At 41.1% G+C, this 66,582-nt stretch overlaps 1 protein-coding gene and 1 non-coding gene across 2 annotated transcripts; both read left to right on the top strand.

Moving 5' to 3' along the window:
- The first annotated feature begins 5,968 nt into the window (after window positions 1-5,968).
- Window positions 5,969-43,542, top strand: HSD17B3 (hydroxysteroid 17-beta dehydrogenase 3). The gene is made up of 11 exons (XM_060153550.1): window positions 5,969-6,122; window positions 10,060-10,106; window positions 26,267-26,342; window positions 28,623-28,730; window positions 29,746-29,813; window positions 31,277-31,312; window positions 34,180-34,214; window positions 35,292-35,373; window positions 36,007-36,072; window positions 39,249-39,398; window positions 43,046-43,542. The coding sequence occupies exons 1-11, from the start codon at window positions 5,969-5,971 to the stop codon at window positions 43,154-43,156; spliced, it is 933 nt and encodes a 310-aa protein (XP_060009533.1). The 3' UTR covers window positions 43,157-43,542.
- On the top strand, window positions 24,974-25,075 carry LOC132523939 (U6 spliceosomal RNA). The gene has a single exon (XR_009541712.1). It is a non-coding gene; the product is annotated as a U6 spliceosomal RNA (small nuclear RNA).
- Window positions 43,543-66,582: the final 23,040 nt, after the last annotated feature.

Raw genomic sequence — 66,582 nt, 5'->3', positions numbered from 1 at the left:
GATTTTAGGCAGGGCCAGAAACGCTAGCCCAGGATTTGGTCCCCCAGAGTTCTGACACCTAAAGAAGGGGAAGGAACAGTGGGTGTGTGGAGTCAGGAATGTCTCTTCTGATTCCAGCCTTCAGCTGCCTGAGCCCTCAAGCTGCATCCTGCCCCACAGACAAGAAAATGTAGCCACAGACAACAGTGGAAGAGGGGCTTTGAAACAAAGAAGGAAGAGTGGGCACATGTTTCCTGGGACTCTTGGGATCCTCGAACTCTTTGAAGGTCTGTCTGACAAGTTCAGCTTCGACAGGAAATACTGATTCACCGGACAAAGAGTTCTGGTTCGACATGCTGAATACACAGCACCCAGCTCCACCATCCACAGCCGCCAAGCCCAGGATAAGTTGTTTTGTTTCTACTTTTCTCTCAGGTTTTCTAAACCTTGCCACTTTCAAGAAATCTACTCTCAGGGAGCTAATTTTTACATAATTATTAGCTCTGCTTTTCCTTTGTGAAAGCCACTCTCCATTTTTGGATGACATTTGATGACCTGCATCAGTAGAAAAGTTAGTTTTGTCCTCTTTTACTGAAAACTTGGTGACAAAGTCAAATTCTCTTCAGGTCTCTCTAGTGTGAAACTTCTTGTAATCCTTTCCCCTAACGCATACCACAGCTCACTTACACAGATGCTTTAGGGAGAAGGCCAGGCCCTTATGAACATCTTAGAGAGCCTTCGTCAGGCCTCTTTCTTCCTCTGAATTTCTCCAGTTTGCCACCCCCTTTGCTCCCACTTCTGCATCTTACCATATTGTGTCCAACCATTCTGTCCTCTATTGAGTGCTAGGGCAGATAAACACACAAACATTTGATAAATGGGGCAATTGTGAAGGAACCCCTTCCCATCTTTGCCTTTTTCAGTTTTTTTAAAATTTCCTCTTCATTAACTCCATATGCTATAGGCTTCCAGTTGAGATCTATCCCTGCTCCCTGAGACCCTGCAACTTGCCCCTCACCTGTACCAGTGTCTATCACCTCTTTACCAAAACTTCTTTAACAGGAACTTAACTTCATTGCTTCCACACCAATAAACGTTCGTTTTCCTTTTTCATTAAAGAGTGAATATTTATTGACTAGTTACTTTTGCTCTAACAAAACAAAGTCCCAATCCAAAGGAGTTTACATTGTAGTGGCAGGAGACCCGACCACAAGCAAATAAGATAAGCCAATAAATAATACGCTCAGAAGAAAAGTAAAGCAGAGGCATAGGACTGCAGGATGGGCACCGGCCTGGCCTTTTCCAGGCCTTAGTGAAAACGGTAATTGTTGTTTTCATATTTATCAAACACCTCAGCCTCTCACTCCTTCGGGGACAGATGTGGTTGTGCTGAGAAGGCTGATCTACAATATCTGCTTTGCCAACCAACCCTCAATGGGAAGAGTAATAATTAAACAAGACAGGTAATCCTTGTAAAATGCTTAATAAAACGGCATGGTTTAGAGAGGAATGCAGGTGGAACGTGACAGTAGCTGCTATCTCTCAGGGAGCTGGGGCTCCTCTTAGCCCACAGGAACTCGCTCATCACCTGACATACAGACAAACCTGGAATTGAGGGAGGTGATACTCCACAGGGCAACCTTGATCACGGAGCCGGGAGGCAATAGATAAACTACTGTACTTTTTTACTTAAGGCAGAAGAATCTGAGGTGCATTCTACATTTTCTCAGAGGCTTTTCCAGCAGATGGAGCCTCAGTCACTCACAGCAGTGACCAGCTCAATGACATATTCATGTCTTTCTGTCTTTTCCTGTTCAATCTCCTGGTCCCAACCCAACTCCTGCTCATTGGAATTACTTCCCAAAATAACTGTCTTCACAAGGTCCTCATATCAGAAAGAACCCAGGCTAAGACAGTCACACTATCTGTGCTTTGGTCTTTCCTTTTAGATTCTATCTCCCAATATTATATATTCCACATATATATGAAATTATCTATAGTCTCTTCTCTTTTTCATAGCTCTTTCAAGTTAGGAAGTTTCAGTCATCAGGGAACTCCACAGTTTCCCTACCAAAGATCTCTCAGATTGTTCTTTCAGTATATATTTGGTTAAGTTGATCATTACTGTTTCTGTATATGCAAACAAAACCCAGGAATCACATCACTTGTTACAGAAATTCTCTTTGATCCACGGTGTTTACATTGCCTCCTCTATAGCTGGTGGAGACAAGATCTTAAATTTTTCCAAGTTGAAAACTATCATTTGGAGAATTGCAATGAACTTCCGTATTTTAGGGAGCAGGCTGTCCTTTAATTTTGGAGGCAACACTTTGATGACTCTTTTAGTGATGCTAATACACCTACCATTACCCCTCCCCATCATGTATATGAAAATGCTTTAGGCTGAGACATTACCTATTCTGTTTGGGCATATAGATTGAGTATAACTAGCAGAATTATTGACCTGCAATATTAGATTTTTCCCCCTAAATCTAGATTAAGTTGTCTTATAACTAAATGTTTTTATTTTCCCTTAGAAAGAAGAAGAAGGATAGCAGCCTGGAAAAGGAGAAAGACGGCAAGGAGTGACCAGCAGAGTGAAGCACTGTCCCAGAGCCAGAGACCAGATTTGCTTGGTGAGAATGGGAGGATTGGGGCAACAGGTTCCTTAACGGTTCCCTAAAATTACATGAGGAGGAAAACCTAATAAAATACTGAACTCTTTGATGGCAGTAGAATAGAGACTTAGACTATTGTCATTTGGGTATTAATAATCTCTGAAGACTGGAGAAGATGGGAACATCTTAACTACCCATGGTTCCCAATACTCCTGTACATATTTCTCCCTAACCCCCTCCCTTTTAAAAAATTCAATCTATTTAAACCCAAAACAAAAAGACAAACACAAAAAGTGCACCATTTCTCCCACCCCCACCCCTTGCCTCTGGCAAACACAAATCTGTGCTCTCTAACTATGAGCTTATTTATATATACATATCATATATATGTATATATATATATATATATATACACACACACATATATACACACACACACACATCGTTAAAGGACTCCACATATAAGAGAGATCATATAGTATTTATCTTTCTTCTCTGACTTACTTCACTTAGCATAATGCCCTTGAGGTTCATCCTATCCATAGAGTTGTCATTTAAGTACTTATGACTGCTTTTGTACTACAATGGCCAGGGTCTGTTTTGCAACAGAGACCGTATGTCCCACTAAACCCAAAGCCTCTCACTCCTTCGGGGACAGATGTGGTTGTGCTGAGAAGGCTGATCTGACCCTTTAAAATGAAAGTTTGCTGACCTCTGCTCTAGATCTAAATAGTTTAGAAGAAATATAGGGAACAAAGGAACATGTTAAGAAACACCATGGAGATGCAATCAGCAAATTCAAAACGTGGAAAATTCTATAAGATTAACAACTTAATTTCTTAAACAAATAAATGATAGTAAACATTTTTTAAAGGGTGGGAGAGAAAACCTATACCACTTATGAGACATATGACTTTAATGCAATGTGTAGTCCTTTAAGAAGAAAATGATTCAGAAGTCAACTTAAAAATAGGTATGTAACAATCAGGGAAATTTAAATACTGACTGTATATTTGATGGAATTACTATTAATTGTTAAATTGTAATAACTGCATTATTTTTATGTTATTCTTTTAAAGAGTCCTTCCCATTATAGGGGTTTGCGAGTAGGGAAAATGGGTATATACAAAGTAAAAATGGACATGAAATGATAGTTAATTTTGTTATTAACTGTCATCATAGTTACCTATACCTATGGGTAAGTGAGGGTTCATTAAGTTAGTCTCTCTACTTTTGCATATTTTTGATATTTTTCTTATTATAAATTTGTATAAGAGCAAGAATTTTTAAGGAAATTATAAACGTTATTGAGAGACATTAAGAAGACCTAAAAGGAGAGATATGCCAGTTTGTAGGTTGAAAGACTCAATATTGTAAAAATAAATGTCAGTTTTTTCCAGTTGAGCCCCAGTAGGGCTCACCCCAGGGAGTTCAACAGCAACCCCTCCCCACCCCCCAGTAGCTTTCCAGCAAGTATTGTCAGCTTCCCAGTGGGGATTTCTGGTCCCAGGCAGCAGTTCCCTGCTAACCAGACTTATCCTCCTGACTGTGAGCAGCTCTGTCTCGGGCAACCCAGAGAACTTCATCACCAACCAGTTGGCTGCAACCACACTCTCTCCAGTGAGGTCTGAATCCCAGCCTTGGCTCCAGGAATTACCTTCCAAGTTCATTTGTTTCCTAAATACTCTTCTTCAGCCTTTGAGTATTCTTTTGAGTTTTCTTTTATGCCCTTTTAGTAGCTAATTCCCAAATAATTTTTTAATATTGAATAGTCCGTGTTCAAATTGCTGTGTGGTTTGTCTCCTGAGTGGGACTGACACACTAGTAAAATTGAAGTTGTACATGTATAACATGTATGACCCTGCAATCACATGTATGTGTGTGTGAGAGAGACATGCACACGTGTGGGAAAGTACAAATACAAGAATATCCATAGCAGTGTTGTTTAGCATAATCTAAAACTGAAAACAAATACAATTGTTGGTCAACAGGAGACAGATGGGCTGCAGGATGTGAGAGAAAGAGAGGAGTCAAGGATATCTCTAAGGTTTTTCACCTGAACAACTGGAACATAAGAGTTGCCATGTTCTGGGATAGGGAAGTCTGCAAGGGGAACAAGTTTTGACATTTGCTGGTAATATCAGAAACCAGTACTAGACTTAAGCATGAGATGACAGGCATTCAAATGGAGGTGTTAAGTAGGCAGTTGGAAATGCAAGTCTGGATGAACAGCCTGGGTTACCACTGAACTTATATATTTGGGGGTCCTCAGTGCACAGCATCCTTAGAGTCAAGAGATTGGGTAACATCACCAAATGAGTAAGTGTGGACAGAAGGAGAAGGGGGCCAAAGGATGAACATGGGGGCACTCTTCTCAGATGACTGTCATAGTCTCGCTCCCCCTGCTTCAGTGTCACGACCACTCTCCATCCCCACCTCCAAAAGGTCATCTTTTCTCAGCATCCAGAGTGACTCGGATTAGATAACACCATTGTCTGAGTCTCTTCAGTGGTTTCCTGTTGTTCATAAAGTCCAAACTCCTCACCAGGAGTATCTGGCTCCTCCCCATGCCTTCACCTTACTTTATTCTTTCCTTCCTTTGTTCTCTACCGACCAGTTCCTCTATGTAGTGCTGTTTTTTCCTCAAATACATGTATCTTTCTCATTTCAGGTCACTTGCACTAGCTGTTCCCTCATCCTGGAGGGGGGAACCTATCTTTGCAGGGCTGTCTCCTTTTCCTTCAAATTTCAGTTCAAAATACCACCTCTTCACAGAATTTCTTCCTGTGCTCACTAGTCACTCTAACAAGTCACTCCGTAGCACTTTTTCACGGCACTGATATCTGACATTATCTTATTTATTCGCACATTGACTGTGAATCTCAGCTCCCCCATGGCAGTGCCTGGCCGTGTTTACTATTATATATTCCCAGCGCCTCAAAGAGTGATGCCACCTGTAGGCAGTCGATAAATATTTGCTGAATAAGTGAATGAATGACTTATAGGATTTTGCATACTTTTAAGTATCTTTTTCAGCTTCCAAATTCAGGGAGGGACTGCTGGGCTGCCATTTTTCTTTGTCCAGCCTTTATCTTTCTTTATGTCCACTTCTTCACCAACTCCCCTGTGTCACAAAAGCCCAACAGTGCTGTAAAGATATTAGAAACAATATTTTATTCCGAAGCCTGTGAATCAGAGGATTGTGTAAAGAAGTTACTCCAATCTGAAAGCCTCGACACAGTGACGCGTTGGAATGTGCCCAGTGACTCCAGAAGGGGACTGACTGACACTCCTCCGGAGGAGTCACGCTCGCGCCTGGAGGCTGTGAGGGCCCCAACCAGGTCCCAAACAGCATCTGCTGCAGTGCCATCATGGGGGAGGTTCTGGCACAGTTCTTCATTTTTGTAGGGCTGCTGGCGTGCCTGGTCCACCTGGTGAAATGCGTGAGATTCTCCAAATGTATTTTCCTGCACTTCTGGAAAGTTTCGCCAAGGTCTTTCTTGAAGTCCATGGGACAGTGGGCAGGTAAAGAAAGTTTTCCATCTCTTGTTTTTTTGGTTGTTCTTGCTTATTATCACTTAGGTCTCAAAAGATATATTGCATCTTTTCCTTTTCAGAGCAAAGATGTAATTCCTTTGGGTTATTTTCATTTGGGAGGCTGGAAAGCACGAATGAAATTAGGATTGTCTGAGAAATGAGATGTGGGGCATCAGGAGGATAATTAGGGAACAATGTGACTCAGTCCTTGCCTGGGTGCTTCTCCTCTCATTCTCACTAGTTGGGTTTTCTTATTTTTGGAGTTTCTGATGATACAAGTAATAGATGTTGCAGAAAATTATGTATCCTCTTCTTCAGATTTTCAAAAGCCCAGGGTGCTTCCATTTTCTTAAAGGGTGTTTCAACATTCTGAAGTCCAATAATTTAAATTCATTTTATTAAAAAAAAATTTCTCTGAGTCCTTTCAAGAAGTGAGGGTAATACAAAATCAAGGCAATAAAGATCTCTGTGGAGACATGTTTTTAAAATGGTTATATATGGAATCTGGGTCTGGTTTGTGTCCCAAGCAGACTGATTAATTGCTGCCTCCCAATGGGATTTAGCTCCTGGAACTGCCATGCAGAATTTCAGCTCCGTACTGAGTTTAAGGTGAAGGACGTGAGGCTATGGTTTCGGCATCTCCTTGAACGAAATGCTAAGTTTGCATCTCAAAGTTGGTGTTATGTGCTGGTGTCAGTCTATCAATAACCAATACTGCGGTCGGGCTGGCCCTTGTGGTTCTTACTGTGATTGCAAGGTGGTTTTCAGCAATAACCATCAGGACACTTTAAAAAAAAAATAAAGGTTTATTACTTTCAGGACCTGGAAATTATGTAGGACACCTGGTGCCACATAGCAAGGTCATGGGCGCAAAGAGAGAGAGAGAGAGAGTGAATGGGCCTGGAGTTCTGCTTTTATTTTATTCTGGGGTTGGGGGCCTAGGGTTTCACACGCTCACTCTTTAATGGTGAATTTAAAACATACAAGCAGGAATTTAAAGCACAGGAAGAGAAAAAACAAGTGGTCCAAATGGTCAGTTATTGAAATCAATCAAGATTTTTAAAACAAAGGAACCTCATTTGGGGGAGATGGCCTGGCTCTTTACATGATCGTGTGGCCAGCATAGCTTTTATTAGAAATCACCATCTTTAAAGTTGATGCCTCTTTGAAGTTGATGCCTCATTGGCAATCAAAGTCAGGCACTTGCATTACAAAAAAGAAAAAAACAAAACCAAAAACCCAACTGTCAGGTTTTACACTACGGTTGGGCACCAAGAAATCCAATGATTTAAAAAAGAATAAGAATTTGTGTGGCTTTAGAAATACAATGCCAGGCTAAATAGGAAAGACTGTAAACAACCTTATAGGGCTGCCAGGTAAAATACAGGATACTCAGTTATATTTGAATTTCAGATAAATAAAGAATCATTTTTCAGTATATGACACCCCCGATATTATGTGCGACATTCTTATACGAAAAAATTATTTGTTGTTTACCTGAAATTCAAGTTTAACTAGGCATCCTGTATCCTTATTTTCCAAAGCTAAAAAAATTACTCTATGAAAATTGTTTGGCATGAATAAAATGCGTTTTTAACTGTTACTTGTTAATCTGGGGGGAGAGAGAGAGAGAGAGAGAGAGAGAGAGGATATGTGTGTGTGAGCACTCCCTCTCAGGGCAGTTTGAACTTGAATGTTCTGGATCCAAATACTCTGCATCACACAGATCCAAATGCCTGTGCTCTGAGGGGCTTAGAACTCTGCCCATCAGTGTACGGCAAAGCCCTTCTGAGGACACACGTTCTAAAAGAAGTGCATGTGCGGTCATATGTGGTTGATTTCCTAATTTTGTCACTGGTATTCTTTTTATTTTTTTGGCTATGCTGGGTCTTCCTTGCTGCGTGCAGGCTTTCTCTAGTTGCTGCGAGTGGGGGCTACTCTTTCATTGCGGTGCGCGGGCTTCTCATTGTGGTGACTTCTCTTATTGCGGAGCACGGGCTCTAGGCATGCGGGCCTCAGCTGTTGCAGCACGTGGGCTCAGTAGTTGTGGCTCGTGGGCTCTAGAGCGCAGGCTCAGTAGTTGTGGTGCACGGGCTCAGTTGCTCCGCGGCATGTGGGATCTTCCCGGACCAGGGCTCGAACCCGTGCCCCGCATTGGCAGGTGGATTCTTAACCACTGCGCCACCAGGGAAGTCCCATCACTGATATTCTTTATAGATTTGTGACCCTAAAGTCAGAGCCTGGGTTCAAATCCTGTAGTCATCACTTTTAGCAGTGTGGCCTTGATTGGGTTAAGAACTTTCTCTCCCTTAGCTTCCTCAAATATAAACTAAGGAAAATGATGTTCCCTGAATTATAGGCTTGTTTTGAATATCAGATGAGATGTGGCTGTGGGGTTGCCCATCCACATGGTCTTTCTGCATTTCTGTAAGCCGGACACGGAAGAGCTTTATTGGACCTACAATGCCTATTCCACTTTCTCCCTGAATTCCAGCAGCCTCATCTGTCACCCTCACCTAGACAAACTGATGCCTTCACATTCCCACCACCCGCCATGAAGAAGCTGCTAGTGGGAGCCCTGGTGCTCTGGGGTGTCAGAGCCAGAACCTCATTTCTGGCTTGGAAGCTGTGTTCCGAGGCCTGACCTGGACACTGGGGCAGAGGCAGCACTGAAGACTTTGCTACGCACCGAGGAGGGGGTGGAGGTGGCCAGGAACCTCAGGAGCCAGCTTCCTCCCCTCTTCTCCCTCCAGTCCATCTCATGCTGTGTAATTTAACTTGTAAATAATAAGGTCCAAGTGACTAAAAACAAAACCCAAAAATATAATGCACGGCAGAAAGTAAACGCTCAGTAGGTACCAGCCACTTATTGACGTTATCTTGACTGTAGTTCAGGCCTTGTACTGGGTGAATTTGAGGATGCCTGTGATGGAGGGGAAGGTGAGGCAGAAGACAACAACCCTGAGCAAAGTACCTCTACAGAGTAAAACAAGTCATAAATGTGGAGTCACTTAAAAGTACCCAAATAAACAAGTAAAATCACTGGTAATTATTACAATGAGGGTGCTTCTGCCTGAAGCACTGCCTGAAGTTTTTTAGCTTGGTCTGCTCTCCCTCTCAAGTAAACTAAATGTATACATAGCTTTTGTACACACTTTTGGAAAGCATATCCTCCGATTGTTGGTGCAAAGGTAAACTGCAGATATGTATATACTGAATTGTACTGTGTTTTGAAATTGTGACATTCACACGAATGAAGTTTACCCTAGAGCTCAGTCATTAAATATGTATGTGCTGTTGGCTATAAAAGGACTAGAAGGCCCATCTCATTGTTATCTATTAATCAATAGATCCAGTGAGCACAAGTTCTTTAGGTTCCTTCATGTCACTGCATCCTCTTTTTGCATTTCTGTATTTTCCTCTTTGTTAAGTTCTCTATCTTCAATGGGCTTTGATTGCTGCTGTCCTGTGAGAGTGAGGATAGGAAGTGGGGAGAACTCAACTTTTAGTAGGAACCTTGAAATGTCCTTACAGTGATAATTGGGTGTGTGGGTAGAGAGATAATAGCATACACTGCTTGTCCTTGATGAATTAAGGCTTAGAAATGTCTAAACCCTTCTGGGGTCTGAATAAAATGTTCGCTGGCTAATGTTCTTTGTTTCATTTTGGAGCATGTTTTTCATAGCCTCACCAACCCTTCCCCCCAGACCCCATCCAAAAAAAGAAAAAAATGCTTCATTTTGAACATTTAGTGAAGGGAGTCAAGGCTGGAAACTTCACAGTTGAGCGGAGTAGGGCTGGAGAGCAGAAGGGCAGTGCTTTGGAATATTGTGTCCTAGAGAGTAGGCCTGCAAGAACATGTAGCCAGCAAGAAAGGGGTTTAAAGATTAATTCTATCCTTTAAAACCATTTCTGCTTTTTGCAGTGATCACTGGAGCAGGAGATGGGATTGGGAAAGCTTATTCATTCGAGGTAAGTTGTGTCCCTGGAGACTTTCTCCTCCCCTTTTATTAAACACATCATAGTCACATGACTCCCACCCCAAACACTAGTTTTCTGATTATAAAAGCAATGGACATTCCCTTATGAAGGAAACTATTTTCTATAAAAAAGGAAATTTAAAAATCATAATCTCACCGCCTGGCTACCTTTAAAAAAAAATACAATGATATTCAAAGGTGGCAGTATCTCCCCTTAGGAGTTGTTTTAGGAATTTATGGGGACACTGTTATTTCCTAGGGTAATTGTACCATAAGCATTTATATACTTAAAGCAATAAAAAAATTATAAACTACTTTCCTTTTATTTACCCTTTACATTATAGCTAGGGCATATGTTGATTTAAAAATCATTTGTGTAGGTAGGAGATATATATATATATATATATATATATATATATATATAAAACTTTCACTTCAAGAAGATTAATGGGCATTAAAAAATATAAAGAGAGAATCTGATAGGGCTGAGAGTCACTGGAGTGTGATTAGTGTCCTTGAGTGTTTCCTTCCAGGGTTTTTGTTTCTCTGTAGATAGATAGATAGATAGATAGATAGATAGATAGATAGATAAGTAGGTAGTTACGCTTTTCTAAAAATGTGTTTACAGCTTATGTAGTTTTGTATGCCATTATTATTAGTATTATTACAAGTTCGACATTTTCACTAATGAAGTATTGTTTCCTGGAATTCCTATATATTTTCTTTCTTCCTTGTGCCTATTATACTAACCTCTAGCACCATGTAAAATACAATAGAAGAAATAGAATCCTAGAAATTATGAGGATGGCTGTTAAAAATCAACACCTTAAAAATATAATGAAAAGCACTTCAATTATGAAAACTACATTCAACAATAGTGTAGTACTCATGTGGTTTCTTGTTCCTAAAGGCCTGTGTCATGAGAGAGGTCAAATCATCTTCTGTGAAATGAACATTGCAAGGTATATTGGAGGTACCTGATAGATACTTCTGGTTTTCTTTTTAGTTAACAGAGCTGAACCATACCACTTAAAAGCTCCGAGTGCTGGTCTTTTGGGTCTACCCCCCATCCTCCATGCCCTGAAGATAATTTCTTTGGTACTGACATTCTACTTCAACTCTGTTTTTTAATTCCAGCTAAAGAGTTCATCTTTGCTCTTATCCTAATTTGTATATAGCAACTTTCTGATGATCAGTAGTGCCCAACACTCAGTAGATGAGTGGTTATATTTGAGTGTTGAGGTTGGAAAGAACATGTGCCAAACCCTTTCCAAAGTCTTGTATCTTCCATACCCCAAATCAGAAGGAAAGTTTTTCTAGCTATTTGTGTTAAAACTATATCACCTCTTATATAACTGTTTTTTCACCTTAGACCAGTTTTCTGGAAAGGGTCTTATCTTTCATCTTTCATTTTATCTCTCAGTTCTCTGGAGAACTCAGGTTATTTCTTTATGATTTTCCAGATTCTTTCCTCAAATTCATGCTGACCTGATATACCTATGGCCCCCTTGATATCTTAAGACTCAGACACTTTTCTTTCTTCTTAGAGGAGACCCATGTGCGGATTCCCCTTGGCAATTCATTTCCTTACTCTTTCCAAAAGCAATGGCCTGGGGGTCAGGAGCTATGAGTTCCAGTCCTCACCCAGAAACTAACTGTCTGCAGATTTTGGACAAGTTACACATCCTTTCTGGGCTTCCAGGTCTTTATGAGCACAAAAGATGTCTCCTAAGAGTCTTCAAATTCTAAACTCTGTTTCTCTTCTAGACTAATTCTTGCTTTGCTCTTCTTGTAGAATCTTATTCTTTGTTTCCTTTTGTTCTTTTCTAAGGCTGTGTTAAACAATTTTCTGGGATCCCTACCTTTCTGTCATGCAGGATTCCCTCTCTCCCAGAGAGCCTGTTCTTGTCTCCCTGTTAATTGCTGCTTCAAGGAAAGCAGTTCAGAGTCTGGAATGCTATGGATTGTAATGGTTAAGAATTCGAGGGTGGGAATGGATCAGATGTCTGTTCAAACTCTGCCTCCAATATGCTCACTGCAGAATTTCCACATCAATAAACTGGAGGTGATGATAATTCCATCTGGGCTTTTGTAAAAGTTAAACGGGATGAGACGGGCAAAATGCTTTGCATAGAGTAAGCTCTCCAAGTTTAGCCACTGTTATTATTGGATATTTAATCTGTGTTTTCTTTCCCATATATTGCTTTTCTCTTTCTCTTTTTGAGAAAGAAAATGTGTTGTACGTACCCATATTTTTACTCTTTCTATTGTTCTTTCTTCTTCCCTGATGTTCCAAGATTTTTTCTTTTGTTATTTCCTGTCTGTTTAGAGAAGTTCCTTTAGTTGTTCTTCTACAGTAGCTCTGCGGGTGACAAATTCTTTGTTTTCCTTCATCAGAGACTGTCTCCATTTCCCCTTCATTCCTGAAGGATAATTTTGCTGAATATAGGATTTATAGTTGACAATCCTTTCCTTTCAGCACTTGAAAAATGTTGTGCCCCTTCCTTCTGTCCTCTATGATTTCTGATGAGTCTGATGTTATTCAAATCATTTTCCCCTATAGGTAAGGTGTTGTTTCTCTTTCATTGCTTTCAAGATTTTTTTCTTTGTGTTCAGTTTTCAGGAGTTTAGTTATGTTTCTTGGTGTGGGTTTCTTTGGGTTTATCTTGTTTGAGATTCACTCAGTCTCTTGAATCTGTAGGTTTATACCTTTTCACAAATTTGGAAATTTTTCATTCATTCTTTCTTCAAATATTCTTTCTGCCTAGCTGCCTAGCCCTCTTCTCTTCTTCTGGGACTCTAATGACACAAATGCAAGACCTTTCTTCTAGTCTAGTGGGTCTCTGAGATGCTGTTCATGTTTTTTCAGTGTATTTTTTCTCTGTTTAGATTGGGTAATTCCTGTTGTTTTATCTTTAAGTTCATGGATTCTTTCCTTGGTCTCTCCATTCTGCTATTGAGCCCATCCGTTGAGTTTTTAATTTCACTTTCTGTATTTTTCAGTTCTAAAATTTCCATTTCATTTTTCTTTATATCTTCTATTTCTTTGCTGAAATGTCCTATTTTTCATTTGTTTTAATTGTGTTTGTGATTGCTCTCTGAAGCATTTTTACGATAGCTGCTTTAAAATTCTAGTCAGATAATTCTAACATCTGTGTCATCTTGGTGTTAGCATTTGTCCATTGTTTTTATCTTACTCAGATTGAGATCTTCCTTATTCTTTGTGTGATGAGTTTATTTTTTTTTAATTGAATCTTGGACATTTTTGGTTTTATATTATGAGACTCTGGATCATATTTATATCTTTTGGTTTAGGTCTGTACTGACATTGCTTCAACAGGGGGAGGAGAGGGTGCTTTTTCCTACCAGGTGAGGTAGAAGCCCAGGTTTACTACTTGGCCTCCTTTGGGGGGTGCTGCCTCCTTGTTACTGCTGGATGGGTGTAGGAGTTCTGGCTTCTCATAAGCCACTCTGGATTTTCGGGGCAAGAGTGCATCCTTACTGCTCCCCACAAGCAGTACTTGGAGGAGGTGGTCTCACTATCACTGCGGTGATGGTACAAGTCCTGAATCTCCACTGGGCTTCCTCTGTCATCATCCCAGGGGAAGGAAGAGGGGAGAGAGCAGAAGGGGTGCTCTGGCACTGTCAGGTGGAAGTGGAAGTTCAGGTCTCTGCTGACATGGTGGGTGGAGTGGCTGGGATGAAAGTTCCAGCTCCCTGCTCATCCTTCTCTGATGCCAACCTGGCAGGGGGTTGGAGTCCTTGTTAGGACTCAGCCTCACCAGAGTGGAAGTGTCAGCTCCCCACTCAGCCTTTGGAGGCAGGGGTGGCAATACTTTGCAGGCAGGGGTGGCAATAGGAACATAGATTTTTTTTTTTGAGTTGTTTGTCTGGAGTACGACAGTTATTGTCTAAAGTTTTCTGCCGTGCTAGGCTGCCAGTTTTTGGTTCTTTGGTTAGAGAGAGCAGGCTTTTATTGGAACTTTTTATGTCTGCACTGTTGGTGTTTCTGAATATCCAGCTTCTCCAGCAATAAGTCTGGGATATATGAGGCAAAAAGAAAAGCCAGGAGACTCACCACCGGTTTCCTCAGGTCTCAAGGCCCATAGCTGATCTTCTCACTATCCTTTGGAGTTTTCTTATATTTATTTTATGTATTATGTCCAGGTTGCATGTTTTAGTTGCATTTCATGGTAGAAATAGGGACTTTGACTCCAACTTTCCAGTAGCCTATTCTATATTACATTTTAACCTAATCTGTATTTGTATTTAGAGTGGCAATAGTGACTTTGCCTCCTTTTAAAGGAATTTCAAGCATTATTGGAAGCAGCGTGAAAAAAATTGTGGAGAGGGATGGGCTGGAGGAGGAAGGACAAGAATGGGCCTGGTCTTCATGCCTCTGAAGCCTCTGCTTCACTCTGTATTTCACACCATTTCCATTCCTTTGGCACCTGAATTCAAGCCCCTTATTTTATTTACTGCCACACAGAAGAAGCCCTGTCTTCCCTGGCATTCCCACCACCTGTTATAGATTAGCAGCGACAAGCACCTTCCTTGACCTAGGCCCTAACACACAGCAGAAGGAAAATGGTCTATTCATCACAGCAGCAGCCATTCTTCTTTTAGCACAGTGCCTGGCAGGGAATTCTGGGAGAGGGTGTGCTTCTGGGGCTTAATTCCCTGAAGGGGGGTGGTGGCAAAACCCACGTATGGAGCCTGTCAGCCTGGACATTCTAGAAAGAAGATTGAGCCCTGCTCAAAAGGACAAAGGGAACATGCTGGCCCAGACAACCCAGTGTTCTCCGTGCCCCCCTCCTGGCTCAGACCACTTCACATGGAACCTTTAAAAAGTCTATGGCTCTTGGGCTTCCCTGGTGCCGCAGTGGTTGAGAGTCCACCTGCCGATGCTGGGGACACGGGTTCATGCCCCGGTCCGGGACGATCCCACATGCCGCGGAGCGGCTGGGCCCGTGAGCCATGGCCGCTGAGCCCGCGCGTCCGGAGCCTGTGCTCCGCAACGGGAGAGGCCACGGCAGTGAGAGGACGGCGTACCGCAAAAAAAAAAAAAAGTCTATGGCTCTTGAGATAAATGGCACAGTTCAGGAGAGACTGGAAGCACACAAGGCAGAGAGCATCCTTTGTGTTGAAAATGCAAATTGTTTTCCATTTAATGGACAATCGCCCCCTCTGGAGGCTGATGAAGTGAATTGTGAGACAAAGGTGCTTAATTCTTTAGCCATCCTTTGATAGATTCACAGACTGAAAATGAGGGCTGGAGGTGGGGGTGGGGAATTTTCCAGAAGAGAAAGAGAAGACTTCATGATATCACTGGCCTTAAAATGGGACAGTTCTTATTTTTTTATCTTTTAATTTTCTATTTATTTTTAAAGTTTTAAGATAGACTTTATTTTTTAGAGCAGTTTTAGATTGACCACAAAATCTTGCAGAAGGTACAGCGAGTTCCCACATACCCCTGTCCGCACACACACCCCAGAGTGGGAAGTTTGCTACAGTGAACATACACTGGCACGTCATTATCACCCAGAGTCCATAGTTCACCTTGGGGTTCACTCTTCTTGGTTTAGTTTTTCCGTGGTGGTTGTTTTTCAGGGGAAAGTGTGTTACGGGCCCAGCTGAAGATGAGTTTCTCTTAGAGAACCTGCTTCCCACCTTCTCCTTTGCTCAGTCTGGTCTGAATGAAGCTTTCTTTACCTAGGGTCAGTCAAAATTGACACAAAAGTCTTTGAGACATTTTCTGTGGCTTATTTCTTTTCCATAGCTGTGTTCCAGCCAAAATGTCTGAGTAAACTTCTTTTTATGTCATTTAAAAATATACTAGGAAATCAACTATTTAAAGGAACAACAGATGCAGAGTATCACCCCTAATTACATTCTATATATGTCTAGATATTGATTGATTGTCTTTTTACAAAGTGAAACCTCACTAGATAGGATCCAGGCCCAGGGTGGGACTTGTTATAATACTTTATGGCTGAAGATCAGCTGTTAGACTGAATATAATTTACTTTAAAATACTTCAGCATGCATAATATGATATGCACGTGAATCAGTTTTGTATTTTAAACAGCTTCTTGAGATATAATTCATGTACCATAAAATTCACCTGTTTTGAGTGTATGGTACAATGATTTTTAGTAAATTAACCAAGGTTTTCACCATCGTCACCATCCAGTTTTAGCACATTGCCATCATCCTAATAAGATCCTAATGAGATCACTCACAACTGGTCACAGTTAATCCCCCATTCCCGTCCCTAGTCCTAGGCTGCCACTAATCTTTTCTGAACACTTCATAGGAATGCCGCCACACAATATGTAGTCTTTAGTGCCTGACTTCCTTCATTTAGCACAGGATTTTTGAGGTTCATCCATGTTGTAGCATGTGTCAGTGGTTCTTCCATTTTTATTGCAGAATAATATTCCATCGTATGGATATACCACAATTTGTTTATTCATTTACTAGCTGATGAATGTTTGGGTTGTTCCCATTTTTTGGCTATATACTATGCTGCTGTGAACATTCTTATGTGCTTGTTTTCATGGACATATGTTTCCATTTCTCCTTTTTTTTGGCTGCATCGGGTCTTCGTTGCTGTGCGCGGGCTTTCTGTAGTTGCGGCGAGCGGGGGCTACTCTTTGTTGTGGTGCACAGGCTTCTCATTGCCGTGGCTTCTCTTGTTGGGGACCACGGGCTCTAGGCGCACGGGCTTCAGTAGTTGTGGCACACAGGCTCAGTAGTTGTGGTGCATGGGCTTAGTTGCTCCACGGCATGTGGGATCTTCCCAGACCAGGGCTCGAACCCATGTCCCCTGCATTGGCAGGCAGATTCTTAACCACTGCGCCACCAGGGAAGTCCCTCCATTTCTCTTGGGTAGATTACCTAGGAATGGAATACACCACCACACCTAGAGGTGGTGTGTGTTGAGTTTCTTCTACTTGCCCCTCGGGATTCACACTCTGCCCTTCTTCGCCCTGCTGTGTGCCCTAGGAGGCTGCCCTGCACCAAGGGCCTCAGATGGCTTCTGGTTTCAGTGGGGTTTGGTGGGGGTTGGGGGATACTGGCAACAGGTAAGAGAGAGAGAGAGGAGTGTGAGGTTGGGTTCCTTTCTGCTCTCTCCCCGTGGGCTGGCTGTATCCCTCTGCTGAAGGCCGCAGCTCTGTCAGGCAGCCTTCTCCACCCTCTGGTTCTGGTAACTGTTCATCCCCCAACCCTTTCAGGTTCACAGGTGACAACAGCTCTGCCCTTATTAGCTCCAGAATCTCATGGGTCCTCTACACATTAGTCACACTTTGTAAATCATCCTTTTATTAAACTCTCTTCTAGTTACCCAATTTGAGTGTGCTGTTTTTGCCAGGACCTTGGCTAAATCCAGGTTTTAGTTAATTTTTAAAGATGCTAAATTAGAGCTCCTCAATATCTGTGCTTTAGCTAACCTGACTTTCATTAGAGGGTTTGCCCCTTAGCCTAAGAGACGTTATAAATAATTTTCCTGAGGAAGTGCCTTCCAAGATATGTGGATTAGCTAGAGATATTGTACAGGTACTTCTGCCCTCCTGTGAGCAAGGATGTAAAATCTGTGAGCGTCGCAGAGTGGTGTTCTTGGCCTTTAACTGATCTGGGCCCCATGTCCTGCTGATAGTGGAGGATTCTCTCACCCTACCTTGGCCTTTAACTGATTTGGCCCCATGTCCTGCTGATAGTGGGGGATTCTCTCACCCTACCCTGCTAGAAGTTTGACTGCCCCCTGCCCCCAGGACATTATCATATCTGCCTGGGATGAGCCTTCCCAGAGTGCCTAAGGGACAGAAAGCTGGAACTCCACTGAGCTATAAGAATAGGTTCATGACTATCTTGACACCAGCTTACTAATGAATGTTTCTGTTGGTAGGATTTGGTCTGAGGCTTGTTTAAATCTTATAACACAACATCTGCTGGCTGGTTGTTGGGGAGGAGATCTGTAGCCAAAATCTATCTCTAATTACCGGAGGCAACAAGAAAACCCAGTGATTATGAACAACCAAACAGGCTTAGGTCAGAGAAAGACATAATATTTAATGCCTCCCAGGGTTCCAGCCATTCAGGGTTCTAGTCAGCTCTGCCCAGTCCTTAGGAGCATGTGCAGCTGCCCTGGTCTGTACAAAAAGCAGCCCAGCTGGCCCCAAGCAGCGCCAGCCCCTCTGGCCTCCCAGCTCATCTCAGCCCCAGCTAAGCACAATACAGCCCCATACAGCATCTACTCACTTCGCATCCCCAATTCTCTTTTAAAAAGCACTGTTACCTAATTTTCCTGTATTTATTTAGCTTCCTTTAGCTTCTTTTTTAAAATTAAACTTTTAATTTTGAGATAATTATAGATTCATATGCAGTTGTAAGAAAGAATACAGAGAGATCCCATGTACCCTTTACCCAATCTTGCAAAGCTATTCTACAACATCCCACTTAGGATATCAACATAGATACAGTCAAGATACAGAACATTTCCATCACCACAAGGATCCCTTGTGTGGCCGTTTTATAAACACCCCCACTCCCCCCTTCCTTCTTTCCTCCCTCCCTCCCTCCCTCCCTCCCTCCCTCCCTCCCTTCCTTCCTTCCCTCCTTCTTTCTTTCATTATTTCTTTCTTGACGTATAGTTGATTTACAATGTAGTGTTACTTTCTGCTGTTTAGCAAAATGATTCAGTTATACATATATATACATCATTTTTATATTCTTTTCCATTATGGTTTATTACAGGATATTGTTTCCAGTTTGGGGCAATACTTATAAAGCTTCTATAAACATTTGTATATAACTTTTGTGTGAACGTAAGACTATTTTTTCTGGAATAAATGTTCAGGAGTGCAGTTGCTGGCTGGTATGATAGTTGCATGTTTAGTTTTTTAAGAAACTGCTAAACTGTCCCCCAGATTGTTTGTACCATTCTCACCAGCACTGTATGTGTGGTCCATTTTCTCCACATCTTCACCAGCATTTGGTGTTGCTATGTTTTATGTTAGCCATTCTGAGAGCTGTGTAGTAATATCTCATTGGGGTTTTAATTTGCACTTCCCTGATGGCTAATGATGTTTATGTATACATTTTTAATTCAAAGAAGTATAAGGAAGAAAACAGCAAAAAGGCCATCATCTCTTTGCCCAGATAATTTCTGTTAAAGATAAAATAATACAGGCGTAAAATGAGAAAACTCAAGCAGCACAGAAAAGCATACAAAGGGAAATAAAGGCCTCTCCTCCCTCACCCCTGCCCTTACCTGGCCCTTCTCTGTAAAGGTCACCAGTGTTCACAATGTCTTGAGATTCCTTTCAGAAAAGGTAAAGGAAAACCATGGCTATATTCATACTTACCTGTTGACATGGATGTTGATAGTACAGAGTAACTTCAACGTAACAATCCAGAGACTTTCCTGATTAGTGGGTGGCTCTGTCCAGTTCCTTCTGTCTTGCTTCTTGTCTATCTTATAAGCCTTTGCGCTACTCTTCAAGGTTGGAGCTGGGTCATAAGCATGTCTGTGTCCTGCAGCCCACTGCCAGCACTCAGTCCTATGGCCAGACATAGGGCAAGAAAGGCCAGGAGTGTCATCTAGTCACATGCCCAGGAAGAAAGTAATTTATAGTCTCCTAGCAGAATTCACACCTGTATGTTTAGTTTTTGCCCACATGAGCACAGATGGGATCCTGCTTCACACAACCATAAACCCTCTTCTAAACTTTGCTTTGTCCATTAAATAATGTAATATGGAGATCTTGCCACAGCAAAGGCATACAGATGGCCTTCATTCTTTTTAATGGTTTCAGGGTTATCCTATCCCAGGGATGTACTATGTCTCTTTTATCGGCCTCTTAGGGATGGGCACTAGGGTTACTTTTGGTTTTTGTAGTTACAAATAATGTTTCAAGACACACCCTTGAAGATAAACTTACACATATCCAAGTATACATCCCTATCAGTAAGATGGCTGGCTCAATGGGTATGTGCATTTAAATACTGGATACCATCGCCAGATGGTCCTCTATATGATTGAACCAATTTTAACCCATCTTATATTACTATAAATTTTAATACTTATATACATATATATTTAAACATTATAAAACTTACTTTTTGTCACTTTAATATATATAAACATGCATTCTTGGCTATTAATGCCCACAGAATGCTAGAAGCAAAATATATGACTAAAGATTGTCTGGTTTAATTGCTCCGTATCTGGGCAATTCTAGTGCCACCCCCAACGTCTGGGATGGTATGGATGCTACAAGCTCCAGTGTGACAGGCAAGGCAGTTAGAATGCTTCTCAAGGCAGCGCTCCTGTCAGTTACAGGTAATGGCACAGTGTGGCCCCTTGCATTAAAATCCCTTGCCTTAGCCCAACCCAAGAAAAACCAACTGCTTTGCTCTATTCTTGAATATTATCACACATTTACTGTCAGTATATGATAGTGTCTTATGCCATTTCAGGAAGGAAATTCTTCTTCCTAATGTCTAAATTACCCTAGTCTAAATTACTCCAGCTGCACTCTAAGCTTATTCTCTTTCATCTTCCCTTAAATGAAAGCATCAGCTTTTAATTATTTTTATGTTTCCTTGGATTCACTGCTTTGTTCCTGTGTGTCTTCACTTCAACCCTATACTTTCTGAACCAGGCTTTGAGTATCCTCAGTTCATTGTAGTATGTCATGGTTGTGTGCGTGCATGCGCACGTGTGTGTGTGTGTGTGTGTGTGTGTGAGAGAGAGAGAGAGAGAGAGAGAGAGAGAGAGAGAGATGTATCAAACAGGAGTGTACATAATATCTAAGTGTGGTTACGAAAAAAATTAAAATGCGTACAGGGTCTCTTATCACCAAACTTAAGAAATAGGGTATCACCAGTTTCCTTGAAGTTTGTCATATAGGCACATGTCATGCCTTTGTGTTTCCCCTCCTCACTCCCACAGAGGTAAGCACTATTAAGAACGTTGTGTTAATAATTTCCTTACTTTAAAAAAGTTGTTACACATGCGTGTATCCCTCAACATTTGGTTGCATCACTTGTTTTGAACTTAATATAAATTGATTCATATGTCTTCTGTAATCTGCTTCTTACTGATCAATATTGTGCTTTTGAAATTCATCCATGCTGATGTGTGTAGAACCTGGTTCATTCATTTTCAGTATTGTATAGTATTCCATTATATAAATTGACCCAATTTAGTTATCCATAGTAATTTAATTCACAATGGCAACAGATAAACATAGGATATTGGTGGAAGGAACAGCTAAGTTTCCCCCCTAATCCCTATTCTCCCATTGTATAAAGTTGTAGCTAGTAAGTGGCTATCCAGCCAGGGAACTTCCCAGATTCCCTTACATATAGCTGGGGCTATGTGACATTTTTCCAATGAAATCAGGCAGAAACGATGTGTGTCATTTCTTGGTCAAGGTGGTTGAGGGAGGGGATATATCTTCTCTACCCTCTTCTGATCCTTGCACTGGCTGGATATCAACAGCTAGGGCAATCTTAGAAACCTGGTGTTGAAGGTGGAAATGCCTTTCTCAGCTGTGGGTCCTGAAGGGCTGTGTAGAATAGAGTCTGTTATACAGGACAAAAACCAAACTTCATTACGTGAAGCCACTGAAATTTTGGAGTTATTTGTTACAACAGCTTAAGTTATCCCAACTAATGCAAACTAACAAGAAATGTCCAAGATTTACATGAAGAAACTTCTAAAAGTTTTAGAAGAATGCATAAGATCTGAATACATGGCATAGTACGGATAACTGATTAATGCAAAGATGCAACTTTTCCCTTAAATATCTCTAATTTCAATATAAATGTTAAAAAATATAATCTTATCATTTACTTGGAAAATTAAACTAAGAAGATAACACAAGAACATTTTGAAAGAAAATAATAAATCATAGGGACTTCCTGTATGAGACACCAGATAGCAAAGCCTATTATAAGATTATCAGAAGTGGCACTGGCACAGAAGTTAACATATAGGCCAGCGGAACAGAACAGATAGATTAGAGACAGATCCACGTACATATGAGAATTTGGCATAAACATTGCACATCAGGAAAAGAGGGACAAATAGAAAATTGTTGCCAAAACAATGAGCCACCCATTTTGAAAAAAATAATGCTAGATGATTTCAACCTCACACTATTCTCAAAAATAAACAACAACAACAAAAATAAAAAAACTACAAGTGTTACAGGAAAATGTATTTATATCCTTGAAGTTAGGGAAAATCATAAAGGAAATTCTAAAAGAAAAATAAGGAAAATATTCACAAACTTGGTAACATTAAAATTAATATTATGTAATGTATGGAAAGAACACCATAAACAAAGGAGAAAATAATTACTGCATATATAGTAGGCAAATAATTAATACCAAGTATATGTAAAAATAAAGCTCCTACAAACTTATAAAAAAATGACAACCTAACAGTAGAATGGGCAACGGGTATATTCTGGTTATATCCAGACAAAACTATAATTCAGAAAGATACATGTACCTCTATGTTCATAGCAACACTATTCACAATAGCCAAGACATGGAAACAACCTGAATGTCCATCAACATATGAATGGATAAAGAAGGTGTGGTACATATATACAACAGAATACTACACAGCCATAAAAAAGAACAAAATAATGCCATTTGCAGCAACATGGATGTGTCTAGAGTTGCAACATACTAAGTGAAGTAAGTCAGAAAATGACAAATATCATAGCATATCACTTGTATGTCTAGAGTTGCAACATACTAAGTGAAGTAAGTCAGAAAATGACAAATATCATACGATATCACTTGTATGTGGAATCTAAAATATGACACAATGAACCTATCTATGAAACAGAAACAATCAGGGGCATAGAGAACAGAGCCGTGGTTGCCAAGGGGGAGGGAGTTAGGAGAGGGATGGATTGGGAGGTTGGGATTAGCAGATGTATGCTTTTATATACAGAATGGATAAACAAGGTCCTGCTGTATAGTACAGAGAACTATATTCAATATTCTATGATATGTACCATGTCTTCTTTATCCATTCCTCTGTCAATGGGCATATATACAATGGAATATTACTCAACCATAAAAAAGAACGAAATAGTGCCATTTGCAGCAACACTGATGGACCTAGAGATTGTCATACTGAGTGAAGTAAGTCTGACAGAGAAAGACAAATATCATATGATATCACTTATATGTGGAATCTAAAAAAAATGGTATGAATGGACTTATTTACAAAACAGAAATAGAGTCACAGATTTAGAAAACAGACTTATGGCTACCAGGGGAGAAAGGAGGGTAGGGAGGGATAAATTGGGAGATTGGGATTGACATACACACATTACTATATATAAGATAGGTAACTAATAACGACCTACTGTATAGCACAGGGAACTCTACTCAATACTCTGTAATGACCTATATGGAAAAAGAATCTAAAAAAAATAGTGGATATATGTATATGTATAACTGATTCACTTGCTGTACAGCAGAAACTAACACAACATTGTAAATCAACTATCCTCCAATAAAAATTTAAAAAAATAAACATACTGGGAAAATTTAAAAAAGAAGATGCACTTAAAAGTTCATTGATGATGAATGAATAAATAAAATGTGGTGTATGCATACAATGCAGTATTATTCAGCCTTGAAAAGGAAGGAAATTCTGACACATGTTACAATGTGGATGAACCTTGAGGACATTATGCTTAGTGAAATAAACCAGTCACAAGAAGAGAAAAACAAAAAACAAATGAACAAAATATTCTATGATAAACCATAATGGAAAAGAATATAAAAAAGAATTTATATATGTATAACTGAATCACTTTGCTGTACAGCAGAAATTAGCACAATGTTGTAAATCAACTATACTTCAACAAAAAATTTAATAAAAAAGGGTATATGCTGGTAATTCACATATAAACATACAAAAAAAACCAGTCCCACTGATAGTTGGAAAAGTGCAAAGCAAAACAGTAGAGAGATGTAATTTCTTGACTTTTAGGTTGAAAAATTTGCTAATATAATATATGGACCAGAGTGTGGAGAAGTAAAAACTGTATTTTTGATGGTACAGTTTTAAGGGAGGATATTTTGCCAATACTGTGAAAATTTAAAAAGCATGTACCTTTTAACACAGCATTTCCCCTTCTCCTTGGCTATCTACTCTAGGAATTAATTCACTTGTATATACAAAGAGCAGTATTGAAGGGTTTTCACTGTAGCAATATTGGTAATAGGAAAACTTCAAAACAACTTAAATGCTCACCCAAAAGTGAACTATAGAGCACTATGAAGCAATAAAAATGTGGCTCAGCATGGACTGACGTAGAAATAGGTACAACACTTAGAGATAAGACACATCATTAAGTTAAAAAGACAAGCTTATAATGCCATTTATAAAGTGTGAAAAGAAAGAAATCCCACAAAACAAACTTCTATTTCTGTATGTACTTATAGATGCATGTAGATGCAGAGAGAAAGTTAGAAAGGAGGATCAATACCAAACTAAAGACAGCGGGAGCCTAGCGGTGGTGGGGAAATGGAACCGTGGGTGTGGCTTAGTGACAGCTTTTACAGTGAGAATGTGCTTGTGCATTTAATAGTATAATTTAATAAATCAAAATAGAAAAAGATGTAAATACTGAAGCTCCAGAGATTCTTAATTGGATGGTCGTGGTGGGAATTGGTGTTTATTTTTGACGTCTTCCTGAATGATTCTGATACCACAGGTTTGAATATTGGCTATTGGAGACCATATAGTAAAGTCCTCAGTTCAGCTTCTTATGTGTTTTCTATAATAGAACTCCTTGTTAAAATCTGGCATAGTGCTTGTTTTGGCAACATATACACTAAAACTGAAGTGATACAGTGAAGATTGGCATGGGCCCTGTGTGAGGATGACACACAAATTGTGAAACATTCCATAATTGTGAGACATTCCCTATAGGTAAATTTTATGTCCTGTGTATTTTACCACAATTTAAAAATATAACAGTTTCGTTTAATTAAAACCATAGAGAAGGATTTCAGTTAACTGGGACCTTTGTCACTAACTCAAATGTTGTCTGTCTCTGTTTATTTTTAAAAATTTTTTGGTCTTTTTTTTTTAACATCTTTATTGGAGTATAATTGCTTTACAATGGTGTGTTAGTTTCTGCTTTATAACAAAGTGAATCAGTTATACATATACATATGTTCCCATATCTCTTCCCTCTTGCGTCTCCCTCCCTCCCACCCTCCCTATCCCACCCCTCCAGGTGGTCACAAAGCACCGAGCTGATCTCCCTGTGCTATGCGGCTGCTTCCCACTAGCTATCTATTTTACGTGTCTCTGTTTAAATGAACATTGGTTTTTCCATTTGTCTTCAGGCAAAGCTCTATCTTTTCTCACCTGTAGCATTTTTAGGTGTGAGGAGTCTGGGCCTGTCCATGACAACTCAGCACGCTGCGTTTACCTGTCTCCTATGCTATGTTCAAGCACACCACTTCTGCACACTGTCGCTCGACTCCCATGAGTCGAAACAGTGTCCAATCTGAAGAGAGTTCCTTCTGATCTCAGGGAAGCATCCGTTTACCCTCCAGTTTCCTATTCCATTTTCTGTCCTGTTGGGAGCCAGAAAACAGAAAGAAAGAGCTCAGGTCCATGACTGTGCCCAAGTGAAGAGAACCACAGGAAGAACGTTCTTGTGAATAGGAGGCAGCTCACAAGGTCGCTGCAGAAATATTGTTTTTTATTATGGGATGCTACTCTAGACCCTGTTACATAAATTATAGTATAAAATCCTCCAAATTCTGAATTCCACCACACATCTGATCATAGGTGGTTTAGATAGGAGGGCATTCAGATTGTGGATCTGTGCAAAAAAGCGCTTAGAATAATAATTCCTGGCACATAATAAACACATGCAAATAAACTACTGTTATGTCACATTTAGCCTGGGCCAGTGTGGCTGTTTTACTCATAACCCAGAAACCTTTGTCACATTCTGCATATTTAAACTCAGGAGAAGCATGCACATCACCCTGTGACCAACTGAGTGATGCCCCAACTCACCTTTAATGTAACAAGCCTTCCCTGTCTGCTTATCACCTCCTTTTTGGTTTTCCCGTCTCTACCCTCAGTTAGCAAGACAGGGACTCAATGTCGTGCTTATCAGCCGGACAGCGGAAAAACTACAGGCCATTGCTGCGGAGATTGGTGAGTGACCCCAAGAAATAAGGGAGATGTTTGTGGAGCCCACCAGCCAATTCTCCTCCTGTCCTGCCCATAGAGACATCTGTCAGCATCCCTACGTCTGCGCTCTGGAGGCTGGGGTACCAGCCTCCTTAGGGGAGCCCAGTTTACAAAGTTAAGTGCAGGATATAAGTGGCTTTAGTTCACTTCAGTTTAGTTCACCAGGGGTTCTTCAGGCTGCATGAAGCAGGGGCAGACTCACCCCACAAACAGGTCTACTCTCTTCTTTGGTCTAGCGTCTCCATATCTAGAATCAGACTCCCTCATCCAGAGGCCTCAGCTGTCTGATTGCTTCTGCTTCTCCCTTCAAAAGCAGGATCTGGGCTTCCCTGGTGGCGCAGTGGTTGAGAGTCTGCCTGCCGATGCAGGGGACACGTGTTCGTGCCCCGGTCCGGGAAGTTCCCACATGCCGCGGAGCGGCTGGGCCCGTGAGCCATGGCTGCTGAGCCTGTGCGTCCGGAGCCTGTGCTCCGCAACGGGAGAGGCCACAACAGTGAGAGGCCCGCGTACCACACACACACACACACACACACACACACACACACACACACACACAAAGAAAAGCAGCATCTGTGTTTGGGACTTCACTTCCCTATGTCCATGCTGTGCTCCTTGCAGTAGGGTGAGGGACAATGCTTACTGCTAGTTGTTAGATTAAAAAAAAAAAGATTTGATCCAGGGCTGCCATGTATGGCTTTGAAAGTTGTACACTGTACAACCCCAAGAGACAGCATTTATATTATAAAGCTTTATTATTATGCTCCACTCTGACATGTTCTTAGTTAATAATGATCATCATATCCCTTTCTGGGCATTTGCATTTTAATAATAATTACTAATTTAGTAATTGATAAATTCCTGAACTCAAAGGAATGAGTTTTCAACTATGAAGACTCGTGAAGACCATAGCAGGCTGTCTGGGGGAGAGCCTTATTTCTCTGGAGAGAATCTGGGCTAAGAGAAGGCTGTGGGAGGTGTGGGGTTGAGCAGTCGCAACGAGGAGGCTCAGTGCCCTTGAACCAGTGAATTCTGCTTTTGTTTTCTGTCTGGATATCAGAAATAACTTTGACCCAGGACTAGGACATTCTTCAGTGTTTCCCTTACAGTGCTAAAGTGTACTTTTTATCGTCCTTTTGAAAAACAAGTAGTGTCTTTGAACTGCCCCCAAACTTTGCCTTAAGATCACTTGCCCCAGAAATATTGGGTCTAATTCCAGAGCTAAGCAGGCAGCAGCTGGTGAGATCTGCCCATTGCTTTTATATCTAAGAAAGAGCTCCTGCACAAGGCAAGTTCACATAAAACAGTGGAAAGAGGATCAAACTTGGAGGGAGCAGAGTTTGGGTGCCCTTGGTCAAGCTAGTAAGCTTCTCTGAGCCTTAATTTTCTCCTCTGAAAAATGGAGAAAATACCTACTTTACAAGGTTGTTGAGAGGATTAAAAAATATATTGTGAGGGCTTCCCTGGTGGCGCAGTGGTTGAGAGTCCGCCTGCCAATGCAGGGGACATGGGTTCATGCCCCGGTCCAGGAAGATCCCACATGCCGCGGAGCGGCTGGGCCCGTGAGCCATGGCCGCTGAGCCTGCATGTCCGGAGCCTGTGCTCCGCAACAGGAGAGGCCACGGCAGTGAGAGGCCCGTGTACTGAAAAAAAAAAAATAATAATAATAATAAAAATATATATATATATATAGTGCATGTAAATGTTTTATAAATGCTAAATCGTTGGACAAATACAAAGGGTTTCTGAGTGTATGTGACGAGGACCTGACACTCACTGAGCAGAGGCATTGCACTTTGCTCTTACAGCCCTTAGTCCAGGGGTCTGAAACTTGAGCATGCACCACGGTCACCCCTAGCACACGTGAAAACAGATCACCAGGCCATCTCCCAGGGTTTCCCGGTTCAGTAGGTCTGGGGTGGAGCCTGAGATTTTGTGTTTCTGACAAGTTCTCAGTGATGCTGATGCTGTGGTCTGTGGACCTTGCTTTGAGAATCACTGCATTAAGTCTGTTATAATGTCTTTACTTGTCACTGTAGTAACTCTTAGTATCACACAGAAACCATCATTCACAAATCTTTTAACGCATCCCAGCATTTATCCGAGGCTATTTCTTGTTTCTAATTAAGGTGATGGGCTTGTGCTCTTAAGTGTCTATTCAGGTAGTATAGGAGCATTGGGAGGACATGGGCAAGAGGGGGATTTGGACTCCTGTTCATTAAAAAATAACTGTTGTCTCTAATGCAGAGTGGACGATAGGAAGTAGTGTGAAGATTATACAAGCAGATTTTACCAAAGATGACATCTATGAGTATATTAAAGAAAAACTTAAAGACTTAGAAATTGGAATTTTAGGTAAGTAAATTATAAAATGCAAAGCGTGTTGTAATAAATCAGTGAAACAATTATCTTAGTGATACTTGATTATTCAATAGTAGCTTAAACTTAACCCATGACTGTAAGCTGTAGCATTAAACCAAATATTAAAGTTCAGTTCTTCAAGAGGAATTACTGGATTAACAAATTTGTATATGACTTTGGAATGTAGCAAATCTACATATTTCAATCTTCCCAACCATATTTCCTAGTATTAAAATATTTTTCTTTCACTGAACTGATATTGACATTTGGCAGGAAGAAGGAAACTTTGGTCTAAAGGAATTAGTTTAGCAAACAAACATCGCTGCAATTAATCCATGAAATAGTGAGTCAGTGTGGTTATCTGAGGACTGATTTTCTCATTTGGGGAATGAGATACAATTTTTTTCTGAGATAATTTATAGACAATCTGTTTTGTAACCACATCACAGTACAGTGTTTGTATTGTACATAGAAAGAAGATTTTGATTTCTAGAATAATTACATTTTTACTGATAAAAGTGTAAAACATGTTGTAGGAAAACTGGAAAGAACAGATGAGCATGTAAAAGAGCTATGAATTTCTTGAAATCCTGACAGCCTGAGATAGCATCTTGGTATATATCCTTCCAGATACATACACACATATTTTCAAAATCAGGATTAAACGTATGTACTGTTTTGCAACATTAAAAAAAATCATACATCACTAATGTTCTCCCAGGTTTTTAAAACTCTGAGCAGTCATAGTTTTGAATGACTCCATTGCATCCCACCCCCATGATTCATTTTATGTGCATTGTATTATAGGACCACAGTTTCTTTCTCTCCAATTTCCTCACTGTTAGCAAATGATGTTGCAACGAACAACCTTGTATATAAATCTTTTGTACACGTTTCCCTGGAAAACTTCCCAAGAATTCCTGGGTTGAATATGACAATTTTTAAGGCTTTCAATAGACATGTGCCATGGGCTCTTCTGACATCTTTTTATTTTGCCTCTTTTGGTCAGTCAACAATGTCGGCATGCTTCCAAACCTTCTCCCGCGTCATTTCCTTAACACGCCGGATGACATCCAGGTAGGCCTATACTCTTCTGTGGATGTTTTCCTCTCACGTGGTCCTGAGCACCCTGGCTGGGTAATCACCAGGGCCAGGAGGGGGTAATGGGATTGTATTCTGTATTCCAGGTGGATGACTGGAGGTCTCCCTTTCTTTTCGCCTGAGTACTTGATACACAGTCAAGGGTACTGCTGTTCACGACTATCTCTAGGATAAGGACATCTTCCCTCTTCTCCACACACCAAAATTTACCTGTGACAGTCTTTCGGGGATCTGCACTTTGCTTTCTAAGGGGGTAATTCTGCCTAACAAATTCATAGCTTTATACTCATGGCTTTCTTTGTCTTCCCAGGTAATAAGATTCATTCCACTTTCAGTGTGATAGAAGCCCCTCACACAGACTCTGTGGTTGGGGTTGTTGTCAGTTCAGCCAGCTTGACTCGGACCCATGACTGCCCTTGCTGGCCATGAGCAAATTTACTACGCATTTAACAGTCTTCGAAGGCACTATATTTCGACACTTCCTCAGGCCTTGACCTTTGAAGTAGTGGGGTTATAACAATTCTGAACAGGCTAGCATGCTTCTATTCCCTGATCCCGCAAGTATTCCTAAGGTTCTGTGTAGGCCCCACGTCTACTGTGTGGACAAATAATGCCAGATTCCGTGGACCCTGCTGAACACCCTCACCGGCCACACATCTAACTCCACGGTCCCTGTTTCTGGCACAAGTTGGTGTCTCTCCATTAAGCGGGTTCCGTTCTTGCTTCTCTTTATTTACGTCTGCATTTGTACTTGTCTATGTGTCTGACCCTCTTTTCCTCTGTCTTGGGTCATTCTAGCAGTTTCTTTAACTGCCCTCTGTAGCCGGGTACCTGTATACCTTGTGTTATACAACCATTCACCTTTCTAATGTCTATGCTATTGTCTTCTAGATCACATATACTAACCTCCCTTCCTTCAGCTGGAAATTAACCATCTCCCTTTGAAAAACTGTTTCCGTATTCCTGCTGAAATTTTCAAGGAAACTCTTAATTGTTTTTGTTTTTGTTTTTGCGGTACGCGGGCCTCTCACTGTTGTGGCCTCTCCCGTTGCGGAGCACAGGCTCCGGACGCGCAGGCTCAGCGGCCATGGTTCACGGGCCCAGCCGCTCCGCGGCACGTGGGATCTTCCCGGACCGGGGCACGAACCCGTGTCCCCTGCATCGGCAGGCGGACTCTCAACCACTGCACCACCAGGGAAGCCCGGAAACTCTGAATTGACTTCTATTCAAGATCACATTCTTATAGAATCATAGTGTGGATGTCAGATGTTTCCCTGTTCTAGTGCATTCTGAATATCAACTAGGAGCCTAATTTGCAGGTTGCGGCAACCACTCAGACACACACTTTTGCCCGCTTCCTGGTTGTTTAGCACTGAACACTTTCCAAGAGAAGTTCTCAGATGATCTGGCTGATTCATGATTGTGATTATTTATTACAGAGCCTCGTCCACTGTAACATCACCTCGGTAGTGAAGGTATGTGATCAATGTATGTGCTCAGTGCATTAAAATGTAGTAGCTGTTGGATTTGGCAACTCAGGAGAATTGGCCCCTTCCCTGTAGATGCAGAATTCTTTAAAATTGAACTGTACTTTAGAATTGAAATGAGAGACCATGTAGTAGCCTTTTAATTGTCTTGTCTGTTTTCATCAAGAAAATACAGTGGATTCACTCTCCCTGGCATCTGAATCCTTTTTCTGCATTCAGTTTTGTCACATGTCAGAACATATTAGGCCTGATGATGATGAAACTTATTCAGGATTCCAAAGCAACTTAAAAAAAAATAGTATCTTCTTGTGATTTGAGTCTTTGTAAACGGAGGAAAGCTCACTCAGTGTGGAAAAAGGACGGAGGGTGTGGTTTGGATTTTATAGACTCTTGTTGTTCAAAAACTATTTGTTGAAGTGAAGTTCAAGTTCACATGTATTCTGATCCCAGATCAGTTACTGGACAGCATTGGGCCTGCTGTTTAGCCCCTTTGAACTTCAGATTCTTCATCTGCTATTAAAAGAGTATTGAACTAACTGATGTGTCAGGTGCCATTCAGCACTCAGGTCCTTTTATTAGAATTAACTGCATACGCGTTTATAGGCATGAGTACCACAAAGCTATCCTATGCTGTGTCTTTGTGTGAATAAGAAAAAGGGAGACAAATTTGGAGAAAGGTGCTGCTTAAGAGTGGACGTAGCCCCATGCGTGGTGAGTAGATGATGCTTTTGTGTGAACACAATATTTCCCTTCCCTCTGGATGATGAGAGTCCTCTAAATGGCTTGTGAGTGAACCCTGGGCTTTCAGCGCACACTCACCCCCACAGCTGGGCACGTTGCTCGGTACACAAAGTTCACAGCTGTGCCTGGCAGCCCTCATAATCACTCTGGATAGTCCAATGGAACTTCAGCAATGACTCAGGTATGACTGATTTCATGGAACCGGGACCCTTATTGGGGAGCAGCGGGGGGCTATCTCGTCTTCACAGCATGGACTGACGGGGAGAACTGGTTTCCCAGAGGAAAATAGGTTCCTATCAACATCAAAAGAGGGGATGGATGCTGAACAGACCAAAAAAAAATGTTTTTCATGTGGCTAGAGTTGAGCTGACAAAAATTATTTTCACCATTGGTTGTTTTTTTTGTTTTTGTAAGTATACTGGTATTTTATAGTTTCCTGCTCAGTTTTTATTGGTACATACATTCTTTTTATGCTGAGCAATCAATGGCTTTTTAAAATCCCCAGCTGATGTAATTGAAGGTTTTATACGTTCCACTGTTGTCTGCAGCCTTACCACTAAAATCTTTCACATTAATGGATACATTGATCTTTCAGTCTTGGTTCATTTGATCACAGGGTTTCCCAAATGTATTTGACAACCCTCTGACTCTTTTAGCAGAGAAATGCTTTGATTTTCAAAAAAATTATTTTATATCTTGGTAGACACTAACTTCCTTAAGTAACAAAGAAAACAAATTGAAGTTTAGCTTCTAAGTATGCAATGCCCAAATTGGCCACGCTGGTTGGAAGCATGACTAGTATCACTTAATTATTCCAAAGGAACCATCTGGAAACACTAGAGTTCTCTATCAAGCGCAGAGATGGGAGAATGAGTTTGAGGGCAAAGGGAACGTGGGATAAGAGACTAAATACTGGAACCTTTGAGACAGGGACCCACAAAGTCCAGTGTTGTATCTCTAATTGGGATCATTCACCCAGTCAGGCTTTTGGGAGACTGAGAAATGCTGTTCAACAATGCTCCAACTATATCCTTAATGAAGTTGGGAGAAGCAAGGAAAGGGTGTTGACATGATCTACTCCTCATGCTTCTCTCACCTCCCTCAAAATCCAGGGTTTCAGAAGGCAGTCCAGTCTAGGAAGCCCTCACCACTCCCACCCCTGCTGCTTCTCCAGAGCAGTGAAAATATTATCTGGAGGCTCCCAGGGATGAGCTTAGGGGCCTTCCTAGGAAATGCAGGGCCCTAGACAGCATGAAAAATTAGGCAAACTTGTCTTCTGGTCCCCAGTGTCCTCTATTTCTCTGCCTCTCCCCATCTGTTTGGATGCTCTCTGTCTCAAACCTGCTCCCAAGACAGGGCCTGATTCCACTCAATTGTACTTTCAAGAACATTTTAGTCCATGGGTTTGCCTCTTTCTTAATTCTTAAAATGGGTGCCTTAAAATTATGACATGAAAAGCTTGCTTAATGAAATATTTAAGCTCCAGAACTGGCAGGGAAGACTGCTTCCAGGGACAGTAGGTTGGGGTGGGGAAGGGAGTTTTCAACGCTGTTGTAATTCCAACAGACCAGCAGACATGTTGTGTCTAGGGAGCTACTTCACAGACCCCCTGCAGGCCGCCAATGAGGCTGCTGTTGAACTGAAGAGATGTCCTTCTCCATCTCATACCTTGTATGTGAGACACACATGGACACTTGTTAGGTTTCCTGACAGCCCCCTAATTCTAACTCCTGTGTGAGTTTTGTAATGGCCAAACTACTTTTGCCTCTCTCCCAGAATGAAGGGTATCTGGGGAGCCTCAGTGTTGGTCCCACAGACATAAGCCAATTTCCATAGTTTTTCACTCCCTTCATTTTCCAGGAAGACTTCAGTTTTATGAAGAAGAAACCAGAGGCCTCTGAACTGTTTGCCATTTGTCTAAGTTGCCTTTTATGGGTTCCAGCCAGACTCTAGTGTTGTCAGAATTACCTCCAATGAGTGTCAGCAGATTTTCAAGGCCATCTGAGAAGATGAACCTGTTTCTCCAGTTTCCTCCAGCACCTACTTGCTAAGTCCCCACGGCACATTGCTACATAGTTCCTTTGTCAGGGCTTAACTTTGCCCTTCTCTTATAGATGACACAGCTGATTCTGAAACACATGGAATCAAGGTAAGGTCTTTCCTTGGAAAAGCCATGGTCTGCCTGGTCTGGCAATCAGCTGACTTGGGGACCAGGGGCATAGTGTTCATCTGCTGCTGCTTTAACAAATGATAAAACTATGATGAAAAGACATGGAGATTATGGTTGGACCAGGCCAGCTTTGCAAGCAGATAAGCATATTTGCAGGTGAAATGTAGCATATACTGGAGGGAGGAAGAGAACAGCAGTTTCAGCAGACACTGTGTTCGAAAAAATAACTCACAGTGAGTATAAAAGAAACTTCAGAAGTTGGCCTGAGACCAAGACCATCTCTTTGTTATTATGCATTTCAGCTCTTGTCAGAATGAATACTCCAGTTTTGGGGTAAAAATCACCACCCCATCAGTGTCTCTATTTATTCCATGTTTTAAATCACCCTATTACAATGCCCATTTGGGAGCTGGTTTTCCTCAGGTGGTATTCACTAAAAGCAAATGGTCCATAGTTTTATCTTACCTAGAGAAAGAAGGGGCTTGGCCTTGTATTCCAATTTGCAGTTTCTTAATTTTTCTGGATTGAATCCATCTAGTTGGGAAGGATTAAGGATATTGAATTTCAAAAGGGTAAGTAAGAACCCCAGAGACTTGTGTAGGAGTGCCTGTGTGAGCAGATGATGGACTGTCAAATTCTACCCAAGACAGGATTCTGCATATGACATCTGTCCTGTTGTGGGTCATCTTTATGAGTCAGAAGGGACCTTGAGCTCATGTGGTCACAATTGAGAGAGAAGGATCACTTCCCCCTTGAGTCTTGTCTGAGCTGAGTTGGTTCTCTGCATTTTGGTGGTGGGTCTTTGCTGTAGCAGAGCCCCTGTTTCCATTCACAAGCTCTTGAAGTCCACTGACTGCCGAGTGGCATCACGGTGTGGTGTAGTTCATGACTGAGGTGAAGTTCCACTCACAGTTCTTGGAAGCAGAACACTTAGCACATATGGAAACCTAGAGAGGATGGAAGTTTCCCAGCGTTCCCATGAGCCCCTTTATTTTCTTCCTTCTCAAGGTGTCATCAGGCAGCAAAGCAATTGAAACTTTGTTTCTTGCCCTTTAGGCGGAAAGGTCTCATCTTGAACATATCTTCCGGGGCGGCCCTCTTTCCCTGGCCTCTGTACTCTACATATTCGGCTTCCAAGGTGAGTGACAGATGTAGTCCAAGCCTCCTTCTCCTTCTTCCTTTTGTTTTTCCCATTTAGCATTTTCCTTTGGATCATCTGGCAAGGCGATGGACTGATTTGCCTAGAGACGCTCTTCTAGGTACAGGGAGGAGCGAGTCAGCCAATATCTGGGTGCAAATTAGAAAAAGATGCTGCCCCTGGGCTGATGAAGTCTCGCAGCAGCACAGCCGGGCAAGCGCAGCCCCCATGGAATTCCGGCTCCCACTCACTTCCTTGCCTGGGAGCCCTGCGCTCCTCTGGCCAGCAAGTATCATTGTAGTTTCCCTCCATCCCAGAGGCCTCATCAGGTGTCCTCTTGCCGTAGCCATAAAACAAATCTTTGGAACTGTGGGTGCTCTAGACAAGGCAGAGCTTCCCCCGGGTAGGGTATCTATATGCAGTGGCCCTAGGTATGTATTTATTACAAAACTTATGTTCCTTCTCATTGCGGGAGCTCTTCCCAGACCAAGAAGTGAAGTTCTAACTCCCATCAAGACAAACTGCTGCATTTTAAGGGGAAGAAGATAAGCTCCCTGTGGTGTCCTTTGAAATCTGAGTGAATTGGCTCTGACAGAGAATCAAGTCCTTAGGTGTTTCTCCTTCTTGCTCCAGGCTTTTGTGTGCACATTTTCCAAGGCACTGCAAGCAGAATATAAAGAGAAAGGAATCATTATCCAGGTAAGGTCAACAGTTCTGAGTCCTTGGGAATGGGAACTCTGGACCCCCATGGTGCCTGGGCCACTGCTTCCTGCAGGACAGGCTGTGCATGTGTGACCAGGAGAGGGGGTCTGGATGACACCATGTGAATTCCTATGACCATAGAGGTGGCAGTGGAGCCACCGTGGTTCTGCCTGCTGCTGCCCTCACCATGCCCTGGGTGCTGGAGAAGGAAATGGGGTGGGATGAGTGAGTGCTCAGAAACACTTGCTACCCAATGCTGCATCAGGACAGAAATAGGTTCTTGTCTAAGCATCCTTTACTCTCCGACCTAGATAGAGGAGACAGGCTCATGTGGGAGGAATTGTGGAGAAGGAACAAAAGAAAACTGAGCACTTGGTCAATGTTGGAAGAGGGGAGAGGGTGCTTCGCCTGGGGGCTGTTCATCTGTGATGGAACATAGAGATCTCCACACCCTGGTTCTTGAGCACTTGGGGAAGAGGTGCTCTGCTCTCCATTTCCCCTACAATGACAGAGTGGTCATGGAGTTGACCTTGTCCTAACTGTAAACAAAGCTGGGTTGTCACTCTGTCTGTAGGCTGAGCAATATGACGTGCTTCCTTCAGCAACACAATTAACTCTAAGTGGTTTCTGGAACCTGGAATAAACAGTTTACAGAGGCTTTTGGTTAACTGTTTGGGAAGAAGTTCTATGACATACTATTAGGAATGAAAAAGGCACACTCAGTTATATTTTTAAAATTACTGCTGCACATACTGATTTTCAATGAAAATACCCAGGTGAGAGTATCTCAGTATAAATTAACCAGCTATAGGATGAAGCTCATTCAACAGGCAGACGTGAGTTAATAGCAGGAGCTTTGTAAATAACATCATCTTCCCAGTTGTAGTGAGTGATTGTAACAGACTTATCAATAGACTACAGTCCCATTCTCTGCCCTGGTGAACTAAAGTCTCACCTAAAAGAGATTCTTCCCTTCTATCCATTCTCCAACTCCCAGCTGAGGACAGATTCCTTTTGCAACAGCTCTACCTTATATATGCTAAGTTTTCTGCAGTAAAAAATAATCCCTAAAATCTCATTGGCTTAAAACCACAAAGATATATTTCTCATTCGTGCTACACATTCACTGTGAACTGTCAGAGGGAATTAGCTCGCTGTAGTGACGCAGGGACCCAGGCTGATGGAGCAGCCGCCATCTTGGATATTGTCAGTTGACGTGTCAAAGAAAAAGTGGTAGGAGTTCAAGAGACTTGCTTTGATAATTAGAGGCTCTGACAACTACTGAGCCTGTACTTTAGAGCCCAAGAGCCACAACTACTGAAGCCTGCATGCTGCAACTACTGAAGCCCATGCACCTAGAGCCCGTGCTCCACAACAAAGAGAAGCCACTGCAATGAGAAGCCCGTGCACTGCAATGAAGAGTAGCCCCTGTTCGCTGCAACTAGAGAAAGCCTGTGCACAGCAACAAAGACCTAACAGAGCCAAAAAAAAGTCACATGTCACTTTTGCTCATACTCATTGGTCAGATCTGGTCACATGGTCCCACCCAACCATAGGGACCCAGAAAGTGCAATTCTATTATGTGTCTGGAAGAAAGAAGAATTATTATTAGAAATATTTGGTGAACAACACTAAATATTAGTGTTGAGTATCAAGTCTTAGCATCATCTCGATCTTGATAATTGTGGGCCAGAGATGCTGTAGCTGCTAAGTTAGTGGGTTCTGTGGGGCAGGAGGTGTGGGAGGAGGTGAGGAAGGGGGAGGGAGCCCCTTCCCTCATGCAGAAGCCTCAGAGCTGCTCCAGGTCCTGGAAGAGACACTGTGACATTCTGAAAACCATCTGGTCTCTCCAAACACGCATGTAATTGGTGCTCAATAAATATTTGTAAAATTCCTGAGGAAGTATGGACTGTACTCTTGGGTTTGATTTTCAAATCCCAGTGCTGCCATCTATCATCTGAGTGTTTTGGGCAGCTTGCTTAAACTCTGTGAGTTTGTTTCCCCATTTGTAAAAAGGGGTTTATAATAGCTGCTTCTCTGGGTTACTGTGAAGATCTAATGAATAAATAAGTATGCAAATTTAACCAATATTTATTGAGCCCTTATTTTATACATAAAGGTGTTTTGTCAACCAAAACTCACTGTAAGAATGGAAACACTTTTTATTATTTCGCTATCTGAAAACTGGGTTTGAAAATACAAGCTTCTTATATTTTTCTAAGAATACACTTTGAGCTCTTTGGAAGAAAAGTGTTATGCAAATTAATAACTGCATTCATTTCCATGAGAACCAATTGAATTGAATTGACTGACATACATTGGATTAAATTATGAAACAACGTAATTTCAAGTATGATGAGGAAAAAAAATGTGATGTGACAAAAATTTCAAAGGTGATGTGAAGAAAAAGAAAACAAGCATGGATTTTTTTTTTTTTCCCTAAAGATGCCAAGGTCTCTGTGTCTGGGAATAAAGTAAGAAACCCCATTATGAAACCTCATGCCAGGCCACAAGGTGGTGAGACCACCAGTGGAAACATGGTATTGGGTTTTCAGGGTACAGTGTGCTGTTGTTTATTTTTCTTACCATGACAGGAAAGATTATGAGGTATGTGCCACTCCTGGCTCCTAACCGAAGTGTGAATCTAAAATGCTTGAAAGTGCTCCAATTTGGTTATATGTGTTAGAAATAAATTTCTGTGATAGGGTTGCCAGGTAAAACACAGGACATCCAGTTAAATTTGAATTTCAGATAACAAATAATCTTTTGAGAATAAGTGTGTCCCATGCAATACTTGGGATATAATTAAACTGAAAAATTTTTCCATTGTTTGTCTTCGAATATAACTGGGTGTCCTGCATTTTCACTTTCTAAGTTGGGGAACTGTGCTGTAAGACAGAGCTCCTCATTCACCCTGTGTGCATTTGAACCACCTGGTGTTGTGTGGCTAAGGCCTCATCTTGAGTTAGTTGCCACGTTAAGCCAGAAACTGACCTTTCTGATTCCCAGCTCTGTGCTCGTTCTATACCTTTAACTGTTCTATTATCATATAGTATCCTGAGACTTTTTACGGGGAGAACAGAGTTGGAACATGAAGGGATGGTAAAATGGGTATTAGTTTCTCAGGGCTGGGCAGATTGCTCCTGTGTTACGGTCTTTATTTCCCATTGTAGGTGCTCACCCCGTATGCTGTTTCAACCCCGATGACAAAGTATCTAAATACCAACATGATAACCAAGACTGCTGATGAGTTTGTTAAAGAATCACTGAATTATGTCACGATTGGAGACGAAACCTGTGGCTGCCTCGCCCATGAAATCTTGGTAATTGATAACTTCTCCTTTCTTGAAGCAAGGGAGGACAGACAAGCAGGGGGCCCTAGCAGGGCTTAGCCAGCTCTCCCTTGCTGTTGGAGTGTTCAGCCGTTCTCTGTCACGCAAGGATAGTGATACCGGAGGTATACTGCCGAGGGTAGTCCAGCCTGTGAAAAGGTGTATCTAGCAAGGGGAAGGAGAAGCTGAAGTGCTGGGTGCCCAGCCTATAGATAACTCTGAAGTTGGCAAATCTCACCCTTGGCTGCCTCACCTCTGCCCTCAGAAAGTAAGGCGGCTCCCAGAGCCTTGTGAAGGTCAGGCCAAAACACAGGGTGCTTCCCTGTAGGGGCTGTGGATGTCCTTGGCCCTCTGTGCCAGTAGATGTTTAACTCTCCAGGAAAAACCCCAAAATAAAACAAAACACCTTGATTTGTAGCGTTTGCTGATTTCCATGACTGATGTTAAGTTACCAGTGTGTTGTCACTGCACATGAATTCAGGAGGAGGGTTCACAATTGGCTCTCGTGAGAAAGTACAAGCTGGTTCCTGTACACCACGGACTTCATCAAACATGGAAATAAAGTCTGAAGTATATGGCATGAGGAGTTCTTACCATCCCCGGGCTGCTTTTAGGAAAAAACACAAACGTGAAAAAAAGGTAGACTTGAGTTTCACACTAATACTGAAAACAAACAAACAGTGTCAGGGTAGTTCTGTTTCCATCATCACCAAAGAATTTTAGACAGATCTTTACTTTCCCTTCATATGTCAACTTGCTCCTCTGCCTCATATGTTTTTCTACCTTGGGAATGAGGCTTCTTTATTTCTCTCTTTCTCTTTCTGATGCTAGAGAGATTCATGGGTCAATGCACTAAATCCTCCCAAAGCATTCAGCTGTCTCCTGGGACTCAGTACTGAGACTCCGGCAAGAGATACTGAATTGTCTTAGCTGATTACTTGCTACATTTACTGTAGAATCTCAACAACGTGCAGAATCGCCATTTGAATGCACAGTGCAAAGTGGACAAGCAGAAAGAATATAAGATCTTTATTTGGCCTTTATTTTGCTGATCTGGTTTTTCTTCAGACCACTACTTGCTGCATGGCACGAAAACAAATTAGTGGAATGTCTAATGAGTTTAAACTTAGTTTGATCTGATCATCTAAACTGTCCATTTAGGAAATAGGCTGTCCATTATTTAGAGAAAAATGTTCGGTCTTGCCTGAGTGTCCCTTCTTCTGGCCTCTCTCACTAAAATGACACTGGGGAAAGAGTCCCTATGAATTCCTGCTGGTCCTTAAGTATGTGTGGCTGGTGTCCCTCATCTATCTGATGGTGGCTCACCTTGCTGGTTTATGTCTGTGGGGGGTGTGGGGATAACTCCTTCTGTCCTTTTGGCTAGGCCAATGCATTCCCCAGCTACTGATGGCTGAACATGCCTGAATCTCTGCTACCTCCCTCATCCAGCCAGAGGCCAGCTGTCCATCTGCAACTTTGGTTCACAGAGGCCCTCTGGCTCTCTACTCTGCATCAGCACCAATTTGAACCTGAGGGATGCTGGAAAAGCAAGTCTCAGCACTTACCTCGCTGAGATAATATTCTGTGGCTGCACTCCAGAAGAGTGGAGGCAGTAAACCCTCCTTTGCTACTATTACTTATTTATCACACTTTCCTATCCTTCACCCCAGGCCCCCAGCCCTCCAGCGTAAGCTCAGAGGACACACATATCAGAGGACACACATCTGGCCACGTCTTCCTCTTTCTCTCTTGTACCTCCCACCGTCTCCAGGGCAGAAAAAGTACAGACTTTTTGTATGCTTTCCCAGGGTCACATCCTGTTCATCTCAGAGGGATTTAGGTAGTTCCAGTGGATAAGACATCCTCTTCTCCCCTTAGCAGAACTCTATACTTTTAGTCCTCCAGGATATTGATGTTTTAAATGGAATCCATTAGCATTTAGAAAATGTTTTCTGGAGACAATAGCATGGCTTGCAAGACAACTGTCTTGCTACATACATACTGTAATCCAATTCTAGATGTCAAAAGTTGAATTTTTTTTTTTTTTACTTTTCTCTTTGATTTCTTATGTAACAAATTCTAATCTCTACTAGTAAACAGATGCCAAAAACAGTAGGAAAAAGTCTTTGTGCCTGGTGAAGCAAAAGAGAAAACGAAGGAAAACACATCAATCATTAAAACCATTAAAACCAATTTTGAATTTGCCAGGGTTTAGAAAGATCGTTGAATCTAAAGTTATGGGTAATCAAGTGGAATCAACCAGTAAACAAGCAAGTCTTCTATTTCAAAGAGGTGAGGCAAAGACAGGATGCTCTCTACCCTCAAGGAGTTTTGGGGTAGCAGTTGAGGTGGGACTGGAGCCTCTACCTAAGAATCCGTGTGGAACTTGGGGCTTCATAGTTACCTCATTTAATTTTCCTAAACATCTTGTGAGACAGGACATTTGGCTCCCCTTTTACATTGAGGAAACCAAAGCTCAGAGCTGGATCAGATCAGATGAAGCTTAGATGGATCAGATGGCCCAAGACCACCTGGCTGGTAAAAGTGATGCAAGGGTTTAAGTCCATTTTTGCCTGATGCCAAACCTTTTCTGTTTCCTTCTACATGGCGTCTCCAGGTTGGAAGAAGGTAGATAAAGATGAGGATGGGAGAGGGGGCCTTTTAGAACATTTTCTGGGGACCTGGCATTTCAGTTTATTTTATTTATGGCTGACTTCAGTAAGCCAAAACATTTAGTTCAAGACAAAGCTAATGGAAGGGCTTGATTTTGCTGCGAAATAAAAAAAGCTCTGTCTGGGAGAAAAATGAAGTTCCTGAAGAAGATGTTGCATTGATTCATAGACTTGGCCAGTAGAGGAAGAGCTCTACTCTGGTTCCCAGGAACCACCTTTAGTTTCCTGCTTTGGGATACCTCAGAGGATTGCAAAAATCTGAAGGTTCAAGCTGCCTACAAGGCTCATGTTTTCCTCTAGTTGAACTTCTGTTGTTTTGTAGGTAGACTGAGGAATGTTGGATTAACTGAATCACACTGTGGACAAAATGATTACTTCTGGGGGCCTGGACCTGCCTTATAGGACACAAGTGTAATTTGAGGGCAAGAACCTTCCAAGGCCTGTGCCTCTTGCCTGAAAAGCATTAGGCATTTGTGCCTCAACTTGAGGCTTCCCCCCCTTTTCAAAGCAAATACTCCATGACAATAATTTACACCTTGCTATGACTCATTTCCATTCATTAATTCTTTAAAAGAATTTTTTTCTTCCAGTTTTATTGAGATATAATTGACATACATACAGCCTTCTATAAGTTTAAGGTGTACATCAAAATGATTTGACTTACATGAAACGATTACCACAGTAAGTTCAGTGAACATTCATCATCTCATATGGATACAAAATTAAGGAAATAAAAAATTTTTTTCGTTTGATAAGACCTCATAGGATTTACTCTCTTAACAACTTTCATATATAACATACAACAGTGTTAACTCTATTTATCTTAACAACTACTTAAAAGATTTGGGATTTAACTTCAGTCATCAGATATACATTTTTAAAGATGATGAATATAAATTGAGATGTTTTCTTGCAACTTCCTTGCTCTTCTTTTCTCCCAGACACTTATGTTTTTGTCTCTTAAAGGCAAGCATTCTGAGCCTGATCCCGTCATGGGCCTTCTACAGCAGTGTGTTTCAGAAGATGCTCCTGACTCGCTACATGGACTACCTCAAGCAGAATGCCAACATCACATAGTCCTGGTGGGCTGATGTGCCACCCAGCATTGCTTTCTTCACCAAGTTCTGCACTGGCCACAGAGGACCCAGGAACAGACCAGTACCTGTCACCTCCCTGAAGCTGGAGGGCCCATGTCACAGATCCAGTACTTAAAATTCAACTTTGTTTTGCAATTTTACTCAAGTCTGGAGATCTTTGGGAGAGCTGTGATGTAAAAACATGTGTTGTGCAATGGGGTTTTAATAGTTAGAGAAGGTGAGGGTGTCTATAGGTAAAACTGGAAAATTTTCTGTATGGGATTATAATATAATGTGGTGAGAAGAAAGTCTCTGATTCTTTGAATATTGGGAACAATTGTACCTAGTAATCTACTTTTATAGCTATATTAAAGAATGTTTGAAATTACTAAACTATCAAGACTGCTGTAGTCCTAGGGCGCTCACTGGTTCTCAAACTGGCTTCCTCAGAGACCCAGGAAACTGTCCAGGAGAAGGGATGGGGGCAACAGCTACATCAGGACAGTTTCTGGGGACCCCTCATTTCAGCTAATGCAGCACCAGATTTTTCTATTTCAATTTTATTTGGGGTTCTATGGAAGACTGTGTTTATAAAAATAAAAACAGAAAATATGTTGCTAAAAGTAGTTTCAAAAACCATTGCTCTAATACAGGAGTTGGTATCTGTAGAAATGAGTTTTTACAGGCCTCCAGCCCTTGGGTTGCTGGACTGAGGGCTTTAATTGTTAATGCATATGAGGTGGTGTGTTAGGGAACTACTGTCCTTCAACTCTTGAGAGAGTTGGGGGAGGATCATGCCAGCTGGTGACCCTGCATTGTCTGGCATTGGTCAAGAGTGCTTCCCCAAGACATCATCATGTTCTAGGCACTGCCAATGCTTCGTGGCACTTATCTTTTCTGAGAAGGTCATTTGCATTTAGATTGCATTTAGCAGCAAAGATTATGTGCTGCTGCTCTAGTTTTAAAAGGATTCTGGGATATTTGGTTGGAATTTATGGGACATTTTTATGTTCTGGAGGAAAGCAGAGGATAGAACATTTAAAACCTTGGTAAGCTTAGAAAGTGGACTGTAATATCATAGCTCTTATTAGACCTTCTCTGAGGAAAAGACTGGGAAAATTTGTCCATTTTAAAGTATAGATATCTACTTATATTTTCTCAGTTATGGGTAACAATAACAACTATAATACAGGATGCTTTTATGTACTGATTATTAACCTGGTGTCTTTCAGTCCTAAGCTCCACCTTTTATGCTCTGATCTATGGCGATGGTCTGGGGAAGCTTCAAACTCGAGTCCTAAGCCACTCACACCAGCTGGCTTTGGGTTAGATTCTGCCTAGGGGAGGCAAATTTGGGAGAGTAAAAGGAGGTAGAAGGGGCTAGGGAAATTTCTTCGTGTTTGTACTTCTGTTGCCATCACTCTGCAGAGAGAACAGCTTTAGCCAGACTCAGCACCAATCAAGAGGCAGCCTGTAAGGTTCTGAGCACCAGCCCCACAAAGCCCTCTTTAGGTATCTGAGCATTACCATGCAGGGGTCCCCCTCTAAGCATCCAGTTCCCAGAAGCACCACCTCCTCCTTTTTGTTCCACCATACTGATATCTGGGTTACTTAGTATCCTCTTTTTGCTCTTTCAGCCTTTCAACTTTGGTGTTACCAGTTCCCTCTCTTAAATTCCCTCAGTTTGAAATACTCAGTGTGCTTTTGTTTTGTTTTTGGTTTTTGTGACTGGACGTAACTGAGCCTGGACCTGACATAGTCTGTCACATTGATTATTTTGCTCGATCTCTGAAGCAGCCTGGATGGGTGGAATCTCCATTTTACAATGAAGAATCAAAAACTCCTTATCAGTCAGTATCCCAAGAGGAAACAAAAGACATGTTTGAGCAATTCGAGGAATTAATTGCAAATGTGTGGGAAGGGTGTAGGTAAGTCATCAGAGTTAGTGCTGGAGGGGCGCTTTTTCTACCCCAAGGCCTGAAGGGGCTGGGAAAGGACCAAATACTAGGAGAGAGAGAGAGAGAGAGAGAAAGGGAACTGTGTAAGAAGCACTGCCTCAGAGGAACTGCAATCTTTGGCTGAGAGATGCTGCCAGGTGGTGGCCACTCTATAGAGAGGCAGAGGGAAATTGCGATACTGTGGTTTAGAATGAGAAATATATATTTCATTTTCATTCCCATTCTTTGGAATTGCCTAAGTGATAAGAGCAACAAATGTGTCAATTGTTATTCATAATGAGCCCCTTTCAACTGCACTTGAGTTTAAGTTAATGAGGTGGCTTTTAGAAAGCCCCTAAAGATGACAGTTGGTTGCCAGGGGAACCAATCATGTGATTAGAGTTGGAACTTTTAGCCCCACTCTTCAACCTTTGGGGAGGGAAGAAGGGTGGAGATTGAGTTCAATCACCAATGGCCAATGAGTTAATCAATCATGCCTATCGTGAAGCCTCCATAAAATATGAACTATAACTATGGGGTTTAGAGAACTTCCGGGTTAGTGAACGTGTGGAGGTGCTGGGAAGGTGTTGTGCCCACAGAGGGCGTGGAAGCTCTACACCCCTTCACACATACTTTAACCTATGCAGCTCTTTCTTCTGGCTGTTCCTGAGTTGTATTCCTTTATACATAAACTGGAAATCTAGTAAGTAAACTGGTTTCCTCAGTTCTGTGAGCCATTCTAGCAAATGATCAAACCTGAGGCGGGGTTGTGGGAACTTCTGATTTACAGCCAGTTGGTCAGAAGCCCAGATAACAGCCTGGACTTGCAATTGACATATGAAGTGGGAGCAGTCTTGAGGGACTGAGCCCTTAACCTGTGGGATCTGATGCTATCTTCAGGTAGATAGTGTCAGAATTGAGTTGAATTGTAGGACATCCAGCGGGTGTCCAAGAATTGCTTGCTGTGGGAAAATCTCCCTGCATAGTCGGTGATCAGAATTACTTGAGAGTAGACAGAGGGTTGAGTGGAAAAACAGGGGTGTTTTACCTTTACTGGAATGATACCCAAACTTCATTCTCCTGCTGTCTTCTGGGCCTCCTGCTGGTGCCTCCCATTGGTCACATCCAACTGGAAGCTCACTGATGTAAATCATAAGGTTAATCTCCTGAGATACCAAGTTTGGGGTGGGGAGGGGGAAGGGTAGAGGCTGGATCTGGAGAAAAGGGATGCAACATAAGCCCCACATATTAGGTGATTTGTCCAAGTCGTACCATTAATAGTTGGTAGCACCTGGATTGGGACATTGGGCTTCTTTCTTACTACACTTCACTCTATGTTTCAAAAGGGGTAAAACTTTAAGCCCAAAGAGTAAGTATCTCATTGTGGAATTTATGATATCAGCAAAGTGGGGGGTACTTTACAGACATTAAAGGCTAATCTTCTTAAACGTGAGACAATCATGGTTGCTTGCTGTACCAGTTATTATTGCTGTGTAATAAGTGATGCCCAACTTAGTAGCATAAAATGACAACAATTTTCTTGTGCTTACAGATTTTGTGCATCAGAAAGGGCACAGTGGGAAGGTTTGTTTTGCTCCATGATATCTGGGGGCTCAGCTGGGAAGACTCAATGACTGGAAATGATTCAGCTTCCGGAGCTAGAATCATCTGAAGGGTTGCTTAGTTACGTGTCTGGCAATGGATGGGAGTTGCTGCCTGGGACCCCAGATGGGGCTGCAGGATGGAAACCTACGCATGGCTTCTCTAAATGCAGCTTGGTTTCCCTCACAGCACGGTGGCTGGGTTCCAAGAATGAGCATCCCAGAGAAAACTAGGAGGAAGCCATACTGTTTATATGACTTAACCTTGGAAGTCGCATGGCATCATTTGAAAGCCCTCCCAGATTCAATGGGAGGGAACACAAACGCCACCTCTTGATGGGAGAAGTATCACATGTAATAGGAAATATTGTTGTGACCATCTCTGGAAAATACAACGAGCCACACTAATTAATTCTTGTTTGTCCTGGTCTATATCAATTATGGAGAGTTACTTGGCATTTCAACTACTGATGGAGCGACTTATAAAAGTGTAGATACTGTGTTTCAAAACCTTTACTTTAATCTCTGGTAAATTTGCCTTTCGGGAAGAACTTCTACAACCAGCAGCTTAGGTGAGAAAAGGAATGCAGTTCAGCTAATAAAACCTGGGGCAGATGTTAGAGATAAATTTTTAGTTGTGTGATATAGGGGTTTTTCCAATGTATTAATTCTGGGTAGATTTGAATGATTGATTATCTAACAAGTTTTTTGAGGGTCTTTAAGAGAGCATTTCCTCATAGGAAAAGCCCTAAGATGTCGGACTGGATGAAATGAGGGTAGAAAAATTCTGTATTTTAAGATCTTTATTCCCATCACCACTAGCACTAGATAATAACTAACATTTGTTGAGTACTAATAATGTGTCAGGGACTATGTAAATCCTTCCTATATAATAACTTAGGAAGTAGGTAGGAAATCATATTATTATTGCCTTCATTTTACAGATGAGGAAACTGAGGCACAGAAAAGTTGAGTAACTCATACCGATTCACCTGACCAGTGAGTGACAGAGCTGGGATATGAACGTGCGTCCTCTTCCAGCATCTGTAGGCTAAAGCACTATAGTATAGCCCTAACTGTCTGGATAAGGTTCTTTAATTGGGAGTAATGGCAAGGGGTGAACACTATTGCCCCCAACTTTGTAGTTTTCACTTTCACATGTCCTGGAGAGAGGGGAGGAATTGGGCTTTGCAACCAGGCCCACGTGTCTCGATTTCAACACTGACCATTTTCCAAATTCACCATCATCTGGGAATCATTTGGGAACAGCGAGGCTTGCCAAACTTCACAGAACTTTTGTTTCTGCTGAGGAGTACTGAGCTCTTGTTTCTTGCCTGATGCTCTTCTTTTTGTTTGGAGGTCTTGGGAGCCTGAGGATCGGCATCAGCAGCTGGTCATTCTTCCAGCCTTCCATCTGTATTACCTCCCTGGATGCCAAAGGCGGAAGAATCCCTCTGACAACACTTGGAGCAGGAAAATGAGGTGATTATGGGCTGCTGCTCCGGAAAAGTTGGGAGCTGTTGCTGGGGCAGTTCCCTGAGGCATCATCCATTTCTTGTTCTTGTGGGATGGGAACCAGAACGCCCCACTTCAAAAAGACTTTTTTAGCCAGAGCTTGCCAGAGAAAGCTGAAGACGGTCATCCCAAGGTCAGCATGATTTTAATCATGTTTGTCTGCTTCCGATGCCAAAAAAGATGATTATTCTCATTGTAGTTTATCCACTGTGCTTAGGGTGCAGTCTGTTTTAACTTGTGACTGCCCTCTAATGGTCTAGGACAGAGATTGTTGGTTTTTTTTTTTTTTTTTTTTTTTTTTTTTTTTTTTATATATAAACCTATAGGAGTTTAGAACAGAATTCAATTTGGGGAAAGAAATCTCTCAAATTATTTTTACTTCTTTTTTTTTTAAATTAAGGTATACTTGACATATAACATAATATTAGTTTCAAGTGTACAACATAATTCGATACGTGTATATAAAATGATCAGCACAATAAGTTTAGTTAACATCCATCATCACACGTTTACAAAAGTTTTTTCTTGTGATGAGAACTTTTAAGATCTACTCTCTTAACCCCTTTCAAATATACAACACAGTATTGTTACCTTTAGTCACCATGCTGCACATGATATCACCAGGACTTGCTTATTTCATAACCTTTTGACCACCCTCACCACCCCCCACCCCACACCATGCCTCTGCTAACCATCAATCTGCTCTCTGTATCTATGAATTTGGGTTTTTAAAAAAGATTCCACATATACAGGAGATCATACTGTATTTGTCTCTTCTGTCTGACTTGTTTGTCTTAGCATAATGCCCTCAAGGTCCAGCCTTCAATTCTTTCTTTTTTTGAGCTACTTTTGTGAGTGTTTGTGTATCTGTGTACGGCATCATCAAGAGAGAAAGAGGAGGAGAGAAGAGGAGAGAAACTGTTTCAGTTTCACACACTCTGACAAGATGGCTGACAATGGGCCAAGGCACTTAGCCTCTTCAGTAAAATTACCTCAGCGGTAAAGTTAGAAGTTTTTATCACATGATCTATAATTTTCAGTTCAGCTCTTATAGTCTATGCATCTCAAGTAAGTTTTGCAAATAAACTTTCTTTCTCAATCCTTAAAAAATAATTTTCCTGATTATAAAATACATGTAGTATAGGAAATATAGAAACTATAGAAGAAAGAGAAGAAAATAAAACCCACCATTTATCCCACCACCCAATATTAGTCATTCTTCATTGATTATGGATTTTCTTTTATAAATTTTCTCTGTGTGTGTGTCTAAGTGCAGATTTTATATTCTGCCTCTCCCCTTAAGATTATAACATGAGATTTCTTTGTGTTAATCAGTATTCAGAAAATGATTTACAATGGTTACTTAAATGACTCAACATCGTTTATTTTACCTTTTTTTTTTTGCTTTGCATTTAGGTATTTTCTTACTTTTAAAATCTTAAAAATAACTTACACCTATATGCATCCTTTTTTTTTTTGCAGTATGCAGGCTTCTCACTGCTGTGGCCTCTCCCGTTGCGGCATGTGGGATCTTCCTGGACCGGGGCATGAACCCGTGTCCCCTGCATCGGCAGGCAGACTCTCAACCACTGCACCACCAGGGAAGCCCCACCAGTATACATCCTTTATATGCATCTTTTTTACAGTTGTTGATGTTGATGTTTTGAGTATTTTTATAATGGCTTTACTAATTCACATACTATACAATTCACCCATTTAAAGCATACATTTTGATTGTTTTTAGTATATTCAAAAAGTTGTGCAGCCATTGGCACAATTAATTTTAGAACCATTTTTTTACATTTCATCACCCCACATAGGAACGCCATGCCCATCAGCAGTCACTCCCCATTCCACATGCCCCCTCCCCAGCCCCACACAACCACTAATCTACTTTCTGTCTCTATGGATTTGCCTATTTTGGACTTTTAGTATAACTGGAGTCATATAATATGTGGGTTTTTTTATTGGCTTCTTTCACTTAGCATAATGTTTTCAAGGTTTATCCATGTTGTAGCAGATATCAGTACTTCATTACTTTTTAATGCTGAATAATATTCTAGTGTATGAATAATATCACACTTTGTCCGTTGATCAGTTGATGGACATTTAGGTTATTTCTACTTTTTAGCTATTATAAATAATGCTACTATGAACATTTGCGTACAAATTTTTGTGTGGACATATATTTTCATTTCTCTTGGGTATATACCTAGGAGTGGAATTGCTGGGTGGTGTGGTGACTCTATGTTTGACCTTTTGAGGAACTGCCACACTGTTTTCCAAAGTAGTGATACCATTTTTACATTACCACCAGCAGTGTATGAGGGTTCCAATTCCTCTACATCCTCACCAGCACTTGTTATTGTCTATCTTTTAAATTATAGCCATCCTAGTGGATATGAAGTGATACCTCACTGTGGTTTTGATTTTCATTTCCTTGGTGGCTAATGATGTTGAGAATCTTTTTAAGTCCTTATTGACTCTTCATTTTCTTTGCAGAAATATATACTCAGATTGTTTGCCCATTTTTTTTTAATTTAACAACTTTATTGGAGTATAATTGCTTTACAATGGTGTGTTAGTTTCTGCTTTATAACAAAGTGAACCAGTTATACAAATACATATATCCCCATATCTCTTCCCTCTTGCATCTCCCTCCCTCCCACCCTCCCTATCCGACCCCTCTAGGTGTTCACAAAGCACTGAGCTTATCTCCCTGTGCTATGTGGCTGCTTCCCACTAGCTATCTATTTTACATTTGGTAGTGTATATATGTCCATGACACTCTCTCACTTTGTCCCAGCTTACCCTTCCCCCTCCCTGTGTCCTCAAGTTCATTCTCGAGTAGGTCTGCATCTTTACTCCCATCTTGCCCCTAGGTTCTTCATGACCATTTTTTTTTAGATTCCATATATATGTGTTAGCATACAGTATTTGTTTTTCTCTTCCTGACTTACTTCACTCTGTATGACAGACTCTAGGTCCATCCAACTCATTACAAATAAATAAAATTTCGTTTCTTTTTATGGCTGAGTAATATTCCATTGTATATGTGTGCCACATCTTCTTTATCTATTCATCTGTTGATGGACACTTAGGTTGCTTCCATGTCCTGGCTATTGTAAATAGAGCTGCAATGAACATTGTGGTATGTGACTCTTTTTGAAATATGGGTTTCTCAGGGTACAGGCCCAGTAGTAGGATTGCTGGGTCTTATGGTAGTTCTATTTGTAGTTTTTTAAGGAACCTCCATACTGTTCTCCATAGTGGCTGTATCAGTTTACATTCCCACCAACAGTGCAGGAGGGTTCCCTGTTTTCCACACCCTCTCCAGCATTTATTTTTTGTAGATTTTTTGATGATGGCCATTCTGATTGGTGTGAGGTGATACCTTATTGTGGTTTTGATTTGCATTTCTCTAATGATGAATGATGTTGAACATTCTTTCATGTGTTTGTTGGCAATCTGTATATCTTCTTTGGAGAAATGTCTATTTAGGTCTCTGCCTATTTTTGGATTGCGTTGTTTGTTTTTTTGATATTGAGCTGCATGAGCTGCTTGTAAATTTTGGAGATTAATCCTTGGTCAGTTGCTTTGTTTGCAAATATTTTCTCCCATTCTGAGGGTTGTCTTTTGGTCTTGTTTATGGTTTCCTTTGCTGTGCAAAAGCTTTTAAGTTTCATTAGGTTCCATTTGTTTATTTGCGTTTTTATTTCCACTTCTCTAGGAGGTGGGTCAAAAAGGATCTTGCTGTGATTTATGTCATAGAGTGTTCTATGTTTTCCTCTAAGCGTTTGATAGCATCTGGCCTTACATTTAGGTCTTTAATCCATTTTGAGTTTATTTTTGTGTATGGTGTTAGGCAGTGTTCTAATTTCATTCTTTCACATGTAGCTGTCCAGTTTTCAGAGCACCACTTATTAAAGAGGCTGTCTTTTATCCATTGTATATTTTGCCTCTATTATCAAAGATAAGTTGACCATATGTGCATGGGTTTATCTCTGGGATTTCTATCCTGTTCCACTGATCTATATTTCTGTTTTTGTGCCAGTACCATACTGTCTTGATTACTGTAGCTTTGTAGTATAGTCTAAAGTCAGGGAGCCTGATGTCTCCAGCTCCGTTTTTCTTTCTCAAGATTGCTTTGGCTATTCAGGGTCTTTTGTGTTTCCATACAAATTGTGAAATTTTTTGTTCTAGTTCTGTGCAAAATGCCAGTGGTAGTTTGATAGGGATTGCATTGAATCCGTAGATTGCTTTGGGTAGTATAGTCATTTTCACAATGTTGATTATTCCGATCCAAAAACATGGTATATCTCTCCATCTGTTGTTATGTTTAATTTCTTTCATCAGTGTCTTATAGTTTTCTGCATACAGGTCTTTTGTCTACCTAGGTAGGTTTATTCCTAGATATTTTATTCTTTTTGTTGCAATAGTAAATGGGAGTGTTTTCCTGATTTCACTTTCAGATTTTTCATCATTAGTGTATAGGAATGCCAGAGATTTCTGTGCATTAATTTTGTATCCTGCTACTTTACTAAATTCATTGATTAGCTATAGTATCTTTCTGGTAGCATCTTTAGGATTATCCATGTAGAGTATCATGTCATCTGCAAAGAGTGAAAGCTTTACTTCTTTTCTGATTTGGATTCCTTTTATTTCTTTTTCTTCTCTGATTGCTGTGGCTAAAACTTCCAAAACTATGTTGAATAATAGTGGTGAGAGTGGGCAAGCTTGTCTTGTTCCTGATCTTAGTGGAAATGGTTTCACTTTTTCACCACTGAGGACGATGTTGGCTGTGGGTTTGTCATATATGGCCTTTATTATGTTGAGGTAAGTTCCCTCTCTGCCCACTTTCTGGAGGGTACTTTTTAAATCACAAATGGGTGATGAATTTTGTCAAAAGCTTTCTCTGCATCTATTGAGATGATCATATGGTTTTTCTCCTTCAATTTGTTAATATAGTGTATCACATTGATTGATTTGCATATTTGAAGAATCCTTGCATTCCTGGGATAAACCCCACTTGATCATGGTGTATGATCCTTTTAATGTGCTGTTGGATTCTGTTTGCTAGTATTTTGTTGAGGATTGTTGCATCTATATTCATCAGTGATATTGGCCTGTAGTTTTCTTTCCTTGTGACATCTTTGTCTGGTTTTGGTATCAGGGTGATGGTGGCCCCATAGAATGAGTTTGGGAGTGTTCCTCCCTCTGCTTTATTTTGGAAGAGTTTGAGAAGAATAGGTGTTAGCTCTTCTCTAAATGTTTGATAGAATTCGCCTGTGAAGGCATCTAGTCTTGGGGTTTTGTTTGTTGGAAGATTTTTAATCACAGTTTCAATTTCAGTGCTTGTGATTGGTCTCTTCATATTTTCTATTTCATCCTGGGTCAGTCTCGGAAGGTTGTGCATTTCTAAGAATTTGTCCATTTCTTCCAGGTTGTCCAATTTAGTGGCATATAGTTGCTTGTTGTAATCTCTCATGATCCCTTGTATTTCTGCAGTATCAGTTGTTACTTCTCCTTTTTCATTTCTAATTCTATTGATTTGAGTCTTCTCCCTTTGTTTTCTTGATGAATCTGGCTAATGGTTTATCAATTTTGTTTTTCTTCTCAAAGAACCAGCTTTTAGTTTTATTGATCTTTGCTATTGTTTCCTTAATTTCTTTTTTATTTATTTCTGATCTGATCTTTATGATTTCTTTCCTTCTGCTAACTTTGGGGTTTTTTGTTCTTCTCTCTCTACTTGCTTTAGGTGTAAGGTTAGGTTGTTTATTTGAGATGTTTCCTGTTTCTTAAGGAAGGATTGTATTGCTATAAACTTCCCTCTTAGAACTGCTTTTGCTGCATCCCATAGGTTTTGGGTCATAGTGTCTTCATTGTCATTTGTTTCTAGGGTTTTTTTGATTTCCTCTTTGATTTCTTCAGTGATCTCTTGGTTATTAAGTAGTGTATTGTTTAGCCTCCATGTGTTTGTATTTTTTACAGATTTTTTTCCTGCAACTGATATCTAGTCTCATAGCATTGTGGTCAGAATAGATACTTGAACTGATTTCAATTTTCTTAAATTTACCAAGGCTTGATTTGTGAACCAAGTTATGATCTATCCTGGATATTGTTCAATGAGCACTTGAGAAGAAAGTGTATTCTGTTGTTTTTGGATGGAATGTCCTATAAATATCAATTAAGTCCATATTGTTTAATGTATCATTTAAAACTTGTGTTTCCTTATTTATTTTCATTTTGGATGATCTGTCCATTGGTGAAAGTGGGGTGTTAAATTCCCCTACTATGATTGTGTTACTGTCAATTTCCCCTTTTATGGCTGTTAGTATTTGCCTTATGTATTGAGGTGCTCCTATGTTGGTTGCATAAATATTTACAATTGTTATATATTCTTCTTGGATTGATCCCTTGATCATTATGTAGTGTCCTTCTTTGTCTCTTGTAATAGTCTTTGTTTTAAAGTCTATCTTGTCTGATATGAGAATTGCTACTCCAGGTTTCTTTTGATTTCCATTTGCATGGAATATCTTTTTCCATCCCCTCACTTTCAGTCTGTATGTGTTCCTAGGTCTGAATTGGGTCTCTTGTAGACAGCATATATATGGGTCTTGTTTTTGTATCCATTCAGCCAGTTTATGTCTTTTGGTTGGAGCATTTAATCCATTTACATTTACAGTCATTATTGATATGTATGTTCCTATTACCATTTTCTTAACTGTTTTGGATTTTTTTGTGTAGGTCTTTTCCTTCTCTTGTGTTTCCTGTCTAGAGAAGTACCTTTAGCGTTTGTTGTAAAGGTGTTTTTGTGTTGCTGAATTCTCTTAGCTTTTGCTTGTCTCTAAAGGTTTTAATTTCTCCATCAAATCTGAATGAGATCCTTGCTGGGTAGAGTATTCTTGGTTGTAGATTTTTCCCTTTCAAAACTTTAAATATGTCCTGCCACTCCCTTCTGGCTTGCAGAGTTTCTGCTGAAATATCAGCTGTTAACCCTATGGGGGTTCCCTTTTATGTTATTTGTTGTTTTTCCCTTGCTGCCTTTAATATGTTTTCTTTGTATTTAATTTTTGATAGTTTGATTACTATGTGTCTTGTCATGTTTCTTGTTGGATTTATCCTGTATGGGATTCTCTGTGCTTCCTGGAATTGATTAACTATTTCTTTTCCCATATTAGGGAAGTTTTTGGCTATAATCTCTTCAAATATTTTCTCATTCCCTTTCTTTTTATCTTCTTCTTCTGGGACCCCTATCATTCGAATGTTGATGCATTTAATGTTGTCCCAGAGGTCTCTGAGACTGTCCTCAGTTCTTTTCATTCTTTTTTCTTTATTCTGCCCTGCAGTAGTTATTTCCACTATTTTATCTTCCAGGTCACTTATCCGTTCTTCTGCCTCAGCTATTCTGCTATTGATCCCTTCGAGAGAATTTTTAATTTCATTTATTGCATTGTTCATCATTGTTTGTTTGCTCTTTAGTTCTTCTAGGTGCTTGTTAAACGATTCTTGTATTTTTTCCATTCTGTTTCCAAGATTTGGATCATCTTTACTATCATTATTCTGAATTCTTTTTCAGGTAGACTGCCTATTTCCTCTTCATTTGTTAGGTCTGGTGTGTTTTTACTTTGCTCCTTCATCTGCTGTGTGTTTCTCTGTCTTCTCATTTTGCTTAACTTACTGAGTTTTGGGTCTCCTTTCGCAGGCTCCAGGTTCATAGTTCCTGTTATTTTTTGTGTCTACCCTCAGTGGGTAAGGTTGGTTCAGTGGGTTGTGTTGGCTTCCTGGTGGAGGGGACTGGTGCCTGTGTTCTGGTGGATGAGGCTGGATCTTGTCTTTCTGGTGGGCAGGTCCACATCTTGTGGTGTGTTTTGGGGTGTCTGTGACCTTATAATGATTTTAGGCAACCTCTCTAATAATGGGTGGGGTTGTGTTCCTGTGTTGCTAGTTGTTTGTCATAGGGTGTCCAGCACTGCAGCTTGCTGGTCGTTGAATGGAGCTGGGTCTTTGTGTTGAGATGGAGATCTCCTGTAGATTTTCGCCATTTGATATTACGTGTAGCTGGGAGCTCTCGGTGGACCAATGTCCTGAACTTGGCTCTTCCACCTCAGAGGCACAGCCCTGAGACCTGGGTGGAGCACCAAGAGCCTATCATCCACATGGCTCAGATAAAAGGGAGAAAAAATGAAAGAAAGAATGAAAAAGATAAAATGAAATGAAATGGCAAATTTATTAAAATAAAAAAAATTATTAAAAAAAATTAAAAGTAATGAAAAAGAAAGAAAGAAGAGAGCAACGAAACCAAAAAAGAAATCCACCAATGATAACAAGTGCTAAAAACTATACTAAGAAAAAAAGAAAGAAAGAAAGAAAAAAAAACCGGACAGACAGAACCCTAGGACAAATGGTAAAAGTAAAGCTATACAGGCAAAATCACACACAGAAGCATACACATACACACTCACAAAAAGAGAAAAAGGGAAGAAAATATATATATCGTTGTTCCCAGAGTCCACCTCCTCAATTTGGGATGATTCATTGTCTATTCATGTATTCCAAAGATGCAGGGTACCTCAAGTTGACTGTGGGGATTTAATCCGCTGCTCCTGAGGCTGCTGGGAGACATTTCCCTTTCTCTTTGTTCGCACAGCTCCTGGGGTTCAGCTTTGGATTTGGCCCTGCCTCTGCATGTAGGTCACCTGAGGTCGCCATGTTCTTCGCTCAGACAGGACGGTTTTAAAGGAGCCGCTGATTCGGGGGCTTTGGCTCACTCAGGCCGGGGGGAGGGAGGGGTACGGATGTGGGGTGAGCCTGTGGCCGCAGAGGCCAGTATGACATTGCACCAGCCTGAGGAATGCTGTGCGTTCTCCCGGAGAAGTTGTCCCTGGATCACGGGACCCTGGCAGTGGCGGGCTGCACAGGCTTCCGGGAGGGGAGGTGTGGATAGTGACCTGTGCTCGCACACAGGCTTCTTGGTGGCGGCAGCAGCAGCCTTAGCATCTCATGCCCGTCACTGGGGTCTGCGCTGATAGCTGCGGCTTGCGCCAGTCTCTGGAGCTCCTTTACGCGGCGCTCTTAATCCCCTCTCCTCGCACACCAGGAAACAAAGAGGCAAGAAAAAGTCTCTTGCCTCTTTGGCAGTTCCAGACCTTTTCCCGGACTCCCTCCCGGCTAGCTGTGGCACACTAGCCCCCTGCAGGCTGTGTCCACGCAGCCAACCCCAGTCCTCTCCCTGGGATCTGACCAAAGCACGAGCCTCAGCTCCCAGCCCCCGTCCCCCCCGGCGGATGAGCAGACAAGCCCCTCGGCTGGTGAGTGCTGGTCGGCACCGATCCTCTGTGCGGGAATCTCTCCGCTTTGCCCTCTGCAGCTGTGTTGCTGCGCTCTCCTCCGTGGCTCCGAAGCTTCCCCCTCCGCCACCCCCGCGAAGGGGCTTCCTAGTGTGTGGACACCTTTCCTCCTTCACAGCTCCCTCCCACTGGTGCAGGTCCCATTCCTATTGTTTTGTCTCTGTTTCTTCTTTTTTTCTTTTGCCCTACCCAGGTACGTGGGGAGTTTCTTACCTTTTGGGAGGTCTGAGGTCGTCTGCCAGCGTTCAGTAGGTGTTCTGTAGGAGTTGTTCCACATGTAGATGTATTTCTGGTGTATTTGTGGGGAGGAACGTGATCTCCACGTCTTACTCTTTTGTCATATTGAAGCTTCTTTTTTGTTTGCCCATTTTTAAATGAGGTTGTCTTTTTTATTCATGTGTGTATAACTTTACTGATTATTTTTTTGAAGTAGGGTTTCTGGAGGAAAAGGTCTAAACATTAAAAAAAACTCCTAATGCTTATTTCTAAGTCGTTTGTAGAAAAGTTGTATAAATTTATACCTTCATCTTTAGCAGTGGTTCTCAACCGTGGGTGTGATTTCCTACCCCAGGGACCTTTTGCAATATTTGGAGACATTTTTGGTTGCCTGAAGTCAGGAAAGGAGGATACCCCTGCTATATCTCATGAGTAAAAGGCAGGGGTGCTTCTAAGCATCCTAACAGTGCACGGTATAGTCCCCTCCCTCCACCCAAGACAGAATTACCTGGCCCCAAATGTCAATAGTGCTGATGCTGAGGAACTCTGATCTTTGGTTTATGAGGGTGTCTATCTCAATGTACCCAGGTTCCTGCCAGCTTATTACTACTCTATTTCTAAGGTGTGCAAGACGGTGGCTGAATCTCCAGCCATCACATCCACACTTAGGTAGCAAAATGGAAGAAAGGGATGACAAAAAAGGAACAAGTGTATGCCCGTTTTGTTTTAAGGAAGATTCCTAGAAGCTGTCACACGAGATATTCTTTTCTTTCTCATGGGCAGACCTTAGTTTCAGGGCCACACTTATCTACAAGAGAGGCTGGTATTCTGTGACATCACATGAAAATCTCAAGACTCGTATTACTGTGAAAAAAGGGTAACCGAAATGGAGAGACAACAGCAGTCTGTGCACAGTTTTTGCCCTCTTTTTACAGGTAAGGATATGGAAGCTCAGGGACATACATAAGTGTCAGACCTGAGATTTGACCCTAGCTCTGTCTGATAACAAAATTCATGGGGTTTTTTTCTGTTATATCATATCACCTTTCACTTAAAGTTTTAATGATGTATCAAGACATGAATCAATTATAAAACAAGGCAGATATTTTTAAAGTGTTAGAATATGTGTCAGAGAGCAGTAGACCCCCAGTTCTGGCTGTGGTTTTAAAAGCTCCCCTGTGCCAGCCTCATGCCGGTGCTGTGACTCAGCCTTTGGAGAGGGCACATAGGAATCTGTGCAGCAGAGGCCCCTGTCTGGGGCAGGGAGTTGGGCAGCTCATCAAAAAAGTTGGTTAGACCTGGGAATCCTGGAGGATAACACATACCTTAAACATTTTAACTTAAAAAATTATTATGGAAAATTCCAAGCACACACAAAAGCAATCACAATAGTTTAAGGCACCCTCATTATACTTTTCAACAGTTATCAACATTTTGCTCTTCTTGCTTCATCTATAACTTCATTTTCTTCCCAGCCCCTACTTGAGTTTTAAAATTCCATTTTCTTTAGGTTAAATTTACATAATTAAAATATACAAATCTTAACTGTACAATTTTGAAAATGGCAGGTGTGTGATCCACAATCTTATCAAGATATCAAACATTTTCATTACCCCAGAAAGTTTCCGGAATTCCATCACTATAGATTAGCTTTGTCTGTGCTAGAATTTTATATAAGTGAAATCATACAGTCTGGGTTCCTTTGTGTCTGGCTTCTTTAACTCAGTATCATGTCTGTGAGGTTCACCCGTGTTATCTCACTCACTCCTTTTTACTTTCGAGTATTATTTCATGTAGGAACATATCACAATTTGTTTATCCACTCTTCTCTTGACGGACATTTGGTTTTCCAGTTTGGGTTATCATGACAAATGCTGCTATGAACATCTTTGCCTAAGTACTTTTGTGAACATATGTTTTCATTTCTCCTCGGTTTATGTCCAGGAGTGAATTTATTGGGTCAAAGGGTTGCTGTATTAAACATTGTATTTTAACTTAAAACATATAAAAGTGTATTTCTTTGCCAGTCTTTTGATGTAGGGCCAAGTCCTTTCCTTTAAATATGGGTCCACTGATTGGAATTGCAACTTTACTTTCTTACATAAATCACACAATATAATGCGTCAATTACAGCATATATATTTTATTTCTTTAAAGGGAAATGAGAACTTGACATTTAAAAGCAATCTGAATGCAGAATCCTTTTGGAGTTTCAAAATCCCCCCAACGATATTTTACAGTTATCCACAACGAATTCTACTGTAGTAATTTTTACTGATTTCCTCTTATTGAGTCTTTTCAAAGCATTAACCTTAGTTTCATAATAATAATAATTCTCTTTCTTTTTATACCAAGATTTTGTTGGTTTATATAATTTTTAATTCAATAGCATAATTATAATAATAAATACAACTGACATAAACAGGTTTGGGAACAACACAATGCGTCTTCATAAGCACTAAACTCAACTGGTAGGAAGAAATGAAAGGGTACTTAACAGAGAGGAGCTTTATACTTGGTAGTAAATGTTTAGTAAGCATACTCACTGATTTGCAGTCAGTATGTTTTTCAGAGAGAACTAAGAGTACCCGTTTGCTCTGGTTACTATTGCTGTGTAATGAATACCCCACAACTTAGCATAAAACTATTATGCTCGTGGATTTTGCAGGTTTTGAATTGAGACAGGATATAGTGGAAAAGACTTTTATCTGCTTCAAGATGCATGAAGCCTCACCTGGACGGTTTGATGGATGGAAGTGACAGCGTCTAGCAATTGGCTAGGACCTCGGCTGGGGCTGTAAGTTGAAGCCTCCCCATGTGGCTTGAGCTTCCTCACAGCACAGAGATCTTGCTTGGCAACTGAGGGTTTCAACAGTGTCCCAGTGAATTTGTAGAATAGGCATTGCTTTTTGTTTTCGTGTTTTTTGATCTAGTGTAGAGTTACTTTTGTTCATTACAAATAGATGATATTGAACGTCTCTTTATGGACTTTTTTGACCATCTATATATCTTCTTTGGTGCAGTGTCTGTTCCAGTCTTTTACCCATTTTCTAATTGGATTTTTTTCTTATTATAGAGTCTAGAGAGTTTTCTATGTAGTCTGCGTGCAAGTCTGACATTTGCAGCTGTGACTTGCAACCCCGTTCCCCAAGTCTGTGTCTTGTCTTTTAATCCTCTTAACAGGGTCTTTTGCAGAGCAAGTATTTTTGATTTTGGTGAAGTCCAATGGATCAAAACTTTCTTTTGTGAATTGTGCCTTTGGTGTCATATCTAAAAATTTTATGCCTAATCCTAGGTCACAAACATTTTATCCTGTTTTCCTTTAGAAGTTTTGCAGTTTTACATCTCAATTTATTGTCTATTTTCAGTTAATTTTTGTATGATGTGTGAAGTTTAGGTTGAAATTCATGTTTTTGCCTATGAATGTCCAATTGTTCAAATACCATTTGTTGAAAAGACCCTTTTCCATTGAGCTGCTATTGCATCTTTGTCAAAAATCAGTTTGCCATCCTTCTGTGGATCTATTTCTGAAAATTTTATTCTGTTTCATTGATTTATGTGTCTATGCCTCTGCCAATACCACATTATCTTTGTTGCTATAGCCATAGTAAGTCTTTTTTTTTTCTTTTCTTTTTTTGTCTGTGGTGTGCAGGCTTCTCTCTAGTTGTGGCTTGCAGATTTTTCTCCCCCTAGATGTGGCATGCAGGCTCCAGGGTGCATGGGCTCTGTAGTTTGCGGCACACGGGCTCTCTCCTTGAGGTGCGCGAGCTCAGTAGTTGTGGCGTGCGGGCTTGGTTGCCCCAAGGCATGTGAGATCTTAGTTCCCTGACCAGGGATCGAACCCACATCCCCTGCATTGGAAAGCAGATTCTTTACCACTGGACTACCAGGGAAGTCCCCAATTAAGTCTTAAAATCAGGTAATACTTAAAAAAATCATTTTAGTGATTTAGTTACTTTGCCTCTTCATATAAATTTTAGATTTAGCTTGTCTGTATCTACAAAGAATCCTGTTAGGATTTTTTAATAGGAATTGTGTTAAACTCGTAGATCAGTTTAAGAATTGACATCTTTACTGAGTTGAGTCTTAATAATCTATGAACATGTTATGTCTTTCCAATTATTTAGATCTTCTTTGATTTCTTTCATTACAGTTGGGCAGTTTTCAGCATACAGATCCTGTACATTTGTTTTTAGATTTATACCTAACTCTCTCCTTCTTTCTCTTTTCCCTCCACCAATTATAAATGGTCTTATGTTTGAATTTGTTTCCAATCATCCATTGCTAGTATAGAGAAATGCAATTAATTTTTGTGTGCCGATCTTGTATCCTGCAGATTTGCTAAAGCCACTTATTGGTACTAATAATGTTTTTGTAGATTCTTTGGTATTTTCTACAAAGACAGTCATGTCATTTGGAAATAACAGTTTTATTTCTTCTTTTCTAGTCTGTATGACTTTCTTTTTCTTGCATTATTGTACTGTCTAGGACTTCTGATACTATACTGAATAGGAGTGATGAAAGCAGACATCCTTGCCTTGTTTCTGATCTTAGGTGGAAAATTCAGTCTTTATCATTAAGTAAAATGTTAGCTGTGGGTATATAACATCTTTTCTAATGTCTGCATAACATTCTGGTACATTTAGCCAATGCTTCTTTCGGCATTTAGCTTGTTTTTTATTTTTTGCTATTATAAACAATATTTCAGTAAATATTCTTACTGCAAAAGCTTTATGCATTTCATAGTTGCACCCTCCTAAATGTTCACACTCTCTATTTTCCTCCTTTTACTATGAATGAAAGGTCCCTGCTCTTATCCAAGACCACTGGTCCTCTGGTTTCCCTCCCACCTTTCCTATAATTGTCTCCACTCCTTTCTTTACCATCAGTTCATCTCCCACTCCTGGATCACTCTCATCAGTATACAAACAAGCTCTAGCATGTGCCGTTAAAAAATGTTTCTTCCTTGTCTCTATGTCATCCTTTGGCTGCTGCCTCCTCTCTCTGTCCCCTTTCACAGAACTTCTCAAAAGAGTTTTCCTTTGTCACTGTCTCCACTTCCTCACCTCACATTTTCCCTTCAACCCATTCCAATCAGCCTTTGTTCTCACCTCTCCAATGAGACTACGCTTGTCAAGGACAGCATTGACCCTTATGTTGCTAATCCAGCGTTCAGTTTCTCATTGTGATTGTCACCCATATACTCTTCTCGGAACACTTTCTTTATGTGACTTTATGACACCACACCCTAGTTTTCTTTTACCTCCCTGGTTGCTCCAGCACATGTCTGCTAATTAATCCTCCCACCAGCCATGGCATCAGGGTTGTGTTCATTTAGTAAAATGAACCAGGAAATTTTTCATTTGTTTTTATCCTACAGAACAGTTTAAAAACCAAAGGCATTTTCAATTCCTTGAAGGTTTGAAAGAACTTGCCTCTGAAACTGTCTGGGCCAGCATATGTTTTTTGGAGATGATTCTTAGCTAATAACACTCAGCTTGTTCTATTGCTATTGACTCATCAACATTTTCCTCTTTTTCTTTTGCCCGATTGTTCCCTGCTTGTTCGATAATGACTTAAAGCGTGGACTACCAGATTAGAAGACTTTATTTATTTTTTTTACATTTAATAGTCCTTATTCTTTTAATTCTAATTTATTTTATTTCAGATAGGTCTAGGGGATGTTGTTGTATAAGGAGAATGAGGACATTTGTAAGGTTAAGCAGTGAATTTGCCCCACACAGACTGTAGAATTAAGGGAAATAAGACAGTTGAAGCATCTCCGTGGTCGTCTTCTCTCCTCTTCCACCTGGCACAAGTTGCAGAATTGTTCAAAGTGACCCTAAGACTCTGCTCTGCTTTGCCTGGAGAATGAGCTCTCTGGGATCTCTCCTCTCTTGGTAGGAGGTGCTGCATCAAACTTAGTCTCCCACAGGATCCTTAGCCTCTTCCCCTCTACTGGTTGGAATGGCTACAAATTCCCAAGGTCCCTAGGTGTTGGGCAGTTGGCTTTCCCATACAACTCTGGCACCCAGATCCATACTGGTGCCCAAGTGGTTTGCACATCCCTTTGTTGATCTGGTTCCTCTTGTGCTTTCCTTATAACAGAGGGCAACGAGGTGGGAGACCTTCCCCTGGAATGCAAACCCACACCACGTCTCCAGCAGAGAGCGTGGCCCTGGAACTCACCTCATGGGAACAATGCTGCTCTTTCCTATTGAGTTTCCCCAGCGGTATGGGCTCAGTTGTGTCTCCCACATTTCATATGTGGAAGTCTTAATCCCTAGGAACTCAGAATGTGACTGGAGATAAAATCTTTAAAGAGGTGATTAAAATGAGGCCATTATGGTAGGTCTTAATCCAATCTGTCTGCTGGCCTTATAGGAAGAGGAAATTTGGACACACAGAGACCCCAGGGGTACTCACAAAGAGGGAATGACCATGTGAGGACACAGGGAGAAGGTGGCCATCTTCAAGCCAAGGAGAGAGGCCTCGGTAGAAAACAAACCTGCTAACACCTTGATCTTGGACTTCCAGCTTCCAGAACTATGAGAAATAAATTTCTGTTGTTTAGTTGCCCAGTAGGTGGTATTTTGTTATGGCAGCTGAGAAGACTAAGACACCCAGTAAAGCCTGTTCCTTAGCCCATAGTTTAGGGTGTGTGGAATTTATTCTAATTCTACTGCTTGACAGGTTGGTAGTGTCTGAAATGGGCCAGATTTGCATGACCTGAACCTAAACGTCTGCCTACTCCCACAGTAATGAAGCAAACTCGCTGATGCATATCAACAGATGTCAATAGAAGATGTCAATATTATGAAGGTAGGAGGAGTAGCTGAGGGAAAGGGAGCTGCTACACTAATAGCATCAGCACTTTAGGGCAACCAGCCCCAAAGATCTCATATTAAATTTATAGATAAGAAAACCGAAGCAACAGAAGTTAAGCAGACGGCCAACGTTCTACCCTAAGTGTTAGAACCGAGACCGGAACTATTACAGCATGGTCTTGAATATGAAGGTGCTTTACTGAACACCCCCAGTAGGATCACATGTGCATGCTGGGAAGTTTACTATAGCTGAGAAGGACCTGTAGAGATCTAGTCATTACCCGCCCTGCTGGCCAATGGGTGCATGTTCAACAAGACTAAGAGATGATATGGGCAGGGTCCCAACATGAACTAGCTGGGGAAGGATGTTTTATTTCCCAGATGACTCATGGTCATGAACCACTGTGCAGTGAGTACGGGTAGGAGTGTCAACCAGCGGCCAAGGCATGAGTTGATTCCTAAAGAGGGAAAAGGACTTTGTGGCTGAGAATTTCTATTTAAGAGAAAGGCACTGGATGCGCCATTATACTTAGATTGTATATCCCTGGGGTGGTTCAGGATGTGGAGAGATGGCGTTTTTGAAAGGCTCACTTTCCCAAACTGCCTTCTACTGTTTCCCTGTTTGGTGTTGCTTGTCAGGGAATGTGACTGTTGATTGTCCCCAAACATTTCAGAGAATTCCTGGGTGTGGACCACGGTGCTGGGTGTCAACATTGGGGTCTGCCCTGTCCTCTTTGGTCCACCTAAATCATTTGTTTCCAAACCTGACTCTGCACTAGAGTCATTAGGACAAGTTGGAAAAGTGAGATTTGCAGGCTCTACTCCTGACTGCCCGAATTAGCCTGTCTCTAAGGGGAACAGTCCAGGGATATGACGTTTGTTGCTGTTCTTTAAAATAGCTTTATTGGGTTAAAGTTGACGTACAATAAACTTGTTCATATTAAAAGTGTGTAATTTGATACTGTCACCACAATCAACTACAACCGCCACAATATTGATTGCCACCTGTTAAACTGTTGTTTTAGGCCCCCCAGTCTGTGGTATTTTGTTATGGCCGCTCTAACAAACTAGGCCCCTCAAACTTCCTTGTGCCCTTTGTAATCCACCCCTCCTGCCCCACCCAACCCCAGGAAACCATTGATCTGCCTTGTCACTATAGATTAATTTGCATTTCCTAGAAATTTATATAGATGGAATCATACAGTATATATTCTTTTTTCGGTCTGGCTTCTTCCACTCAACTATTTTGAAATTCATCCACGTTGCTATGTGTATAGATCATTCGTTTTTGCTGCTGAGTAGTATTCCAGGGATTAACTGTACAACATTTTATTTATTCATTCACCTGTTCATGGGCATTTGGGTTGTTTCCAATTCAGGGCTATTACAAATGTAGGTGTTATGACCATTTATGTTCAAGTCTCTGTATGGACATATATTTTCATTTCTCTTGGGTAGGCTTGGGAGTAGAGGGGCTGGATCATATGTTAAGTATGTGTTTAATTTTTTAAGAAACGGCCAGACTGTTTTCCAAAGTGGCTACACCATTTTATATTCCCACCATCAATGTGTGAAAGGCCAGCCGCTTCACATTCTTGCAGGATCTGAGTTTTTTACTAACCCCTTCTTCCCCCAGCAATTGTGAAGCAACAGGCCCTCTACCACCCGAGACCGTTCTTTGGCCACTACAGATCCAAGCAATGTTTCTAGGGACCCCATCAGCTGGGAGGAGGCGGGGAGGGTTTCGACATAGAATGAAGTGTCTCAGGCTGAGACATGATGAAACATCACATTATACACGAGCTTTAAGCTACTCTAAGACCCTGCTGTTTTCTCGTCAGACATCCCTAACATCTATGCCAGTAGAATCCTAACATCAAAGCTTATCTCAAATTCTCTCTTCTCACTCAGAACCTTCTTATCACTTGACACCTCTTCTATATGATGCCACACACAAAAATATAAGGTTTAGAGGTAGGTA

This window comes from Lagenorhynchus albirostris, chromosome 7, assembly GCF_949774975.1.
Source record: "Lagenorhynchus albirostris chromosome 7, mLagAlb1.1, whole genome shotgun sequence".
In the NCBI taxonomy this organism is placed as follows: domain Eukaryota; kingdom Metazoa; phylum Chordata; class Mammalia; order Artiodactyla; family Delphinidae; genus Lagenorhynchus; species Lagenorhynchus albirostris.
This window is presented reverse-complemented; position numbering and strand designations above follow the sequence as displayed.

What these genes read in the sequence shown, in the direction of transcription:
- HSD17B3 (XM_060153550.1), top strand. Translation starts at nt 5,969, where the DNA reads ATGGGGGAGGTTCTGGCACAGTTCTTCATTTTTGTAGGGCTGCTGGCG. An exon ending in CTACATATTCGGCTTCCAAG is followed by an intron (nt 35,374 to 36,006) that starts GTGAGTGACAGA and finishes TTCTTGCTCCAG; the next exon opens with GCTTTTGTGTGCACATTTTC. An exon ending in AGAAAGGAATCATTATCCAG is followed by an intron (nt 36,073 to 39,248) that starts GTAAGGTCAACA and finishes TTCCCATTGTAG; the next exon opens with GTGCTCACCCCGTATGCTGT.